This window comes from Gopherus evgoodei, chromosome 22 (assembly GCF_007399415.2).
Source record: "Gopherus evgoodei ecotype Sinaloan lineage chromosome 22, rGopEvg1_v1.p, whole genome shotgun sequence".
Lineage (NCBI taxonomy): Eukaryota > Metazoa > Chordata > Testudines > Testudinidae > Gopherus > Gopherus evgoodei.
Window position 1 is genome coordinate 5,917,657 of NC_044343.1, and position 59,364 is coordinate 5,977,020.

At 51.3% G+C, this 59,364-nt stretch overlaps 4 protein-coding genes across 6 annotated transcripts; 1 reads left to right on the forward strand and 3 right to left on the reverse strand.

The window, feature by feature from the left end:
* Positions 1–22,539: 22,539 nt before the first annotated feature.
* CDC34 (cell division cycle 34) lies at positions 22,540–36,975 on the reverse strand. The gene is made up of 5 exons (XM_030540110.1): positions 36,676–36,975; positions 28,143–28,229; positions 26,830–26,927; positions 26,184–26,318; positions 22,540–23,628 (listed from the first exon to the last, which is right to left on the reverse strand). Exons 1-5 carry the CDS (start codon positions 36,850–36,852, stop codon positions 23,418–23,420), a joined length of 708 nt encoding a protein of 235 aa, XP_030395970.1. The 5' UTR covers positions 36,853–36,975; the 3' UTR covers positions 22,540–23,417.
* A 1,563-nt stretch (positions 36,976–38,538) lies between these two features.
* TPGS1 (tubulin polyglutamylase complex subunit 1) lies at positions 38,539–41,313 on the reverse strand. Of its 2 annotated transcripts, none has more exons than XM_030540109.1 (2): positions 41,007–41,313; positions 38,539–40,007 (listed from the first exon to the last, which is right to left on the reverse strand). In XM_030540109.1, exons 1-2 carry the CDS (start codon positions 41,300–41,302, stop codon positions 39,476–39,478), a joined length of 828 nt encoding a protein of 275 aa, XP_030395969.1. In that variant the 5' UTR covers positions 41,303–41,313; the 3' UTR covers positions 38,539–39,475. The 2 variants fall into 2 exon arrangements, with proteins under 2 accessions (XP_030395969.1, XP_030395967.1); XM_030540107.1 differs by having other exon boundaries at positions 40,977–41,313.
* A 638-nt stretch (positions 41,314–41,951) lies between these two features.
* On the forward strand, positions 41,952–46,079 carry LOC115638505 (zinc finger protein 79-like). Its single transcript, XM_030540111.1, has 2 exons — positions 41,952–42,190; positions 43,054–46,079. The coding sequence occupies exon 2, from the start codon at positions 43,071–43,073 to the stop codon at positions 43,746–43,748; it is 678 nt and encodes a 225-aa protein (XP_030395971.1). The 5' UTR covers positions 41,952–42,190; positions 43,054–43,070; the 3' UTR covers positions 43,749–46,079.
* Positions 46,080–48,698: 2,619 nt separating this feature from the next.
* On the reverse strand, positions 48,699–57,693 carry MADCAM1 (mucosal vascular addressin cell adhesion molecule 1). Of its 2 annotated transcripts, XM_030540106.1 has the most exons (5): positions 57,182–57,688; positions 54,111–54,365; positions 52,593–52,910; positions 50,319–51,044; positions 48,699–49,660 (listed from the first exon to the last, which is right to left on the reverse strand). In XM_030540106.1, exons 1-5 carry the CDS (start codon positions 57,231–57,233, stop codon positions 49,518–49,520), a joined length of 1,494 nt encoding a protein of 497 aa, XP_030395966.1. In that variant the 5' UTR covers positions 57,234–57,688; the 3' UTR covers positions 48,699–49,517. The 2 variants fall into 2 exon arrangements, with proteins under 2 accessions (XP_030395966.1, XP_030395965.1); XM_030540105.1 differs by having other exon boundaries at positions 49,568–51,044; positions 57,182–57,693.
* Positions 57,694–59,364: the final 1,671 nt, after the last annotated feature.

A 59,364-nucleotide genomic window follows, 5' to 3' on the forward strand; every position in this document is an offset into this window, starting at 1 on the left:
GAAACATTTCACACACAGAGCGTGGTGGTAAGATCGACCTAACTCCTGGCGCAGACACAGCTAAGTTAATGGAAGAATTCTTCCACCGAAATAGCTCAAGCAGATTTCACTACAATTGGAAAAGACCCCTTCCATCAACATAGGAAGTGTCTGTACCGTGGTGCTACAGCGGCACCACCGTCGCAGAGCCACTGTAGTGTAGATATATTGCCCCCCTCCCGCCAAGGTCTGAGAGTTGCTTTGCAGGAAATAACGTGTTTATAGAGAAGTCATTTCTGGACAGTGATGAGAGTTCCTGCTGTTGTAGAACATACAGGTACAACTAACATCAACTCACTGGAATAGCAAAGTTAACTCTTGGTTTTCATTGGCCCTGGACTAGGAGCGGTAACAAGCAAGCAAAAGGACAGGACATTCTCTGACAACTGAGAGCTCATGAGTGTATGAGACTCTGCCATTTTACAGCCTGTTCAAACTCTGCTCTGCCCCACAGAAAACCCCCCACAACATGCTAAATAACATTCTCTATATGAAAGTCACCTTCAGCTAAAAACAGACCCTCCCTCTCACTGAGGGAGGAGCTGCTCCATTATAACAGTCTGGCACACGTATCTGTCCATCCATCCCCCTTTGGCTAAGCCTAGCAGACATCTGATGGCCTAGCAACCCCTCCTCTCCCAGAACAGAATATTGTCTTTTCAGCACTGAAAACCCCTTTGCTTATAGGGTTGACGCTTGTTCCATAGTCCAGGAAATGAAATGTGAACGTTCCAGCCACTGCTGGAGGCTCTGGATACAGCCTCCATGCCCTCAAAGACAAGAGGAATGTTTTATATAACATCAGTGAGCGTCAATGAGTAACCAAGTGAGAGGTGAGAGAACTTCCGGAGTCAGAATTGCTCAGTCTTCCCCATGAATCTGGCAGAGAACAGCAGGTTCCAAGCATGCACACAAGATACCTCTGTGTGGGATTAGCATTAGCAGATTTTAGAAGGGGACCACCAATTGTTCTTTCCAATAAGAATAGCCAAAAAATTATTTCTTGGCACTGCAAAGTTATAAGGAGAGTCACTATTAACATACAAATATCTCATTTGTCTAAATCGGTTTTCTTTTAAACCTATCATTACACATGATTAAGGGATTAGAGAGGGAAAAATATCTGCTTCCCCTTCCACCCTCATTTTATTTACTTGGTTTATTGATAGCGCTTTATTTTATTTGTCTGGGTCTCACACAGCAACAAAGGAGGGAAAAGATAAAGCACGGTTGGAAAGCCAGACTTCCTCAAGGGGGCTCAGTACAGTATCCACACTTTTTTTAAAAAAAGTGTAACATACTTTAAAATGTTTAGAGCTTAATTTTGTTCAATAAGGAAAGAGGGAAAGTTCTTCATACAGAATCATAAAGGAATAGGAAGAAAAAACTTGCAAGCATTTGCCCAGATATGCTACTGGAGTTTGTAGGAGCAGCTAAATCCATGTCCTGAACGCAGTCAAGAAAGTTTGACCATTTTTTGTGAGAATCAATGAATTAGACCTGAGCATTTTGAGTCATTTCTCTCACTTACACACATCACTACAGACCAGCAAACCAGCCTGTCAGACATTTCTGTATTTGCTGCTTTCAAGTTTAAATGATTTTTTTCATCCCAGTCCCATTAACAGAATCAAGCCATAAATGGAAGGCTACTGAGCTCCATTTAAAGATTCTGTTTTGAGCCAGACTCACTCTGTAACCTTTAAAGTCCTAATAAAAGAAGCCAGAACGTAACGATACTGACACCACACAGTTCTCAGAGCCACAAGTTACTGAGCTGCCTGAATAGGGGCCTGAATTATCCTACTAAACTATTTTTTTCAGGGTTTTGCCTAGCGCTGGCACCCTAGCTGACATGAGACACTGTGGCCCATGGTCTCATTCCTTGGGAAAGAAGGAGCTGGAAACACAAAGCTCAGGAAAATCCATATCATTGCAGAAACCCACTATAGTTAAGGGGGCACCGCAGAACTGACTAGTTTATTAAGGAACCCCCCCTCAAAGCTTTCTTGAGGTTAAAAAATGTTAGCTATAGCATCAGGTTTTGACAGCGAGTAGGGAAGGAAAGAAGTTGTCTGTACAGAGACCCCTCTATTTAAGCAAAAAAAACGGAACAGCTGCACAGACAAAGCCCAATAGCAACAGAACAAATTTACAGCAAGACCAATACTTGACAAATTACATCACAGAAGACACTGGCATAGAAAATCAGATGTAAACTGACCAAAGAGACAGACATGTGACTACAGAAGACCAGCTGGTAAAGTTCCAGACTACTGACAGGTTGCCTAGAAGCACCAGCGGCTTGCCAGGCCATTGTACTTTGAAGCACCTAACAGAGGACAAATTCATCTGCAAGAGACAAGATATACACTAGCCAAAGCTTTCTGCTTTGCCAGGGCGGAGGGGTGGGGGGAATCTCAACTCTGATTTCTGAAGCATCTCATGGGAAATCAGACCTTTACATACAGCACAAGCATTAGCCGGTCACATACTACACATGGGCAACAGACTACCTTAATTCTGAAAAGCAGTGCTAGGTATTAAAGTGTAGGGTTAGTGTCAGTCCTTTATAGAAGAATTCAAGCTCACTACAGATGCATACTACATCGGGAGGGAGGAATGCAAATACTCCATAGGTAGCCCGGAACACCAGCTGTTTGAGTTTAATTTGTTGGACACTGTCACAAGCCTTAGGGGATGAAAGGTTGGGGGGGGGGGTGAGGGAAGAGAGAGGGGAGAAGAGAACACACACAATTTTCTGCCTTTAATCCTGCTATGTAAACAAGACGCAGTTTTGCTGTGGGGCAGCGTGAGAGCAAAGCCATTTTATTATTATCCATGCATTTCTCTCCCCTATATACTTGCCTCCTCTGATTTTTCATGAGGTACCAAATGTATTTATGATTTAGAAAAACCACACACAGACCAAAGATCCCACAGCCACACAAGTGTGAAACAGGCAAGCCACCATAACTGCAAGCCAACCCTGCAGTCCCTGAAGGACAAAGCATTTCCCACCAATCTGTGCTGTGTTAGGTTGAATTAGAGTCCTGGGTCTTATTTGTTCTCTAAATCCCCCTATGGCCTAAGGCACACCAGGGGCTGTGTAAATAAATCCAGCAAACGTCTCTGACAACAGCACAAGAGATGGGAAACTGAAATGTCACAAAGCAGCCAGAAATGCCAAAACCTGCCTCATTTACAGTCGTATTTCTAGCCATGCCCACCGTCACACTAGTGCACGGCTTTAACATGGCCACCATGCAGGCAATCCTTGGTACTACTGGCACATTATAAACACCTAAGAGATAGATATGGCAGAACCGTTGCTCCATTAGCAGATTACCAAGTGAAGCCTCATGTACACAGTTACAGGGTTTTAAAGTCTGAAGATTAGTTACTACTGAAAAACCTTTTGAGCTGATGAACTTATGCTATGACAGCAACTAGACTGGCAACAATGAGCCACCTTAGTTTTCTCTCTCTATTTTTTGCTTTATTTCAAAATGAACACAACAGAGAAAGGAGAGAGCATCAAACCAGCTTCACATTAAAAACAGAAAATGCTAATTACAGATTAACCTTTTAAGGGACTGTTCCCATCAGCAAGCGCATTCATGGGGAGATGATGGGCTGAGAAATGGCAGCTCACAGCACTTCTGGGGTGAGTGGAACAGTCAACCCACCCACCATTTCCTTGGCAGCCTTACTCTGGGGACCATCCGCAGGTGAAGAGCTCACCCTGGGGAGACTATGAACACCGGCCTCCCAACACTCCCTCAGATCAGATGCCATCCTGGGACAGTGGTCTCCACCCCACCCCCACCCTCTTATCATGGGAAATGGTGGTACAATTCCCTAGGGAAGGAGGATAATCATCCCAGATTTCCCTGTGTTTGGACACATTCTACCTTGGGATGAAAGTAAGGAAGAGTCCCATATACATCATCTGCCTTCCCCTTTCCCCACCCCAGTGCGATATGCCCTAGACACACACAACAGTCCCAGCTGCAGCTCCTACATTCTCCTCCCCCAGGATACCAGGTCCCTCACCCAAGGATCACAGGTGCCATTCCCCAGGGGGGACTCCCCCATTCACATGTGCCCCAGACAAGCTCCCACTCCTTCAGGGTTCCTCTATTCATGCTCCTCATCCCATCTCATCTTAGCAAGGGTGGGGAGAGTCCCTTAAGCTAGTGTACCTCTCACACCCGAGATCCTCACCCGTGTCATTCTGTTCCCAGCCTCCCCCCCCAATACCCACCAACACCCACAAGAGCTCCCCACAGAGGAGTTCCAGTCTCCCCTCACCCTTGGGGGCCCCCTCATCAGAGTCCTGGCCTCCTCCCCACCCACAACTGCCCCACAAGTCTCCTTCCCCCTCACCTCCAGCAAGGTCCCCCACAAACCTCCCTTTCCCCTAGATCCCCCTCCTGCCCTTCTGGGTCTCAGTCTCCCCTCCCACTGCAGGGTCCCCCATGAGCCTCCCACCAGGGGGTCCCAGTCTCAACTCCCCCTACAGGGGGTCCCCCCTCCCACTGCACGGCCTGCCATGGGCTCCAACCAGGGGGTCCCAGTCTCCCCTCTCCATTCCCGCCGTGGGGCACCCCCTCCTACTGCGGGGTCCTATACGGGCTCCCACTATGGGGTCACCAACAGATCTCCCCCTCCCCCACGCGGGGTCCTAGTCTCCCCTCCCACCATGGGGGATCCCCCCCACTGCAGGGTCCCACATGGGCCTCCCACCATTGGGTCCCAGCCGCCACTCCTACCGCAAGGTCCCCCACAGGTCGCCCCTTCCCCTCCCACGGGGTCCCGGTCCCCCCTCCCGCTTCAGGGCCCCCCCCCCCGGGGGTCCCAGCGTCCCCTCCCCCGGCCCCTACCTGCCCCGGCCCCTACCTGCCCCGGAGGCGCCTCTCCCGGCGCACAGCAGCGCTCCCAGCAGCACCAGTCCCGTGGCCCCGGCCGCCCGCATCGCCGACCCCGCTCGCTGCTCCGCCGGCCCCGCCAAGAGCCGCGCCGCGCGCCAAGTCACCTCACACCCCGGCAGCCGGCCACGCCCCACCGGACGCCCGCGGCGGCCAATCACAACGGCGAAGGGGGGTAACGCCCCGCCCACTCGCCCAGACGCGCTCCGCCCACTGACCTTCGACAACAGCGAAGGACGGAATCCGAGAGGGGACATGTGACCCTCAGGGCCGTGTCCTCAAGGAGCTGGGAGGGGCGAGGCAGAATGAGGAGAGTCACGTGCGCCTCTTGGGACGAGGGAGCGGGTGCGATGAACATAGCGGGAGGAAGGGCTGCTGCGGGGGAGGGGCCCAGGCAGCCAGGGGCGGGGGAAGGGCAAAGGGAATGGGGGCGGGGGGCTGAGACAGGCAGGGGGTGGGGGAAGGGCAAAGGGAATGGGGGCGGGGGGCTGAGACAGGCAGGGGGTGGGGGAAGGGCAAAGGGAATGGGGGCGGGGGGCTGAGACAGGCAGGGGGCGGGGGAAGGGCAAAGGGAATGGGGGCGGGGGGCTGAGACAGGCAGGGGGTGGGGGAAGGGCAAAGGGAATGGGGGCGGGGGGCTGAGACAGGCAGGGGGCGGGGGAAGGGCAAAGGGAATGGGGGCGGGGGCTGAGACAGGCAGGGGGTGGGGGAAGGGCAAAGGGAATGGGGCCAGGGGGCTGAGACAGGCAGGGGGTGGGGGAAGGGCAAAGGGAATGGGGGCGGGGGGCTGAGACAGGCAGGGGGTGGGGGAAGGGCAAAGGGAATGGGGGCAGGGGGCTGAGACAGGCAGGGGATGGGGGAAGGGCAAAGGGAATGGGGGCAGGGGGCTGAGACAGGCAGGGGGTGAGGGAAGGGCAAAGGGAATGGGGGCGGGGGGCTGAGACAGGCAGGGGGTGGGGGAAGGGCAAAGGGAATGGGGGCGGGGGGCTGAGACAGGCAGGGGGTGGGGGAAGGGCAAAGGGAATGGGGGCAGGGGGCTGAGACAGGCAGGGGGTGGGGGAAGGGCAAAGGGAATGGGGGCAGGGGGCTGAGACAGGCAGGGGTGGGGGAAGGGCAAAGGGAATGGGGGCGGGGGGCTGAGACAGGCAGGGGGTGGGGGAAGGGCAAAGGGAATTGGGGCGTGGGGCTGAGACAGTCAGGGGGTGGAGAAGACAATTGAACAACAAAATATTCGTCTTTCAGAGGTGTCAGTCCCCTCCAGGGCTGGCTTTAGGCCCATTCCACCAATTCCCCTGAATCGGGCCCCGTGCCTAAGAGGGCTGCGCACCCATTGAGAATCTCTTCCCTGGCTAGAGAAGCCTTTTTAATTTTTACTCACCTGGCGGTGCTTTGGGTCTTCAGCGGAACTTCAGTGGTGGGTCCTTCACTTACTCTGGGTCTTTGGCGACACTTCGGTAGCGGGTCCTTCAGTGCAGCTCAAGACCTGGAACAATTAAAGGACCCATTGCCAAAGTGCTGCAAAAGACTCAGAGCACTGCCCGGTGAATACGAGCCCCATGTGCTTTTTTACATGTGTTTTTTTTTCTTTAGTCATCCCTGCCAGGGCCCCATGGAAACTGTTTGACTTTGTGTCACGGAGTGTGGGGGAGTCCGGCCCTGCATCCCTCTTCCTGGGACCCACAGTGACTCTTAGCCAGCCAGTAAAACAGAAGGTTTATTGAACAACAGGAACACCGGTTACAGCAGAGCTTGCAGGCACAGTCAGGACCCCTCCCTCGAGTCCTTCTGGGCTTTCAGGGTGCTTGGATCCTAGCAAGGATACCCTGAATTCCGCCCACACAGCCCCAAGCCCAAACTCAAACTGCTTCCCTCCTGCCACTCCCTTCCTTTGTCCCCTTCCCGGGCAAAGGTGTTGACCTTTCCCCTCCCTTACCTAGCTCAGGTTACAGGCCCTGGCATCGTCCATCCCCTAAAGTCCTCCCCTGCTCTCCCACTCCCCACACAGACAGTCCCTACTGCATCACACTTTGGCTCTGCATTTCCTAAAGCCGGCCCTGCCCTTGGTAACTCTAACACTAAGGCGGGAAGCCCTACCGATAGGAACCCTAAGCTTAGCTCTGAGTGCCCTACCCATAGGAACCCTAAACCTAGTTCCAAGTGCCTTACCCTTAGCAACCCTAACCCTAGTGCGGGAAGCCCTGCCCATAGGAACCCTAACCCTAGCTCTAGATGCCCTACCCTTAGGAACCCTAACCCTAGGGCAGGAAACCCTACCCATAGGAACCCTAACCCTACCTCCAAGTGCCCTACCCTTAGGAACCCTAACCCTAAGATGGGAAGCCCTACCTACAGGAACGCTAACCTTAGGTCCAAGTGCCCTAGCCATAGCAACCCTAACCCTACAGCAGAAAGCCCTATCCATAGGAACCCTAACCCTATGGCGGAAAGCCCTACCCATAGGAACCCTAACCCTAGCTCTAAGTGACCTACCTACAGGAAGACTAACCCTAGGGCGGGGCGTCCTACCCATAGGAACCCTAACCCAAGCTACAAGTCCCCTACCCTTAGGAACCCTAACCCTAGGGCGGGAAGCCCTACCCATGGGAACCCTAACCCTAGTTCCAAGTGCCCTACCAATAGGAACCCTAACTCTAGGGCGCGAAGCCCTACCCATAGGAACCCTAACCCTAGCTCTAAGTGACCTACCTATAGGAAGCCTAACCCTAGGGCGGGGCGTCCTACCCATAGGAATCCTAACCCTAGCTCCAAGTGCCCTGCCCTTAGGAATCCTAACCCTAGGGCGGGAAGCCCTACCCATAGGAACCCTAACCCTAGCTCCAAGTTCCCTACCCATAGGAACCCTAAACCTAGGGCGGGAAACCCTACCCATAGAAATCCTAACTCTAGCTCGAAGTGAACTACTCTTAGACACCCTAATCCTAGGGCGAGAAGCCGTACGCATAGGAACCCTAACCCTAGCTCAAAGTGCCCTATCCATGGGAACCCTAACCCTAGTTCCAAGTACCATACCATAGGAACCCTACCCTAGGGCGGGTCACCATATGCATAGGAACCCTACCCTAGCTCCAAGAGCCCTACCCAGAGGAACCCTAACCCTAGATCCAAGTTCCGTGCCCATACGATCCCTAACTCTAGCTCCAAGATACCTACCCATAGGAACCCTAACCTTAGCTCCAAGATACTTAACCATAGGAACCCTAACCCTAACTCCTAGAGACCTACCCATAGGAACCCTAACCCTAGATCCAAGTTCCCTATACATAGGAACCCTAGTGCCCTACCCATAGGAACCCTAACCTTACGGCGGGAAGCCCTGCCAATAGGAACCCTAACCCTAGCTCCAAGTGCCCTACTCATAGGAACCCTAACCCTAGCTCCAAGTGCCATACCCATAGGAACCCTAACCCTAGGATGGGAAGCCTGACCTATGGGAACCCTAGCCCTAGCTCCAAGTCTCCTAGCCATAGGAACCCTAACCCTAGCACCTAGAGCCCTACTCATAGGATCCCTAACCCTAGCTCCAAGTTCCCTACCCATAGGAACCCTAACCCTAGCTCCTAGAGCCCTACTCATAGGATCCCTAACCCTAGCTCCAAGTTCCCTACCCATAGGAACCCTAATCCTAGCTCCTAGAGCCCTACTCATAGGATCCCTAACCCTAGCTCCAAGTTCCCTACCCATAGGAACCCTAACCCTAATTCTTAGAACCATACCCATAGGACCCCTAACCCTAGATCCAAGTTCCCTACCCATACGAACCCTAACCCTAGCTCCAAGAGCCCTACCCATAGGAACCCTAACCCTAGCTCCAAGTTCCCTACCCATAGGAACCCAAACCGTAGCTCCTAGAGTCCTACTCATAGGATCCCTAACCCTAGCTCCAAGTTCCCTACCCATAGGAACCCTAACCCCAGCTCCTAGAGCCCTACTCATAGGATCCCTAACCCTAGCTCCAAGAGCCCTACCCATAGGAACCCTAACCCTAGCTCCAAGAGCCCTACCCATAGGAACCCTAACCCTAGATCCAAGTTCCCTACCCATAGGAACCCTACCCATAGGAACCCTAACCCTAGCTCCAAGTTCCCTACCCATAGGAACCCTAACCCTAGCTCTTAGAACCCTACCCATAGGAACCCTAACCCTAGATCCAAGTTCCCTACCCATAGGAACCCTAACCCTAGCTCCTAGAGCCCTACTCATAGGATCCCTAACCCTAGCTCCAAGTTCCCTACCCATAGGAACCCTAACCCTAGCTCCTAGAGCCCTACCCATAGGATCCCTAACCCTAGCTCCAAGTTCCCTACCCATAGGAACCCTAACCCTAGCTCCTAGAGCCCTACCCATAGGAACCCTAACCCTAGCTCCAAGTTCCCTAACCATAGGAACCCTAACCCTAGCTCCTAGAGCCCTACTCATAGGATCCCTAACCTAGCTCCAAGTTCCCTACCCATAGGAACCCTAATCCTAGCTCCTAGAGCCCTACTCATAGGATCCCTAACCCTAGCTTCAAGTTCCCTACCCATAGGAACCCTAACCCTAGCTCCAAGTTCCCTACCCATAGGAACCCTAACCCTAGCTCTAAGAGTCCTACCCATAGGAACCCTAACCCTAGATCCAATTTCTCTACCCATACGAACCCTAACCCTAGCTCCAAGAGCCCTACCCATAGGAACCCTAACCCTAGGTCCAAGAGCCCTACCCATAGGAACCCTAACCCTAGCTCAAAGAGCCCTATCCATAGGAACCCTAACCCAGCTCCAAGTTCCCTACCAATAGGAACCCTAACCCTAGCTCCAAGAGCTGTACCCATAGGATCCCTAACCCTAGATCCAAGTTCCCTACCTATACAAACCCTAACCCTAGGGCAGGAAGCCCTACCCGTAGGAACCCTAACTTTAGCTCCAAGTGCCGTACCCTTAGGCCGGGCGGGCTTTAAGCCTATTCCACTAATTCCCCCAAATCAGGTCTCACACCTGAGAGGGCCCTGGGCCCAGTGAGAATCCCTTCCGTGGCTAGAGGCGGCTTTTTAATTTTTACTCACCTGGCAGCGCTTGGGTCTTCAGCGGCACTTCAGTGGCGGGTCCTTTGCTTACTCTGGGTCTTTGGCGACACTTCAGCAGTGGGTCCTTCAGTGCTGCTGAAGACCTGGAGCAAGTGAAGGACCCACTGCCAAAGTTTCGGCAAAGACTCAGAGTACCGCCCGGTGAATACAAGCCCCACGTGTTTTTTTATATGTGGTTGTTTTTTTTTTAATTCATCCCTGCCAGGTCCGCATCAAAATTGTTTGAACTGGGCCCCGCACTTCCTAAAGCCGACCCTGATCCCCTCCACCCCCAAAAGACAAAAGTTTTACTGTGACAAGTGCCAGTGTGAACAGTGTGTTGTCAGCAGGAAAACGCAAACGCCCCTGTTGGGGGTGGATGTTGTTTGTCGGCAGACAGCCGACAACCAGCCTGTGGACTGCATGACTTTTAGCGGCACAGCTGTAGCTACACAGCCGTGTCACTAAAAGCTGTGTAGTGTAGACAGCCTTGCATACAGTTCAACTCACAGCAGCAAAGCTCCCTCACCCCTATGCTTTAGAATGAGGCTGACTCAGAGCTCCCAAGGGGATAGGCCTCCAAGCAGCGCAACATCCACCCCCTGCCTTGGCTGAGCCCAGAGGAAGCATGTGGGGAGAGGGAGAGAGTGGGGGGAAAGCAGAGACTGGGCCTTCAGTCAGTTTTTCCTGTAGCTCACCCAGCCCACTGAGGCATCGGACTAGTGGAGCAGTCCTCGAACGCAGGGGACAATTTCCCTGCCAAAGGAGCAGCTCTGTGCTCCCCGGTTCTTGCAGCTCTTGGCATAGAGGGCATGAGCGGGATGTGGCTGAGGCTGGCAGGAGTGGCATGGATATACATTTTGTGCTTTGGCGATCGGGAGGAAGCCCATAGCTTGCCCTACTAAGGCTGCCATGAGTTAGAGCACCACCAGGAGCTATTCTAAACTTATACTAAGGACTGCAGTGGCTCCTGCTGCATGTTGAATCCTAGCAGCACAAACGTGGCCAAAAGTCATGTTCACCACCCCCTCCTCCTCTTGGACAGCATCTTCTATGCTGACCAGCTAACGTGAGACAGCACAGAATCTGTCCCATGGTTTTTAACATCATGCCAGAGGGAAGATTAGGCTTAGGCACTCAACATAGCAGATAACTGTCTCCCCTTCCAGATGGCAATTTCATGCCACTTTGCTCACATTAAATGAACAAGGCATCTGAAACCTTCTGTGATGCTTTTGAGGCATCATGTCCCTATGTTACAGATAGGGAACTGAGGCATGGAGCAGTTAATAAGTTGCCTGAAGTCACACAGTAAGTCATCAGCAGAGCTGGGAGCAGACAAGAGCGAACTGCAGTTGTCCTACCTTTCCTCCTCCAGCTCACTATATGCACTACCTCCTACACCTAGAAGAATTGCTTAAGGCTGCAATAAAACTAAGACTCAGTACAGCACTTCGCTCCAAACCTGCTTATGGCCTGGATTGTTGGGCAGTGATTCATTTATCCAGCATATACCGCAAGTGGGCTTAAAATCTGGGCTCTGTTCTCAACTCCGTCACTTACTCCCTGATCATTTCATTTTTGTATCTCCTCTTCTACATCCCACCCACTCTTCAACATAGACTCTAAGTTGGTATCAAAACTCTCCACCCCCAGGGTTTGAATTGTCAATGACACCAGCACTACATGAAGCAGCAAGGTCGGGTCTCTCTCCAGGAACACCCTCTAACCAGAGAGGCACTCCCTCTGCACCGCCTTTATATCCAGGTTGCAGCTAAGTTTGTCACTATGACTCAGCAGCACTTACCCTGCCTCTTTTATCATACAAGCTTTGGCTGATTTAATAGAAGACCTGTACATTCCTATACAGGGCCAGAGTCTGCTAGCCTTTTACAGGGGGTAACATTGCCCACCTTCATAAAGTGCTTTGACACCTAGCTCCTTTCATCCAAAGGGAAGTGCAGAAAGTCCTACCAGCTGGAACATCCTCTGCACCATGGCAGTACCAAGGGCAATAATACCGGGTGCTATTACAGATTCACAGAAATGGGGGGCTGGGAAAGGGCACCTAGTTGAGCCCCCCAGGTATACGTAACCCCTGACAGGTTTTTATTAAGCTGTTCTTAAAAACCTCCACTGATGGGATTCCACAGCCTCTCTTTGTAACCCATTCCAGTGCTTAACTATCCTTGTAGTGAGAAAGTTTTTTCCTAATATCTAACCTAAAGCTTCCTTACTGCAGCTGATTACTTCTTGTCCTACCTTCAGTGGACATGGAGAACAATTGATTTCAGTCCTCTTTGTAACAGTCCTTAACAGAATTGCAGACTGTTACAGGGCCGCCCAGAGGATTTAGGGGGCCTTGCCACCGAAGACCCAGCACATCGGCGGCGGGTCCTGGGGCGGAAGGACCCCGCGCCTTGGGTCTTCGGGGCACTTTGACAGTGGGTCCCGGAGCAGTAGGACCCTCCGCCGCCGAAGACCCGGAGCAGAAGCAGCTTCGGGGGCCTGGGCCCTGCGTGAGTTTTCCGGGGCCCCTGGAGTGAGTGAAAGACCATGTTCCAGCAGCCTCGAAAAACCGGGGCAAATTGCCCCACTTCCCCCTACCCAGGCAGCTCTGGACTGTTATCGGATTCCCTCTTGGATTTCTTTTCTCAAGAGTAAACATGCCCCGTTTTTTAACCTGTCTTCACAGGTCAGGTTTTCTGAACCTTTGATCATTTTTGTTGCTCTCCTCTAGACTTTCTCCAGTTCAGCCACATCTTTCCTGAAGTGGGACGGCCAAGGCTGCACACTATACTCCAGCAAAGGCCTCACCACTGTTGAGTAAAGCTGAACCATTACTTCCCGTCTCACATCCAAGACTCCTGTTAATGCTCCCCAGAACATTCACCTTTTTTTGCAACTGCATCACATTGTTGACTCATATTCAATTTGTGATTCACTTTAACTCCCAGTCTTACCACTTTGCCGGTTATTCCCCATTTTGTAGTTATGCATCTGATTTTTCCTTCTTAAGCAAAGTACTTTGCACTTGTCTTCATTGAGGCCATGTCTATCCATACAGCGGTGCAGCTGTCCCAGTACAGCTCTATGCCCACAGATGAGCGCTCTCCCCTTCGCATAAAAAACCCCACCTCTGTGAGCGACATAAGCTGTGCTGCTGGGAGAAGCTCTCCTGCCGACATAACGCTTGTGTCAGTGTAATTTATGTTGCTCAAGGAGGTTGAATATTCACATCCCTGAGCAATGTAAGTTTTGCCAACATAGGCTGTAGTGCAACTGCATTGGCTTAATTGGGATTGCAAATGGACATAAGCATCCACCCAGCTACATCCCTTTCCAGGACTGGGCCACAATTCTGCACTCACTTAAGGCCCGGTCCACCCTGAAATCTTAAATCGGTGTAGCTATGTTTGTGTCTCTGGGTGTGAAAATCCACACCCCTGAGAGATGCAGCTGTACCAGTCTAACGCCCAGTGTGGACAGCACTAAGTTGACAAAAAGAATTTTTCCATTCACCCTGCTCCTGCCTCGTGGCGAGGTGGATTACCTATGCTCACAGGAGCACCCCTGCTGTTGGCGCAGATAGCGTCTACACTGAAGTGCTATAGCAATGCAGCTACAGCTGTGTCATTTCAAATGTAGACAGCATGTAGGCTGTGCATGTGAATGAATTGTCCCATAATGTTTAACGAGATGACTCATTCAGGCACGAATTCCCTCACAAGTTTAACAGCTGGCAGGATCGGGATCTGAGACTGTACATTCTTCTGGGCAAACCATTTGCTATCAAGCTACCCGCACATTCATGGTGCTATGTAACTGGCAATAATCAGAGTGAAAACACCTCAGAAGGACAGCGAAATCGACCAGCCTCGTCTAGTTTCAGTTGAACAAAGACAGTTGAAATGAGGCACTCGCTATTTTCAGTTTGTTCCATCCCCCCAAAAATTCAGCTTTGAATTAAAAGACACACAGAAGGACTTGTGTGTGGTTAAAGATTTCCAACCCCTACGCATGTCACTTTCTAAACTGCACTAACAGCATCCACTATAGCATTTATACTATTAATTGTTGCCAGTGAACTTGGAACTGTACAAGACATGACAGACGAGACAGTCCATGGGTAGAGCAGCTTAAAGCGTAAGCAGCTGCATAACACAGTGAGAGATCCAGAGACGGAATCTGCCTGAGACTAACCTCATCTACTCCAGGAGACTCAGTGCTAAAAATTCCAAACCTCTTAAGCTTAGTGACAAAGCATTTCAGATGCCCCAAAGTAGCACCAGGGATTGTACATCTCGCCAGTTAGATGCAACCGCCTAGGAGCAGCTATATTCCCTCTGTATCCTGTATACATTAGGGATCCCTCTATCACCGTGTTTTGTGCTGTTTGTAAAGATCACATGCCAACTTTCAGAGGGACCTGTCCACAGAAGTCTGGAACGCAGGGCCGCTTTAATTGCTGGCTGCTGCAGGAAAAAGCCATGTGATCCACGGCTAGTATGTTGCTTGTGGCAGGCCAGGGTGGGTTCTTATTGAGGGTTGCCTCAGCAGTGCCTGTTACCATAGAATCACATGGGCAGCTGCATAGCTTCTCTGGGGCTTTGTGTACAAGCTTAGAGAGATATGACCTCCACTGTACCAGTGTCTTCTCTGCAGCAGCCAGGGCCCTCACTTGCCAGGGCTGGCTGGTGAGAGGCTGCTGTAGAAACAGCCCCCCCCCACACCCCCACTCCCGCCCACGTAAAGCTAGATATAGGGGATGATGCTCCATGTCACTGCACTTTGACCAGGTCTGCATTTGCAGATCACTACTCTCTTCCTAGGGCCCCCTACAGATTAGCATCCAGGCCAAATTCCAGCTCAGATCGTTACATTCTGCCCATGTAAAAATTTTCCACCGCCTCTCAGTTTTTCCATTCGTCACTGTCAGCTGGAACTGCCCTCCCCATATTGATGCTGAATGTTAGTTGGATAAAGAACAGCCAAAAAGGCAGAACAAAAATTATGGAAACAGCATGATGGCTCCTCTAGCACGTTGCTTTTCATTCCATCTTTCCTCTGTCTGTACGGCCCCTCCGAATAGTCACACTTGTCTTTAAACACACGGTTGTTAAAATAAGCTTGGTCTTGCTGTGAGCTGCTGTGTTCCACCCCAGAAATGGCTGCATTTTAGTGGGGGAAGGGAGAGATGAGATTCCTGGATATAGAAGTCTGGATCCTGCGGGTTCTAATGTTGCCAGTGGGAGTGGCCCGTGCAAGACCAGGACCAGGCATGCTGAATTAAAGGCAACACTGTTAGAATACAGGTTCTGCGGAAGGCTGGTTTGCTTCAGTAGCCAAAGCCTCCCATTAATGATTATCCTCCTTTCTCCCCACAAGTCTCATGCCTGGGGACTTTGTACCCAGGTTAACAACAAGCCTGACCCCTTCACAGGCCACCTCCAGCCCGTTTCTCTTACAGACACACGCGTTAAACTTTAATTTTTATGGAAGGAACCTAGGTCAGCAGGCACCTTGTAAAGGGTTTTAAGAGATGGGTGTGGCCCTGAGTGAAGTTTCTCACCCACACTAAATGCTGCATCCTTTCACCTGGGGCACTTCTCTAGTTATCAGCGCGTTGCCCTTTAACGGCACTAGGCCGTTTCCTCAGTGAATGGCAACACACTGAACTTTCCAATGACGCTGAAGCGCAGCCTGAACGGTGACCGCACAGGACGGGAGTCAGCCAGCAGAGACGGCCAGCCCTGCTTGAGAACTCTAGCCCTTCCCCGAATGCCCACGCAGTGGATCGTTGTTTACAGAAAGCAATTTGCAACATTCGATGTAATTGGAAGGAAGGGGAATGGAAGAAACAAGCTTAGAGGAGCTAATTATACCAGTGTGCTGATGTGCTCGTTAGCCAGAGGATCTAGGGGCTTCCAGCTGCAGTGAAGGATGCTTGGTTCTCAGATAGTGCCTCTCATTCCTCTACTTCCCCTACATCTGCCCTTTCATTGGTCCTCCGAGTTGCTTTGGTCTGTCAGCCCAGGAGAGAATATTTAAACAAGAGGGGAGGCACTGCGGAGCCAGGGAAGAGAACAATGGACTGGCAGCATAACAAAGTCAAAGCCAGGGGTGAGTTGACTTCAAAGGCTAAGGACATCCCTTGGGTTTAGGTCAACTGACATCACCCACAGTGTTTCTCAAGCCACTACGATCATGCCTCCAAACGAAGATGATTCGGAGGCGGAGGGCAGGATCAGGAAGGATGTGTCCACCCCTTTCAACGTGTTTATCCCACTGAGCAAATGGCCAGGGGCATTATGTGAGGAGAGGCGTTGACTTTCTGCTGAAGCAGACCCCTGTTGGGGGCAGGATACATGAAGCATTGGTCTGTTCCATGGTTGCATTTCCTGACACGCAACCCATTGGATTTGAAAGGAGCAAGCCACAGCGTCTGCCCTATCATCAAGTCCCACATGTGTGACCATCATGAGTCAAGCCCCAATAAAATCCTGAGATTTTAAAAAATAATAGAAGTTGGGTTCTTTTACTTTGCCTTCAGGCTTTGGCAAATACTCAGGTTCTGTCTTCAGGCTTTTCTCTGCTACCATGAGGCTTAGGCGCTGGAGCTGGTTTTAAAAAACAGAAAAGGTTGCATCCCATGTGAAATTCTGAGATTTTGCAATATAATTTCACTCCGCATGGGGCCAGAGTAGAAGTTCTGAATTTTTCATGAAACAAAGCATTCCAGAACATTTAGCTGAGGTCAAAACATTTGTTTTGACTTATATATTTAAATTAGAAGACTAAATGAAACATTTCAAGCTCAGCAAAAATAATGCTTTGATCATTTCCTATCAGGACTTTCAACCACAACAAAATCCCAATATGTTCCCACCATGTTTTGATTTCTTCAAATCAGCTTTTGCCAACAGAAACATGGTCCACTGAAAAATCTGACCAGCTCGATTAGAAACATACTTTCAAAAAAGCGCCAAGATTCTCACCGAGTCACATGACTCCAGGAGCTGAAACTTTAAGAAAAAACCCACAACACATCTAGTGAGACCCATGGTAAAATCATGGGAGTAAGCAACCCAGTGTCTGCAGAACTGTGTCTGAACAAGACATGGACAGAGAGGGAAAAAAGTAGCAATATCTAGAAACCCGAATATTTCCAAAGATACAGGAAAGACGTTTTTAAAAATTCCTAAGATAGTGTCTGTAAAAATAAAGCAAGAAAGAGACACTTCTGAAGAGAAAGGCACTCCAGCTTTGATCCCCAGCCCATGTGATGGGCTAAAAAAGACTGACCAAGGAAGAGAAAAATAAGACAATTTTAGATCATTTCATGGGCAGATCTCCAAGCATTTTACACCCAAACTGTTCCAAGTGCTGGAGGTTACCATTTATTTGCTGCTATTTTAGCACGCTGGCTTGCTCAAAGCCCTTGTACTTCCTACGCGTTATGCTTTCGTTGCGTGGCTTTCTGAATATCCCACTTGAGCGTTTGGGAATAGTATTATCCATTTCTCTCCAGCCTAAAGGCTCTCAGGACATGCCACTGTTTGTCTGTCCCTATGGAATGATTCTAAAGTGCTTCACGAACAATACACATGCAGCACAATGCTGAAATGCAGCCACCTCTGGGGTGGCATGCAGGACCCAGTTGTAGAGTCGAGTCCTAGTCAAGCCCCCCACCCTTATGAGAGGAACTGTAGGGTCTGGTGCTCCTTCAGAGCAGACAGGACCTTGTATTTTTTAAAGGATCTTCTCTAAAGAACTAAGAGCAGGGACTGTCTTTTTGTTCTGTGCAGCCCTTGGCACAGTGGGGTTGTGGTCCATGAGCCAGGGCTCCTAGGCACTAAGATATTAGAAGCAAGCAGTCATCTTCTTGAGACGCATTTTATCTAGGGAGGCAGGCGGGGCTGAGCTGACCCAGCTGAGATTGGACCTCATCCATGTTCCCAGGAAGTCTGTCTACCAGCTCTGGGATAGAACACTCAGCCTCAGCAAACCTCTTGGCTCAAAACACCAGAAGAGTCCAGGGTGGCAGCATCTCCTTGATCTTTGTTCCTTCTATTTCTCTCTCAGCCACACCCCCCTCTTTGGCCTCCCCTCAGGGCCGCTCCGTGTTGGGACAGACCTAGCAGAACAGGCAAGAAGCCAGAACTGTCCCCACTGATGCAGCAGCAAGTGACAATGAACAGGCCCCTTTGTGCAGGACCATAGATGGATTTGCTTGTGTTTTCCCATCATCGACAGCTTGCTGGCTCTCCCTCTCCATGATTAACTTGGAAGAGGCATTTTAGTTCCAGTATCGGGTTACGGACTGGGTGGAGTCCGGGACAGGGGGAGGGGAATTTTCAGTGAGAGGATCCAGAGAAGGGAAACTCCAGAGACTTCTGGTTAAGGGCCAGGACGCCACTGTGGCGCACACACACACACGGTTAGGACATCTAGTTTGCAAAGGAAGGGTGGGAGTTTTGTGGTTAAGCACTGGACTGAGGGCCAGGAGACCTAGGTCCAATTCCCAGCTCTGCCAGAGCCTCCCTGTGGGAACCTTGGCAAATCATTCACTGTGCCTTAGTTTCTCCATTTGGAAAATGGCAACAATCCTGCCTTCCTCCCAGCATTTACCCACCTTCTCTGTTTAGTGTGTAAGCTCTTTGTGATATGGCCTGTTGAATGTATGCACTGGGCCTTCTAAAACGATCCCACTGCCTACCCCCGGCCAAGTTCGGTGGCTCAACGAGGCAGAGGCTGCACACATCTCAAGGCAGGCATGGGTCAGCGTACGTGACACCTGAGCACTAGACACAAAAATCAATTGGACTAAGCTTGAAAGGAAAACAAATCAGTGTGGACCCATTAGCCAGAGCTAAGGGGGATGGATTAGCCGAGCAACAGGACCAGGAGCAGACAGGTTCTGCACTGTTGTTGTGCAGTTTTTGGCTGTGCTTGGGCAGGTTTCTGTTCCTGTTGAGAGACATGAAACTCTACCCTGCAGGACAAGACATGCGTGCCCTTGAGTTCTTCTTTATGCCTTGGAAGGAGAAGGAGGCAGGAGTCATAACAGTGCCCACTGAGGAAGGCAGCGTGGGAGACAAGACACTGCTGACTTGTCGCATACCCTGGGCAAGCTACTTTCCCTCCTTGTGCCTTAGCTTAGCCTGCCGAGAGAGGGATACCAGCACATGCTGTCCCAGCCAGGAGTGGGGCTAGGAGGGATTCATTAGGGTTTGTAAAGTGTTACGAGATCCTCATGCGGAAGGCACTAAGGTGGGGGACGGGGGGAACTTTTTGGCCCGAGGGCCACATTGGAGTATAGAAATTGTATGGTGGGCCATGAATGCTCACAAAATTGGGGGTATGGGTGCGGGAAGGGGTGAGGGCTCCAGTTGGGGGTGTGGGCTCTGGGGTGGGGCTAGAAATGAGGAATTCAGGATGTGGGAGGGGGTTCTGGGTTGGGGTGTGGGGGGAGTGAGGGCTCTGGGATTGAGGGGTTTGAGGTGCAGGAGGGGGCTCCAGGCTGGGACCAAAGGGTTCAGAGGGTGGGAGGGGTGTCAGGGCTGGGGCAGGAGGTTGAGGAGTGTGAGGGCTCCAGCTGGAGGTGTGGGGTCTGGAGTGGGGCCAGGGATGAGGGGTTTGGGGTGCAGGAGGGTGCTCCAGACGGGACCAATGAGTTCAGAGGGTGGGAGGGGGCTCCGAGGTGCAGGCTCTGGGCAGTACTTAACCATAAGCAGCTCCTGGATCATGTCCCTGCTCCAATTCCGAGGCACGGCCAGGCGGTTCTGCGCGCTGCCCCGTCCGCAGGCACCACCCATGCAGCTCCTATTGGCCAGGAACCCCAGCCAATAGGAGCTGCGGGGGCGGTGTCTGCAGGCAGGGCAGCACGCAGAGCCACCTGGCCACACCTTCACATACTACATAGGAGCTGGGGGGGGGGTCAGGCTGCTTCCTGGGAGCCGCGTGGAGCGGGGCAAGCCCCCGACTCTGCTCCCCAGCTGGAGCACTGGAGCACCAGAGTGGGACAAACCCCTGACCCCACTCCCTGGCAGGAACTGAGGGCCGGATTAAATGGTTTGACAGGCCAGATGAGGCCCACAGGCCGTAGTTTGCCCACCCTTGCGCTAAGGGATAATGCAGTAGGGCCTCCTCCATTTCTAGAGCCAGCTCACTACTAAAACAAGCACGGCCGTTACCCCAAGGGGTGTCACCCTTTTGTTCAGCCAACGCACTCTGGACCACACCCCAAGATAGATCATAATGGCCGAGAGGAAGAAACTGCCTCCCAGCCCACGCTGACCTTCCTTCCAACCCTTGAGTCTCACCAGCTCAGATACTACAGACTGGCAACGCCTGCCATCTGCAGGACAGCACCAGATCTCAGGACGGTTTGAGTTCTGAACGCCTGCCCCACCTTGAAGGGATGGTTGGTGCCTCTGCCATCAGAGACGTGACTTTGAACACAAACATTAGGCCAGGACTCGCATTTAATTCTCAATTCCAGCGCCTACATTTTCACATCCAGACACTTCTCCAGCTGCTCATCCTGCAAACTCAGCCTGGGAGCCAAGAGATGTTGAAATCTTCCTGCCTCTCATCTCCAGCATTGACGGGGCTGCATTCAGACCAGAGGAGGCAGTTTTGCTGGGGACTCAGGGGGCACTATAGAATCCAGTTTGCTCCATAATCAAGCTCAGGGCTCAGTTGTTTTCAGCATCCAGCAGAAGACAGTCCCAGCACTGAAGAATTTGTAACCTAAGGTCCTGCTCAGCAAATACTTCTGCACATGCCTGGTCCTGCTGGCTAGAATTACTCAGCTACAGACACATTCATGGAATTGGGACCAAACGAAGTTGAGGAAAACACAGCTGAGTTCAAGTTGTTGCAGGACTCCTAGCTAGGATGATCCTTTCTTAATAGGAGGTGAAGTTTGTTTAGGTCACGGCAATCAGCGGATCTGACCCAGCCATACAGAAAACAGGGCTGAGCAGGAACAGCTGTATATATACAGCGCCTAGCCCTAATACTCCACAATGTAGACAGAGTCTACGTACTGTATCCTTTGGGTTTCCTCCTGCTGCCCATCAGAGCACTTTGCATGTAAAATTAATAGCAGGAGTGAAGTGGTAAAAACTATGCATAGGGAAAGATTTCTGGGTTCTTAGTTATGATGTAGGATGTATTGGCCACATGGCAAGTGGTGTGTATTCACCACAAGCCCATCATACAACCACACACTGCAGAGAAGCTGCTATAGAAGTGACTCAGTGCTTTGCAAATAACCCTCACACGCCCATGCTGGAACACCTCTGATCCCTGTTTACACCCCGGGAAGCAGTGGGTGTAGTCACCCAGAAACTTGGCACTCAGTAATCGAACCCCAGTGACTCAACTCCCAGCCCAGTGCTTTCCAGCCAAGAACCCATCATTACAGTCACGTCAGAGCGCCAAAGCTACACAGCAAAGGTCTGAAAACCAAAAATGGGAAGTTAAGAGGAACAGCAGGGCAGGGACAGCAGCAAGACCCAGAGACCTCTCTGCGAGCATCAGCAGCTGCCCTCTCAAGCCCATCATACTGATTGTAGACCGTGGCTTGTGCTGATCTGTCTTAAGTAGGGTGTGGGGTCCCAGAAGGGGGAAGAGAAAGTGGGGAAGTGAAATGAAGGAGAGATTGAAATGGGAAAGAGGAAGAATGGCTCAGCGGTTAGAGCACTAGATGAGGACTTGGGAGACCCAGCTTCAACTCCCTGCTCTGCCTGGTGACCGTGGTTGAGTCACTTGGCCCTTCTGGGCCTCAGTTTCCCCATCTGTAAAATGGGGACAGTCACACTGCCCTGCCTCACAGGGAACTTGTGAGGAGGAATGTTAAAGATTTTGAGATGCTCGGATACTAGTGTTGGGCGCCAGGTAAGTCCCTAAGAGTAGGGTGACCAAATGTCCCATTTTTATAAGAACAGTCCTGTTTTGGGGGACTTTTTCTTATATAGGCACCTATTACTCTCCCACTCCCCGTTCTGTTTTTTTCACAGTTGCTATCTGGTCATCCTACCTAAAAGAGAGACTGAGGTTCTGTAGTGTAGACAGTCAGAGACTGCAACATCCCAGCCTGAGTGCCCGGCAGACCAGATCCTGCTGTGGGGATGACAAAGTCCCTGGCTACACAATCCTTGGCCCTCAAAGAGGGCCGTGGTGGGGGATACAGTTTAGCACTTGTGTGTTCACAGAGCTAGTACGTAGTCATAACAGACAGCAGGAACCTATTCAATGACTCCCACTTGTCAACCCCAACACACGGAGCAGATGTTATTTAGTGGCCTCACTTTGTTAGACCCTTTTCCAGTTCACTCAGGGCGCCTTGTCCCATGTACTGCAGAGATCTCTCCCCCGCCCCACAGCTCCCCCAATTGCTGTTGTAGCCTTGAAAGACTTGAGATAAATATTCAATCCCACAGGCAAGTCTCCAACCCTCAGAGGCAAAGCATCACACCATGCTGAGGCAGCACTCCCTAGTGGTCACAAGCCACACGGCTAGTCCCTGAAAGTACTTTATTAAATACTTTGCAAAAAACAGAAGCCAAAAGATTGAAAATTAACACCCCCACCCAGCTAAGAACTAAAAACTCCCCCCGCCCCAGGCGTGTCAGTGCAGCCCTGATGTTCTGCCCAGGAACACTCTTCACTCCTCCCCATCCCTGCCAGCGACACGCTAGGCTCCACTGTCCAAAGCCAGGCAATTGCGAAAGGGAGGCTCTTATGTACAGTGGCAGAAAGTAGCTAACTTACTCTCTAGGGCCCATGGCTCGAATGCTGGCTGGGCAGCCTTTTGAGCATTCTGCCCTTTGATGGCCTGGCCTGGTTCTGCAGAGCCACACCAGGATGAAAAAGCTGAAACTTTAAAAAACAAAGTGCTGTGGAGGGACCAGTTACCGTTATGATCAGTTCATAGACTGCAGTGAACTAGTCATAAGCACACACATTCCCCCCAACCCCTCCACCTCCTGCACATAACCTTTCACCAATGCTGCAACCTCCCAGAAACCATTTCTCCTGTGCAGGATTTAAGACAAAGACACATCCCCAAGTGCCACACATGATTTGCCAGGTTGTCTGTCACCGTCTCCATAGTGTAACCAGGCTTGCTAGGTTCCCAGCTCAAGGTGGATTTGTAAACGCTCCATGTATTCACCCCCCCACCCTCAGGGAAGTTTATAAAACAGGGTTTTTACAAAGACAGTTGTGGTTTTTCCTTTACAGCAGAACAGTCTCCCTGTGAGGTAGAGAGTTAATTTCAGGGCTGACAGATCCTAAATTCAAGCCAGTTTGTGTGTCCTAGTTGAGGTAAAATTCAATAGTTTATGATAAGTTTTGTGATTGCCAGAAGGGCGTCAGGATTCCTCATTGCCAGAATCATCCTCATCGCCATAGCAACTGTCTGCCTCCTCCTCCATCTCATCATCCTCGTAGTAGTCGTCGTAGAAAAGGTCTGAGCCTTCATCCGGGGCTGGAGTCTTGGTCTTCACACAGTACTCTGCCAACGTGGTGGGGACCTTCACGCCATCCCGTTCAGCATCCACCTTGGTTCCCAGGACTTGCTTCCTGAAAGGGGCAAGGAACAGATGAGAACAGGGCAGAGACACGGAGCAGTTATTCAATCAAGGTCTGAAGGCCAGGAGAGGTGCCAGTCCTGAACGCTGAAGTCTTCCACAGAGCTGGACATACGTCTCTCGTTCTGGCCTGCCAATGGGCACTGATGCATGCCCACACCTCTAGGGATAAAAAGGCAGGTCTGTCTCCAGGGTCTACTCTGCCACATCCATCTCATGCCTGAGGCCACTGGTCATTCACTATTCTGTGTCAGCAGCTCTTGTCAGGCCTGAAATACTCACTATGCCTAACACAGTATTGTCATAATCTGCATCTAAACTGTGTCTGGTAAGAAGATATCACTGGAAAACGAGCAGCTCACTGATCATTAATATTCTTGCATGATGTATGTTCACAGTTCATACAAAGAATCATGAATATGTGCTAGAATTATGTTTGGCAAGCAATACTAGCAGCTCAATCTGCCTTAGATAAAGGAACGTGTGTTTGTCTGTCTGACCAGCCTGGTTGTCAGGCTGAGACAATAAAGGCACATTTACATAAAAGGTAAAGCCACCAACCTAGGGAGGGCTAAATCTCATATGATAAGTAACTGAATCAATTGATTTATAATACTTGATACATATTTGTATACAATATTACTGCAACGTCTTTTATGAACGCTAATGACACTGGCTATTAAGATCATTGTGACATCTATGAAGCAAAACTATATGAGGAAATATCGATACTCAGTGATATCATGCCTTAAAATCTGACCAAAATGCAGGGAGAAACAGATTCTGCCTTCCTTCACTGCCGACAGGAGGGAAGCCAGCTATCTACCTATCTCTAATGAAATTACGCAAGGTGTGACGAAAAAAATGGAAGCTTAATTTACATACAAATTAGCAGAGGGACGGGAAGTCTGACATGAGGTCATCTTGTGTCTGGGGACCAAGCAGCGAGTTTGGGAAAATGCAAAGAGAGAAGAAGCCATTTTGCCATCCATCACTGGACAGACAAGGGGCCAGCCCAAAGCTCTTGCAAGCTGATAAAGTGGGTCCTTCAACCAACGGGGATGAACTCTCTGGGAACTGAAACTAAGTGAGAAAGCTGCTTAGGCAAAGACCTTCCACCGAGGAAGACAAGGGAAACCAGCACCTGTGGAAGATTCTCCACCTTGAACCAAGACTGATTTGTTAAGTCTCAGTCACTAGAAAGTGTTTTTCTTTTTTATTTGCTTGTAACCATCTCTACCTTCACTTCTTTTACTTGGCTTTATTTAACCCATGTCCTGTTAGTAACGTGGTTTTATTTTAATCTAAACCAACCTAGTGCTGAATTTGAACTGAAGGGATTGTTAATGTGGCAAACTGCCGGGTACTGTCTCTTTGAAAGAGCAAACAAACCTTATTACTTCTGAGCGGTCCAGGAAAGGGTTGGACATTTCAGGGCAGATGGTTTTGGGGGAATTTAGGACTCGGGGTATTTTGGGGTCACTTGCCTAGTAGTAACCAAGGCTGGTGGGGATGAGACTGTGGCTGTGGGGGGTAACAAGCAGGCTGCTGGAGTCAAAGTTGCTGATCAAGGGCTGCTTATCACACAGAGAGTCAGTGCGAGCTTGTACACTGGCTAGGAGCATCCAGACAAGGGGGAGACAGCAGCAGAGCATTTTAAGGCATCGGAGGTTACAGGGCAAGTGGTGACAAACTCTCACTGGTCTGGCCTGCACCTCAGAATGTTCCGATGGCCACCAAAGGGAACAATGTGAGGGACGTCTATCCACCGAGAACAGACTCATTTGATATACGTAAGTGGATGAGGCAGTGTCATTACCAATCTGTACCATGTGATACAAATCCCATAGTGTGAGCTCTTCAGAGCAGGGCCTGTGTGTCTGCACAGAACTCTGATCCACATCTTCATGTAATGCCACAACAAACACAGTCCAGCCCAACCACTAAGCGTGTGACTAAGGTGGAAATCTTTCCGTTACTATTCCAGCCTCAACAACCTCCAGATTTTGAGCCATGATTTGTTGCTTCCCCAGCACCTTTCAGAGGCCAATTCTGTTAAACATTTATGCCTCACAAGGCCCCTCCCATTTTAATCTGAGGTACAGGGAAAGGTAAGAGACTAGCTCCAGGCCCCACACTAAGTCCAAGGGGCAGAGCAGGTCCTAGAACCCAGGTTTGCAGGCAAACACAGCAGAGTTTTCCCCTCTAGAGCTGCACATCACACCCAGCCCAGGCCCTTTGCCATAGAGTAGGATCTGCATTGAGGCCTCTGCATGTTTTGTTCTCTGCAGAAATCCACGTCTTATAGTCCCCAACCTTCCTGGTAGCAGTGAGCTTTCACAATGTTAACCAACTGGGGAGGACAGGACTACAGCAACAGTGGAACTAGAATCCCTCCTGCATTCAGTCACCTCCTAGGCATTCACCCCAAAGTCTATATGGGACCATTTAGATAAACACTCCCAAGCTAGGTAGTCTAAACAAAAAGCTCCTCCCCTCTTGTTTAAATGCAAGTTCTGAGAAGCCAGAGTTCAGCTTGCCATGCACCTGATGATGTCTGTGTACTCCCGATCCTTCCCTTTGGTGTCCTTCCACTTCCTGTACATCACAGAGGCATCCACATTTGCGGGTGAGAAGGTGTTGGGCTCGTTGAGCAGCGAGATCACACTCAGAAGGATAGTCCTGAAAACCAGTTAACGAGCGGTAAGAGCCAAGACAGGCGATCGGCCAACCTGCACCACCCAGATCTGAGAGGGACTGGAAATCACAGCATCTTCTCATGGTGAGGAGTTTAATAGAACCCAGTCAGTTTGCAAGAGCAGCATCCACTTACACTGCATGTCACAACAGTGACCACATCCTAACTCCCACGAGCAGGTCAGACGCCATGACCTTCTTAAGCTGAAGGAGAAACTGAATGCCAACTGGAAGGCAAGCTGGTCTCTGGTGCATGAAAGACCTGAATTCCTTTGCCAGCTTACACTGCCTTTCAACAGTGCTGACATCCAGCCTGTAAGAAACTGATTTGCCTTTGAATTTCAAAAGAAAATAAATCCAGGTATTTCCTGCAACCTCTAGGATTAGAAAGGCTTTTCCCAGCTGTTTCCTTCGGGCATCTCCTCCACCCTCTATATCAGATCCGCTAAGCATCTCGCCTCCAGTGCGTTCCTCCCCTCCCTCCTCGAGGCCTTACCGTACATTCTGGGTAGGGTTCCATCGCTCGGAAGGCAGCTCCCCGCTCTGCGGGTCATCCACCGGAGGGTGGAGAATTGAAATACAGACATCACCAGTCTGAAAGCACACAGAGAGAGAGTCTGATTACACAGGCACTGATGTCCCAACCCCAGGCACTCCAAACCACTCTACAAGGTGGTTGATTTATTGTGCCTGTGCCCTGTTTGCTCGCTCTCCCCCCCCCCCCCTTTTGCTTCCAGGGCAGATCCGAGGAAAATGCCACCAAGTGGCTTACAAGTAACTCGGAACAAACAGCCAATCACTGTCGCCAATGCCCAGAGAAGAGCCAGGATCAGTTTAGCTGTCCTATCTTCAGCCACATCTTGGAGAGCAAGTCCCAGGACAGGACCTCAAGGCTCTCCTGGCCTCTCCTAAGCTAGCAGCTCAGGCAGATTTCAATTAGCCTGAAAGGCCTCACAGAGCAGGGAGTGAAGTGTCTTGCTATGACAGATCCAGCAAAGAACCTTCTCAAGCTGAACTGTACTGAGACGTGCCTGTGGGCTGAGCCACTACAGATATGATGCCCTGGGGAGTCTCTTTAGGGAGAGGTTCACTCCCATCACCACTGCAGTGAAGAGCACTGATCTAAATCACACCCACTACGCACCTGCCAGCCCTTAAGAGTACTAGAGATTGCCATAGTTACTACAGGACAGGTAATGGATGGCAGTCAGTGACTTTGGAATGATGAGTCATTTGCACAAAGCACTGATCTCTGTCCTGGGACACTTGGAGAGAAGCCCTCCCTGCCTGCATGGGCCGTATCCCCCAGTGCTCTGAATGAGGCGCAAGTACACACAGGGCACTGAGTACCCGAAATACTTTCTGCAGCCAGCCACAGCAGGTATCCACTGAGAGTCCTGCAAGCTGCTTGCTCACTCAGTATCTCCCCATGGATCTTACAGGGCATGACCACATTCCAGCCAGGTGCTGTGGGCAAATACAGTAAACACAGAAGACTGCAAGACTGGACAGACAGATTAGTTCTGGAACGGATTCCAAGAAAGGAGATGAACTTTCTGAGCCCAGGACAAGCCTGGGCTGGCTGTTGTGTTTCCAACACAAACTGAAAAAGGTACAAGACACTTCCAGGAGAACCCCACTGTATTTGCTTAAAACCCTCCTCCACTACAGGACACGTCAATACAGGCTGGTGTTCAACACCAAGGTCAACACTTCAGTGTGATCCAGAGGGCTTGGTGCTACTACAGCAATTGACTAGAAACCCAGTCTGTCCCGGACGCAGATGAGAAGACAGTCCGAGTGACGTACCTCATAGATGTTAGGGTGCCACATTTTGGTCAGGAACCTAAAGGCGGGGGGCGAATAGGGATAATCAATAGGAAACCTGAGACGAGCCTGTGAAGAAACAAAGAGTTAATTAGTGGCAGTGGTGGGGTGTCATGGCCATGCTGATGCTTCAGGGCAGGGGGAAGCTGTGGAGCCCCAGGCAAGATTGTATACAAAACCAGATGAGTTGTGCGGGTGTTGTCCCACAAACTTACACAGGATCGTTTTAGGGGTTAAGACAAAGATGCCACATTTATTATTAATTCGTAACTATTAGGAAATACCCTAATGCTTACACACACACACACACACACACACACACACACACACACACACACACACCCAAAATGTTCTGCAGCTGCTGGATAGTTACCAGTCCTGATTGCAGTTTGAGTTCGCAGCTTGGGATCGGAGCTCGTGGCAGCTAACTGGCCAGGAAAGCTGAGCACGAGGAGGAGCCGGGTCTCTGTCGGGCGCGGACCGATGCTCCTTGACGTTGGTAGCAGAACGTTACCCAAAATCTCTCATCTCACCCTTCCCTTTTTATAGGAGTTTAGTTTGGATTCAAAGTTCCTAGGTCTCGCTGTGTCACGCTGCCTCTGGGTTTGCTTGATCACCCGTCAATTGCAGGCGTGACTGTCAGCCTGGGACCTGGCTTTGATCTTCCTTCTGTTGTTTCTTTTTAGGGTGGATGCTTCTTGCTTGTGTTAGGCCTGTTGTTTAGTTCTTCAGCCGTTGGTATTTGAACTTTATCTCATCAGGACGGGCTGGTGCTGGAGGTTGATTCTATCACCCATGCATACCTCATTCACACATTTCAACTAGACTAATAAAATTACAGTATGGCTTGCAAAAATGGGGGCTGCAGCACAAACCTTCTACAAAATGGAGTCAGCATTTTAAAATGGGTTTTGAGTTACAATATTGCACAGAAGTTACAATATTACAATGTAGGCAAAATGAGAAGTTACAATGTTACAATGTAGGCAAAATGGCAAGTGTAATGAAATGGTGAACAGAAGTTACAATGGTACAGTGACTAACTAAAAACAATTTCATTCACATTGGTTCTACACGGGCAATGCAGCTCACATACGCCCCTACTGGCACACTGCACACGGACAGGAGACAGACCCTTTCCCCTGCTCCTCCAACAAGAAGTGACCATCAAGCTTCATCCAGAGGGAGCACCAGTACCACTTCCCATGCAGTAGCTAAGTCCAAAGCTCCCAGCTTCTCTTTACTATGCTGAGTGGTGGAGGACGCGTGGTTGAGTGGTTAGAGCACAGGCACAGAAAATAAGAGTACTATTCACAGTTGAGTCACAGACTGGGACCTGGGGCAAGTCACTAACCCTATGCCTCTTTCCCTACCTGTGAAGTGAGGATGATAGCTTCCCTAGAGACAGGGTGTGTAACTGGAAGGATATGACCACTGCTCATAATAAGCACTTTCAGATCTAGGTAGACAGTGCTATGGAAGGTCAGATATAAACCTGCTCAGAAGGATTTTAGGCACTTTCAACTGTCTCGGGTGTTAACAGCCCCCTGAAATCCCTCCCCTTGGAGAAGTGGAGGTCAGGTCCTGCAGCTCCAGTGGAACAGCTCTGCATTGCTGGATGGAAGCCATGTAATCCCATCCCCTAGGAAGGGGAGTGCCTTGCTATTCAGCAATACTGGCTGATGACAGAGGCATCCCTACAGTGTCAGGCTTCCAGGAAGACATTGACAAGAACACTGGTGGTCTGAGCTTTGGCAAAGATTCAGAGCAGTGGACAGGGAGACCTCCCAGGGTGGATTTATGGCACTTTTTGGAGGGGACTTTCAAGAGATCATGGCAGTCTCACATTCTTATCAAATCTGCTTCCTTGTATTCCCCATCCCATCACCAAGCCTCCCCACTTCAGGAGACCCAGCAGAGTACCAGGTCTCTACCAATTCCCCAGTGCAGACGATTCCCTCCAACGTGTATTGTTTCCTCCCAGGTGAGGGATGAGTCACTGCTCAAGAGGCCAGCCAGGTATGGGAGAAAACAAAACAAAACAAAACTAACCGCAAGACTCTTGTGGCAACAGGAGGTAATACCAAGATGGTACCAGAAAATTACCCTCCGGAGAGTACTCTTGCCATACAGGCATTAGGGCACTGCCTGTGGATCAAATTCTTTTCTCCTCGGATCTATGGAGGGGCATCTTCAGACAGCCAGGCAGCCTGGTAATTAGGTCAGGTTTGCTGGCAGTCACTATGTTTACCGGAGAGACAGAGTGTGGCAAACTTTGTTCCTGTGATATAATAATAGCTCTTAAGGCAAGAACTTCAGGCTTTCTGCCTAACAAGTTCTTCAGGGTAAATTCCTTTAGAGACAGGAAATAGAGCCTCTCCCCTGTATCTAGAAAGATGGACTCCACCATCCTAGATCAAGGCTACCTCTCAAACACCTTGTTGAAGTTTGGATGAGAATTTGCAGCTCTGGGTCTTCCTGTTTCACACTCTGAAGTGAAACCAGATCAGCACTCGAGACAAACAAAGAAGAGGTCAGCAGAGCCAGCATAACAAAAACAAGCAGGGCTTTTTCTTAGTTGACAGGAATACAGCAGTCTGGGTTTAATAAGTTGTTTTGTTTCCAAAGATAAATTCAGTTTGGGGCCTGGACACAGATCTAGTCAGGACTGGATTACATTTAAAGGAACACCATAGCCCAGGGGTCGGTAACCTTTCAGCAGTGGTGTGCTGAGTCTTCATTTATTCACTCTAATTTAAGGTTTCGCGTGCCACTAAAACATTCTAATATTTTTAGAAGGTCTCTTTCTATAAGTCTATAATATATAACTGAACTATTGTTGTATGTAAAGTAAACAAGGTTTTTAAAATGTTTTAAGAAGCTTCATTTAATGCAGAGCCCCCCAGACCGGTGGCCAGGACCCTGGCAGTGAGAGGCCATGTCTACATCTAAAATTTTGCAGCGCTGGTTGTTACAGCTGTATTAGTACAGCTGTATAGGGCCAGCGCTGCAGAGTGGCCACACTTACAGCAACCAGCGCTGCAAGTGGTGTTAGATGTGGCCACACTGCAGCGCTGTTGGGCGGCTTCAAGGGGGGTTCCGGGACCGAGAGAGCAAACCGGGAAAGGAAACCAGCTTCGCCGCGGTTTGCTCTCTCGGTCCCGGAGCCAGCCAGCAAACCGCGGGGAAGGAGACCTGCTTGCTCGGGGTTCCGGGACCGAGAGAGCAAACCGGGAACGCCGCGGTTTGCTCTCTCGGTCCCGGAACCCCGAGCAAGCAGGTCTCCTTCCCCGCGGTTTGCTGGCTGGCTCCGGGACCGAGAGAGCAAACCGCGGCGTTCCCGGTTTGCTCTCTCGGTCCCGGAACCCCGAGCAAGCAGGTCTCCTTCCCCGCGGTTTGCTGGCTGGCTCCGGGACCGAGAGAGCAAACCGCGGCGTTCCCGGTTTGCTCTCTCGGTCCCGGAACCCCGAGCAAGCAGGTCTCCTTCCCCGCGGTTTGCTGGCTGGCTCCGGGACCGAGAGAGCAAACCGCGGCGAAGCTGGTTTCCTTTCCCGGTTTGCTCTCTCGGTCCCGGAACCCCGAGCAAGCAGGTCTCCTTCCCCGCGGTTTGCTGGCTGGCTCCGGGACCGAGAGAGCAAACCGGGAAAGGAAACCAGCTTGATTACCAGAGGCTTCCTCCTTCCACGGAGGTCAAGAAAAGCGCTGGTAACTGTCTACATTGGATTACCAGCGCTGGATCACCAGCGCTGGATCCTCTACACCCGAGACAAAACGGGAGTACGGCCAGCGCTGCAAACAGGGAGTTGCAGCGCTGGTGGTGCCCTGCAGATGTGTACACCTTCAAAGTTGCAGCGCTGTAACTCCCTCACCAGCGCTGCAACTTTCTGATGTAGACAAGCCCAGAGTGCCACTGAAAATTAGCTCAGGTGCTGCCTTTGACACAGATGCCATAGGTTGCCTACCCCTATCATAAACCTAGACTCTGTCTAAAACTTTCAACCGCTATAGCTACAAGAGTTTTGTTTACCCTTTACAGAACTTCAAGAAACATTCCTCAATCAAGCACTTTGCTCTTCTAGAGCAATTTCACGTCAGGACCTTAAAAGCTCTTTACGAAGATTAAGCCTCATGTCAGGCAGGTAAGTTTCACCATTTTACAGATGGAACAATCAAGGCACTGACAGGTTAAATAACTTGCCAAGTTAGTGGGCTGTGACAGAGTCAGGCATATAACTGAGAAATCCTGATCCCAGTCATGGTCTCCAGCCACATTCCTTCCCAAATACCAGTAACAGCATAAAGGAAAGAGCTGACAGTGTTATGTAGTGGTGGTGAGTTTTGTTGAAAAGGATCAGCAGTTTATTCAGCAGCAGCCTTGGAGGATCAATGCAGAAGCCAAGGAGCTAGACAGGTTAGGAGCTGCCATGAAATAAGATCTTAGCCTGATCCAATCCCATGAATATTGGCCCATCCTGGGACAGACATGCTGGTCCTGTAGCGCTGCAGTGTCGGTCCCAGGATATTAGAGAGACCAGGTGATATCTTTTATTGGACCAACTTCTGTTGTAAGAGAGAGAGGAGCTTCAACAGAGCTTTGCTTCAGGTCTGGGAAACTTGCGCAGACTGTCCCAGCTAAATAAAAGATGGAACAGATAGTTTGGCCTAAGTTAACACATTCCAAGGGACCACTCAAAGCGAAGTGGCCCATTAACATTCCTCTAAGAGGGAGAAAGGAAGGGGGAAAGCAGCTGGGGGGGAGGCTGTGGGCTTTGTTAGTGGGTACAGATTGTTATTCCATGTTCCTTGCACTTCCATCTCCCCCTGCCCCCATTCCCCAAAAAGGGAACTGCAGAGAGACAGTCGATATGTGAAACACAATGCTGGTCTCAGACATGCTTTCCACCTGAGCACACTCAGCTCAATCTCCCAGGACATTCTGAAATGAAGGCTCCTGCTCCCAGTCCAATTTATTAACATGAAACAAAGAAAACAGCCTTACTCCCACTGTGATAGTGCTCAGACAAAAATAGCTCAAAGCACTGAAGCCAAGTGAGCAGCCAGAGCATGTCTGCACAAAACCACCACCTAACACCGAAGCTGGTTTTGAGACTCAGAAATCTGTTCGGTCTATTGGTCAAAGCTGCAGTTAGAAGAGCTGAGGTTAAGCATTAACTGTCAGACTTCCTATGTGACTTTAAGCACCTTGCTCAACTTCTGTGCCTCAGTCCTCTGATCTGCAGAATGGGAATAGTACCTTCCTCCAGTCTGGCTTAGCTGTCGGTACGCAACTTGCAGATCTTCAGTTCTTGTGGGGAATTGGAGCTTTGTGATTAATGCAAGTTGATTTAATTCCTAAGAATAGCTGGTCCCCGTTGAGAAAGACCAAGCAAAAACTGGCAGGGGTGCATACTTTAGATGCTAAAAATTAACCTCTATGAATTTGGCACATCAGTCCAGCTCTCTAGCAAACTGAGCCATCATAATGGGGTCCTCTTGCAGGCAGTAGCAACAGGGAAGCCAAGGATTAAAGTGGGCCATGGAGACAGACTTTCACTCAGCCTTCTGAGTCACAGATGAAATCGCATGCTGGGTGGTGTGTGGGAAGCCAGCAACATCCCTGCCAAGTGCTGTACCCTTTCCTGTAGAGCCAGGACTCCAGTCTGCAGGCACACAGACTTTCCATGTACATTAGACCATAGACAAAGATGCGCCACTTCAGTGATGTCACTGTGTAGCCTAGGGGTGATGCACCATCCCTGTGGGGATTTCCAGAGACAGGTAGAGGAGTGCCAGCAGTAGGCTGCACATAGCAACTGACCATTCAGCTCGCAGAAAGGACAGCACAACCACTGACAGATGAAATGGCAAGATTAAGGTTTAAAATGTGTTGTAACTTTCTGAAGTGCTTTACAGCAGAGTCACTGGGACCCTGTACGTGGGAGTTGAAAGGTAAAGCCTGTTCAGGAACGGTGCCAACTAAAAATGCTTCTGGCTCAGTAAAATAATCCTGCTTCACTGGACAGCATATTCTCACCTCACCTCTGTGGTCCCAGACCCACCATCCCGACACAGGCCTCATTCAGGAAGGTAATCACAGACAAGGTTTAGGACACTTTTGTAATTACAACCTGAACAACACAGGATGCTGCCTTACTGAGCTATTGGGAAACAGACATTAATAGATTAGTGTAAAATGCGGAGACATCTGCTTTGTCACACTGGATTCAGACAGCCTTCGCTGTCCCACCCTTCCCCAAATGGGCCTGAATTTGATCCACAGTTGAAATGGCTTCCTCCTCCACTCCCCATCACTTTTCCCTGCTAAACTCAATCCTCAGCTACAAGTTAGGTCTTGGGTCAAAGAACTCTGCACAACTGTGAGAAGGAAGGGGGATTATTACTGGGTCTACTGTCTCTTTAAATATGTTACCATCTTGCCTTCAATCAGTCCTTTGTTTGACTATCCTGTTCTCCGGGACACAGAAAGAGGGGTGAAAATAAGGAGTTGGGACTTAGAAACAAGATTTTTTGCATAGCTTCATATTGTTCAGGTTCCCCCCTCCCCACATGGACAAGGCCATGCAGTGAGCTCTGATCAGAAACAGCAGAAGTTCTCGGAATAATCCCCTTTGTTGTGCTAGCGAGGATCAGAACAAAACCTTCCAGAGGCAGAGAGTTCCCAAGAAGGGAATCCTTGAAAACAACAGTGCTTTGCTCTGAACTGTGCATGCTGACATTAACACAAGTTCGAGGAGAAGTCCGCCCCCGCCGGGAGCCCTGTCTATTGTCCATGGATCAATGTATTGGCTAAGAAGACAGGTCTAAAGGGGAAGGCACGAGCTGTTGAGGGGGTATGTGTTAAGAATTCAAGGATTCCAAGGGGAGCCATCAGAGCCTCACAGAGAGCCTAGTTAGACACAGACAAGTCCCAGCCCAGCCTGAAAGATGGGGTCAGGCAGCAGACTTGTCTACAGTTTAGATGGCAAACTGGGTATTGCAGGCGGCAGATCTGCCTGCCTAGGCACAGGGAAGAGGCATCTCTCAGGCTGTTGGGCCCAGCTGACTCACTCCCTGGGCTCATTTCCACTCAGTCATCCCCAGGGTTGAGAAGAAGGGGAAGGAAGGAGACTGAGCAACTTCCCGGATTGCACAGACTCAATATTGACATACACACCTCCTCTATGTGTCACCCAACATACACACATAGACACCCCCCACCATATCTCCAGGGGCCTTCGTTAAAACAATACCCCCACCCACTTCCCCAGAAGGACCTACACTCTATCACTAAGGAACAGCTCACTAGGCCTGAACTACTCTACGCAGGGCCTGAGTCCTTTGTCTCCATCTTGGAGTTGGGTATGAGGGGCTGTGACAACGCTAAGAGACCCTCATCCCCCCGCCCCGCACAGGACAGCAGCAGCCCTCCAAATGCCAGGCAGAGGGGAAGCAGCTCCTAAAGGATACAAAAAGGGTTTCCTCTAACGGCCTCTCCTCTACCCATGGACCAGGTCCCCAAAACTACTGGGAATTAAGCCCCCTCCCAGGGGAGAAATTACCAGGAAAAGCAATCCCCACTCAAACTGGATCCCTCAACCCCCTCCAGCTCCCAGGGCAAGTCCCTCGCCTTGAAGGGAGAGCTCCCCTACGAACAGCCACCTCAATACCCCACCCAAAGGAAGCTGACACACCCTGCCTCCAGCATCGCTCTCATTAGAAAGGCCCCTCAAGCTTCTCTGACATCCTTTGATGTCACTCCGCTAAGGGGCAGAGAACAGGAACCCTCCTAGCCACTGCTCACCGGGGCTATTCTCCGCAGCCCCCTCCAGCCCCACGGGACCTGTCCCAAACCCCACAGGATGACCCCCCGCCCAGATCCTCCTGGGCAATGCTCCCTCAACACGGGACACCCCCGCAGGCCAGGCCCCTCGCCATGGGATCCCGAATCCCCACAGGTCGAACTCCCCACTCTCTCTGGGCAAGGTCCCCCATCCCCACGCCCCCCCCCACAGAACAAACCCCTCACCACGGGCCCCACCCCACGGGTCCCCGAATCCCCACAGGACGACTCCTCTAGCCTCCCCCAATCCCTCTGGGCAAGGTCCCCCAGACCCTCCCCAATCCCCACAGCCCCCCCAGGCCAAGCCCCTCTCTACGAGACCCCCCCACGGGACCCCGAATCCCCACAGGAGGCCCCCCAATCCCTCTGGGCAAGGTCCCGCAGGCCTCCCCATCCCCACGGGACCCCCCCAGACCAAGCCCCTCACCACGGGACACATCCCCCCCAACGAGCCCCCAAATCCCCACAGGACGCCCCCCCAATCCCTCTGGGCAAGGTCCCCCAGGCCTCCCCATCCCCACGGGACCCCCCCCAGACCAAGCCCCTCACCACGGGACACATCCCCCCCAACGGGCCCCCAAATCCCCACAGGACGCCCCCTCCAGCCCCCCCAATCCCTCTGGGCCAGGTCCCTCAGCCCCCCCGGCCAAGCCCCTGGCCAGGGACCCCCCTCACCTTGAAGTAGCCGCCCTCGTAGTGGGTGTTGGGGGGCCCGAAGATCGCCACCTCCCAGTTGTACAGGTCGCCCTCGTCCACCAGCGTGACCCGGAACCCCTCCACGGGCTCCTCCTGCAGCCCCTTCAGCTCCAGCAGCAGCGCCTTCTGCGAGCTGGGCACCAGCGGCCGGGCCATGCCGACACCCGAGGTAGGCCGCGGAGAAGCCGGGGACTCGCCTGAGCGCGGCAGCCGGGCGAGCGGGATGGCGCCTGACGAACCGCTTCCTCCGGCTGCGGCCGAACGGAGCCTCTCGCGCGCGCGGGGCACGACGGGACCTGTAGTTCTCTGAGTGGGGTGGGGGGAGCGACCCCGCCCACCGCGCTCGCGCCAACCTATGGGAGGCTCAGGCCCTGGGCGTGGGGGCGGGGCCAGACGCTGAGGGACTCCAGCTCCCAGCAGCTTTTGCGAGGGAGGCGGGGATTTGTGACTTCACGGAGGGTGGGGGTAGAGGAGGGGATACCGCCCCCTAGCGGAGGCGGGGAGAGGAGAGAGGAAGGGGGGGTAGTGGGGGGTTTGGGCCCGGGAGGGGGGCAAGGCTGGGGAATTAGAGCAAGAACAGGATGGGGGCGGGGAGGAAGAAGGGGACAGGAGCAGGGGGACTGCGGGGATTTAGAGGGTCAGGCTCTGAGATGGGAGTGGGGTGGGGTTCTGTTCCAACCGGAAAGTAGGGTACAGCTGAGGCGTAAACAGGAAACACTGAAGCAGCTGGCATTGCTGAGAATGCAACAGTGCTGAGCAGCTTGGCAAAACACATTAGCACTGCACGTGTTCTAGGAAAGCATCACGGTGCATTTCCTAGTATAATCTGGCATTGGGGTGTGTTGGGCTTTTAGCTGGATAATATTACGTACATCACATGCTCCACAACAACAAGACTGCAAGTTTACTCCTGTTACAGCCACATAGGGTGACCAGATGTCCTGATTTTACAGGTCTTTTTCTTATATAGGCTCCTATTACCCCCCACCCCCTGTCCTGATTTTTCTCATTTGGTCTGGTCACCTTACATCCACAGCTGGGAAGCAGAGAACAAAGGAAAGGAGCCCTACACAGCCACTGAGTCTGCTTCCATCAGAATAGCCTACAAAGGAAGTGTTCCTGAAACCTCTCAACCTCCTTGCCCAGGAAGGGAACACAATGAAACTAAAATCAGCATTTGCTGCTGTAAATAGGTTGGGAATGACCACGGCTGCCCTGTGATCTGTTATACAGGAGGACAGACTAGATGATCACAATGGTCCTTTCTCTCACCTTAGAATCTATGAATTAACTGCTTAGAGCACAGAACTATGAGCCAGGATCCCAGGTTGCATTCCCTGCTCTGCCTCACTCTCTAAGGCAGGTCAAGAAAGGTGGCCTCTAATTTTGGGTGACCAAATTCTAACCTCAGGGACCTGATTGGCAGAGCTCGTTAGCGTTGTGGGTGCTTAGCATCTCTGAAAAAAAATGAAGCCCTAGCATAGGTACTGGAACCAAGGCTGCTGGGGGTACTTCCTTACCCCCTGGCTTGAAGTGGTTTCCATTATATACAGGCTTTACGGTTTGGTTCAATGGCTCTCACCCACCCCCCCACTATAAAAAGTGTTCCAGCCCCCCTGAGCCCTAGATGCTAAACACTGAGCACGTAAAATTAGAGGAGGAGACTTTGAAAAGAGGCCTCTATTTCTCCCCCTGCTGCCGCTTTCTACAAAATAGGGACATTTCTTAAAGTCACAGAGGGCTGCCAATGCTTTGAAATCCTCACAGAAAGCGGGCTATAAAATGCAGCGTTGCTGATAGTAAAGGCTACCATGCAATTAAGAAAGATGTTTACAGCCAAACTAAAAGTTTAAACAGTTTAATGTCCTCTAACAAACAAATCATTGCATTGCATGAATAATCATAGATCTAAACGCACAAATAAATAAGGTATGGTCCAACCAGCATCGCCAGTTGAAGTAAACATAGCAAGGTGTATTAGCCCAGAAGGGAATTAGAATGTTTTTGCTTCCTGTTTTTGCTTCATTATCAGGTGTTTAAATTCCAAACTTACTAGCAAATCTTTAATATACCACAGTTTTGCTTTACAGATTACCAGTCACGTATGATCTCTGCTTTTGATGAATTCTCATTTCTTGCCAGATATTCATCATCTTACCTATTTAACAAAATGACATCACTTAATTAATAACACTGAAATAGCACTTTAAATCCTCCAAGTGCTGCATTTACCTGTTATGCCTCAGCATAATCCTCTGAAGGTCTTACCTCCATTTTATAAACAGGAAAACAAACCTAAGTGACTTGCCCAAAGTTACAAAATATATCAGTGGCAGAGCAGGACCACAGCTCAGAAGTCCCTAACTCCAAGTCCTGTGCTCAGGCCACAATGGCTCATTTTTAGTTTCTAGCACTGCCCTGGAATTCCTGGGTTTCCCTGGATGTTCCCCAAGCTATAAGCAGAGGTTTACAATAGCTATTGGAAATAAAACATTTTTAAAAGGGAGGTTCTCAGTTGTGGATATATAAGCCAGCAGATGAAATGCTACAGGTGGCTGGAATTTAAGGTGTTCAGGATGGAGTTAGGAGGTGAATAGGAAATTTAAGACAAGCATTCTCTAGTCAAGTAGATCCAGAGCTCTTCAGGCAAGGACAAGAACTGGCAGGCCCACCTTGCTCCCTCTGTGGCCACCTGAAGTCCCAGGATTTGATGTTTCCCCAGAATAATCTGCTTCATTTGAAGCCCTAACACAGGAAATGTTGTCCCCACTGGAGACCATCAGTCAATGGGTTTTACTTTTGCAATGAATAGGGCTGTGGCTTTCTTTAGAAACTCTTCCCTGTTCATGGAGAAGCAAATCTTCCTCTCTAGCAATGCTTTGTCCATGGCCAAAGCCAAATAGTCTGGTCCCAGCTTGGAGCCAGCCTCTAAGTAATGGATGGGGACAGAGAAGTCGCTGGCTCCGAGAGCGTCTTCCAGAGTGTCCAGGACTGCCTGGCAAACCCTTTTATCCGCCACGCCAGAACCATCATCAAGTACATTGTACAAAGTATCAGCCTTGGCGACAAACTCAAGAAGCACGAAGCAGCTGAGCACCCCGTAACGGAAGACATCAAAAGGCACTGCCTCATGGTCCCGGCATTGGATCTTCCTCAGCAAAAAAGAAACAACCTCTTCAGGGGCTTCCCCATCTTGACAGATCTTTTTGAGCAACTCACTGTAGATTCTCCCATTGACTCCTGGCTTCTTTCTCCTGCCTCTGGCACTCAGGCACTCGTAAGCCATGCTGACGTTGTTGTTAAAGGCAGTCCTGCCATGACACACAATCAAATAATTTGTTAGCCCACAGGGCTGGGGCTGGTGAGGAGGGGGAAGTTCCAAGTTACAGATCCATAGCTAAAGGAACTGCGACCAAAACACAACTGGGTGAACCCTGCAACAGTCCAGTCCACTTACAGTTCTGGGCACATTCTCCTGCCATGCAAGATGAATTATACTGACTAACACTGAGCCCCACACCCATTATCTGCCAATGCTCCATCCTCATTAATCCAGTGTTCTGGACAGCAAAGCAGGGCACACGGATTCGCTTACTCCTCAGAGTGGATGAGATGAATAGCACTTAAGCTTATCTGGGCTCAGGGGTAGTCAGGGCCAGCTTTATGACCCGCAGGGCCTGATTCGAATACTTGGCAGCGGTCCGGGGCTTTGGCGGCATTTTAGCGGGGGGGGGGGGTCCGCTCTCGGTATTAAGCGGCACTGAAGGACCCCACCACCACCAAAATGCCACCGAAGACCCCCGGAGCGGGGCCCCCTTAGGCACAGGGCCCAATTCTAGGGAATCAGGGGAATCGGCCTAAAGCTGGCCCTGGGGGTACTTTCCCCTCACACCTGACTTGCAGAGCAACAGTCCCCTGCCCTGCACCTGCTGTGCAAGGCTGTGGCACCAAGGACAGAACAGTCAAGGATGAGCAGGCTAACGACACTGCAAACCCCCGTGGCCCTGCTCTCTCAGCAGACTGTAGGGACTACCTCCCCTGGCATGTGCAGACCCCCTTACCTAACAAGAGGGCAGGAAAAGCCCAGTATTAATACAGCCACGAAGACTACAAGTCCCATCACGTATTCCCTACCCGGCAAAGCGGCAGCCTCACAAAGACTACAACTCCCAGAATGCTCCACTCGCCGGGCCAGAGAACGTTCTATCGGGCCTGGCTTGAGGCAGGCCGGGAGTTGTAGTCTCGCATCGCACCCCCGTCACCCAGCTCACGCTCCGCACCTGTGTGAATGGTGGGCCAGGCGCACGTACCACAGGGCCCGGACGAGGCGCTGCTGCTGCCCGTGCCGGTCCCCGGCTGCACCGCCCTGGGGGCCGCTCAGCACCAGCTTTTCGAAGTAACTGGCCAGGAAGGAGACGGGCTCCTCGGGCCGCGCCTCCAGCACCTTCAGCAGCGCCTCCCGCACCATGGACGTCACCCCAGATTGGAGCAGGAACTCGGCCTCGCTCTCCGGCTCCCGGGCTCCGGCTCCCGCCCGAACCGGCTCCACGAGCCCGCTCCCAGTCGCCGGGGCCGGAGCGGAGCGCCGCTTCTCGCAGGACGCCATCTTGATTGTGGGCAGTGAGGCCACCTTGCCGCCATCTTGACTGAGGGCTTCCAATAACTTGGTAAGGAACCGCCTGTCCGCCATATTACTCGCTGTCATCCAATCACTGGGTGAAGAAGACCGTTGGTCGCCATCTTGCACCTAGGCAGCCAATCAACCGGCAAGGGAAGCTGGTGGCCGCCATCTTGCTCCAGTCTAAGCCAATCAGAGAAAGCATTGGGGGCTGCCATTTTGACTGTGGGCAAGGAAGCGTGGTCGCCTCCATCTTAGTCCTGGTATCTTCAGTCCCTATGTCCCTGGGACTGCGGTGAACCTTGGCCCCTAGTGTCTACATCCGGCCACATCCCGGAAGCACCTCGGCTACCATAGTTAATGTGGGCAAATGCCCCACGCCTAGCAACCGGTAGCTAAGGACGCTGACCTCTGACCTGGGTTTCTATATCCGGTGCCCTTTGACCTCTTCCCTCACTAAGGAAGTGGGGTGCGGGTGGGGGCGTGCCGAGGAGCGTAGCTGAGCTCTAGGTAGAGGGAGGAGCTTTTAGTGCCCTTCCTGCTCCAGGCCTGGCGGCTGCAGGTAACGCGGGTCCTGTGGGGGGAGGGGACCCCCGTGCTCTGGGCGGGGGCAGGAGGTTCTGCTCCCCCCCCCGTTTGGGGAGTGTGTGCAACAGGCCTGGTTCAACCCCCTTCGGCGGCGGCTGGGGGCGCGTGAGGGAGGGGCGGGCTACTCCCTCCTGCCCCTGCCATGTGGCCCCCCAGCAGCCCTTCCGCCAGGTGCGCCGTGTCCCGGGCCCTGCACCCCCACTTCCTGCCGGTCCCCCGAGGCCCAGCCAGCCGGTGGCACAGGAGGTTCATTAGACGCCAGGAACACGGTCAAAGCAGAGCTTGTAGGTGCAGAGAACAGGATCCTCCCGCAATACATCCCCGGGGTGGGGCGCCCAGATCCCCGTGCCCGGCCTCCCTCCGCTTCTCCAAACTGAGACTCTCCAGCCCCTCCCCGGCCTTTGTCTCTTTCCCGGGCCAGGAGGCCACCTGGTCTCTTTGTTCTCCAGAGCCTTTAATCAGCCCCTTGCAGAGGAGGGGCCAAAGCCATCGGGAGACAGGGTGTCGGCCATTCTCTGTGCAGACAGCATCACACCTGCCTAGGGCTCTGCAACCATTATCCCGCCACCTAGATACTTATGAAACGCATAGGGGAAACTGAGGCACCCACACAGTATTCAGAAAAAACATTAAGCACATTCCCATTTCATCACAGGCTGTGCCTAGTGGGTAGAGCAAGTGATGGGAGCAGGAGTCCTGGGTTGTTGTTCTAGCTCTGTCACTGTCTGACTGACATTTGTCTTCCTCTCTTGCCCCATGTGTATAATGGGGCAATCTGACCTATCTAACTGGTGTCATGAGAGGGAAGGTGTACTAGAGAAAGGGCAGTGTGTGGTTAATAATATTTCCTCCTCCTCCCTGTTTTCTGCATCCTCTTTCCCAGCTATTCCTTTTTTAATCCCACCCTCCCCTTCTTTCATGATGTCTCCTGCCTTTGGACCAACTCACTACTCCTGTGCCCTCCTTCAGAGCTGCTTCTGTCTTTAAATCTCTAGCACTGATCTCTGCAGTTTCTAACAGCCCGAAATGAGGCCCCATAGTCGCCTGTGTTAGACTGGAAGGTGCTCAAGGTGGGAACCTTGCCTTCTTTCATGCTTTGTAAAGTGCAGAGCAAGCACATACAGTGTTCTATTAAATCCTTGCTTTGCCAGGTGTGATTGCCAACCTCATGGAAGCAGGGAAAAGCCCTCGAAAGTCCCCAGTCAGGAGAAAGCGGAAGCGATCGCAGCGGCTCCTCAGCCGTGCTGCTGTTCCCCTGGAGTTCTACCGCTGTGACATCTGCAAGAAGGACATCAAGCACCTCTCCAACTTCCAGGAGCACCAACGCATCCACACAGGCGAGCGGCCCTACCACTGTGAGACCTGCCAGAAGAACTTCGTCCGCTGCGCTGACCTCATTAAGCACCGCCTGGTCCACTCGGACAGTCGGCCCCACTGCTGCGATGCCTGTGGCAAGCACTTCAAGCTGGCTGGGGACCTGGCCAAGCACAGCAAGGTCCATTCGGACGAGGCGCCCTTCAAGTGCGACGTGTGCTCCAAGCGCTTCAAGCGGACGTCCTGTCTCATCAAGCATCTCCGCATCCACACCGAGGAGAAGCCTTTCAAGTGCTCCCAGTGCAGCAAGAGGTTCAAATGGGAAGCCTCGGTCAAGGAGCATCAGCGCATCCACACAGGCGAGAAGCCTTTCAAGTGCGAGCACTGTCCCAAGAGCTTCACCCACTTCTCCACCTTCCTGCAGCACAAGAGAACTCACCAGAACAAGAAGCAGTTCAGCTGCAAATGCTGCTCCAAGTCCTTTAACCACAAATCCAACCTACTGAAGCACCAGCGCACGGTACATGGCTAGGAGCGGGCAAGTTCCCGGGTCCTGCTGCCATGCAGCTCTGATCAGTGTAACTTGCTCAGGCTGCCCCAGTCTCAGAGTCTGCCCATACTCTGCTGGAGGCTGGAAATGTGCTGAAACCCAGTGCAGAAGCTGGGCCTTAAGGAAGGGAAGCAGAACCTTGAGTATGTGTGATAAGGAGACTGGGGTTTGGAGCAGCTCAAGCACCATGCCAGTTATAATGCCTCCCGTTGAATGGGAAGCTGCAGGCAGTGGCTGTGCACAGATGATATCGGTGCAGCAGTACTGGTGCAGGAGCTGCTATCAGATGGCTGGACTCTGGTTTACAGTCTAACCAAAGGTTCCCTTGTGATCCTGCTTCTTAAACATCCTTCAGGATGGTGACACTTGCCAATTTAATCCAGGACAGAGATCTTCTGTGTTCCAAGCTCAGATCTGAGCAGAGCGCCACTAAGCGATGCTGCCATCTGTCCTACGGATGCAGCTGGTCTTTCATACACTACAGACTGCAGCGGGTGTCTTTGCTTGTGCTGCCTCCGTTGAGCCCCCCATCCCCCTCATCTTGGTTTCAATGCTGTAGGAATATGTCTAGTGCATCTGAGGTTTGCGTGAAGGGAAAAAGGGCTGGCATTCCACCTCCTGGGGGTGGCTTGTTTTTGACTGGATGCATCCGTATTATCATTGTTCCATGCGCTCTTGAGACAGATCCCAAACAGAATGGTTTCCAGGAAGCAGCTGCATAGTCTGTTTGATGGAAAGAGTGTTCCTGTGGCCACTCAGTTCCCGTAAACACTGCCTGTGGCTGCTTTAAATCATGAGCCTGTCAATGTCATGTTTTTTATCATGCATCTACCTCAATGTGGCAGTAGCGCCTTCTGGGGGGAATTCTGTACCACGTCCCTTAGAGGTTTTCACTGTAATCTGATTGCCACTGTAGTTCAGTTAAGCTTGTCCACTTTACTGTGTTCTGCAATGATGGACAGACCTTGCAAGCAAAGAAGATCCCCACCTCCAAGAATCTTTGATCTAATGCTTTATGTTCCAGGGCGCGGGTGCTGGACCTCTACTTCCTGACAGAAGAAGGGCTGGGGAGCAAACTTGAGAGGGGAGGCGTGTATGTGAACCGCTGGAGATTGTCCCTTTTTTCCCCCCAATACGCACAGCTCCCAAGGAGGGATGGGCTCCAGCCCAACGACAGGGTTTAACTTGAAAGTCTTTGAGTATTTTCCTCTGGTCACTAATAAACAAGCTCATAACGTTAGTTCTGCAGAACTGGGCCAGCATAACTCATTCTGCCCGCAGAGCGTCAGGGACATGAGGGCTGCTCAAGGGGGTTTTAAACAGAAGTATCAAAGGAAGACAGGATTGCTTGATTCCTACCCAAAGCTAGAGCAATGCTGGGGTCTGAGGTCAGCTACAATGCAGCCCCTCTGTGCTAGCTTATAAGCACAGATGTGCATTTGGACGTCAGAGTTAGGACTTTACCAGGGAGGGAAATGGTCCACTCTTCTGGAACCAAATGCACTGCTCTGAACCAAATTGCATCAGTGCAGAGACAAAGGGGCTGAGGTCAGGGAAGGACATTTCCCCCATGGGAGCGGTGTACGCCACAACTGGATTGCCCTTCCAGTGGTGTAGCCATCCTTCCATTAATCGTGGCAGAAATGTGGGGTGTTACCTCTTTAAACCCTGAAATTTGTAGCTTTGCTTTGAACAGTCTTTAGTCTGGCAATGGGTTCCTAGAAGGCAGGGGACATTTCAGTCACAGCCAGGATTGACAGAACACTGGCCTTTCTGCTCAGCTGGTCAGGGCACCAGTGCAATAGTCATAGTCCTGTTCCAAATGGATCTCTGAGACTGCCCCACAACATGCCACGGGTTGAGTGAACTGCCCTCTGCCTGGGAGAAGTGGGTCTCGAGGGTGGAGTTGGGAGGCTGGGAAGCTTTCCTGCTGCCTGTTCTCTGAATAAAGGTTTCATTGTCCAGCACTGTTCACTTGAAAGAGCAGCACAGCAAACATCTCTGATCAGTCTCCCTCCCAGCGGGCAGGGATCAAAAGGCTCCTCGTACCTAAAGAAAACTTAAATGGAGCAGCTGGCAACTGGATGATGTTGCCCTTGGATCCGCTCTGTGACAGCGGAATGGGTAAGTGGCAGTGGCCCACGAGATGTGCTTGCAGTAGGCAGGCTGTGGTTTAACAAGAAGCCAGTTACCAAACATGAGGCTACCCTTGGTTGTGGCTTTAAAACAGTGTTTTCTGCAGGTGCCGGAGGAGGGGCATTTTGAGTACGTGCAGGGCTTTGTGTTTCCTTTTTAAATAAAGTTTGGGGTTTTTTTGCTTGTGCATTCTGAACTCCAAGCAACAAACCTTGGCTGCTAATAACTGGAAACATGGCAGCAGCCTGCAGTCTTTCCACCTTAGCTAGGACTTCATCTGCTGTCATGCAACGCAGGCCTGGGCCAGGTCAGTGTTTGGAGGAGAGACCTTTAGGTAACACGCAGGCACTGGTGCTGATTTTAGGAGGCAAGACCACTGCCCCCTCACCCGTACCCTACTGCAGCATTGGAGTGCACGGCTCTGCTATGGCTCACAATCAGAGGGACTACAGATCGCTAGGGATGTTTTTTGTAACTGCACCCACTCTGGTTGTGGAGTACACAAGCTGTGAGGCCTTTGTTAACCCCAGTATTCTAGCTTTCATTTCAACAGGGATAACTATTCTGCTGCATGAATACCCCCTTCCAGCTGGATATGCAGGAGGTCTCCTTTTCTTTAAATGGAGGTGTGTGGTTCTGCAGGTGGCAGGTTCCTGAGCAGTGCTGAGTCTGGTATTTGTTCAGTGGAGTGGGGAGGTCAGAGAGTGGACATCTGACTTACGACACACACACAGAAATTGCTGCAGAGCAATGAGAGCTTTCTGAGCGCTAGGTCCAAAGAGGAGTTTCTCTGCACAAGGAACAGAGGCAGGAATTGTGTGCTTAATTCCAGACATGCAAGGCCCAAGCTATCACTTTTCCTACCCTACAGGGAACTTTCACTGAGATGGGCTGTAGCCAAGTTCTTTGCAAAGGGATCTTGTCCCTTCCTCTGGTGTCCCCAACCTGCAGCTAGCTCCTGGCGTGCATGTGCACGCGCCGGGGGGTGGGGGGGCAGCTCTCTGTTCTGGCTCCCTCTATGGCCCCTTTCTGCAGTCCTGGCCCCAGCCGCCAGATGTGTGGCAGGTAGCTGGAGAATGACAGCTGTGAGTGCTGCAGCTGCAAGGAGAAATGACCAGCTTTGCCCTGGCCAATGACCCCGCTGGGCTTTCTGTGCTCTCCCTGCTTCCCCAAGGTGACCAACTGGGCTTCATCCAACACCACAGCTTTCCCTGCAGGGACAAGGCCAGACTCACCTCCTTGTTTGGCAGCTGCTTTGGCCACAGTCTTCTCCAGCTGAGCACAAACGCTAGGCCGCCTGCGGGAGTATGAATGTGGGAGTACTGACCCTACTAGGCCCAGGGCTGTTCCACCCTGCCAGGCAGGAGGAGGAAGGTGCTTTGCTAAAGCATCTGTTGACTGATTTAGGACTCACTGGGCTGGTTTCTGATTGCTCCTTTATCTCTGCCCTTGCTGAAGGTGGCATTGCTTCCCTGCCCTGACAAGGCTTGAGCTCAGGAAGCAGGATCCCAAGTTCAGAACAGCAGCGTTTGCTCTGGGAAGTCTCCCCAGGGGCCATAAATGGCAGCCCAATGCCAGCTGTGGGGATTTCCTTGCCGATAGTTACATATGAACTAGTGTAGAGACGTACTGCTGTGTCACAAGGAACTGAGACCAATGGCTGAGGGGTTGAGGCCGGGAGTGTGTGAAGCACAGATGGTGTAGGTCTGGTTTTTGGACTCAGGGAGAGCTAGTTTTTCTCGGTAAGGTATTTCTGGGATTCCCATCTCTCTCTAGGATCAAGGGAGGCATCCCTCTGCTTCAGCTACAAGAACCAGGTATTCTGTTTTAGAGCCTTCATGTCAGCATCTAATCAGCAAGTTGCAATTCAGTGCCTCTTGCGAATTCTGATGGCACCCATTATACCTGGCTGAAGTCAAAATGCCCACTCAGTGGGGCTATTTTGCGAGAAGCTAGGTGCTCTCCCTGCCCCCATCTGCCTTCTGTGTGGAATACAAGCATACTCATGGCCCTGCTGCTGCAGGCAAACCGTAGGGCCAGGGTACAGAGAAGCGATACTTGCCAAGGAAACCACTACCAGGAATATGTCAAACCAGATCTTTATTAGAGCAGCAGTTCTCAATATACCCTGCAGGTCTACTGCGTTCTCAACATTCAATACAGGTCATTTACAAGCAGCCTGTTTTGACAGATTACAGCAGTTGGGAGGGGTTTTTTAGGATATTTTAAATACAGAGATGAACTGACTTCAGTTTCCATCCCATCCCTGAGACGGGGCTGGTGCATGTACGATCTTGGCGTGGAAGGAAACCAGGCAGCTGCCCCACAGTCCTCTCCAGAAGTGGTTGCAGCCCTGTCTCAGAGTAGTGCAGAGAAACCCAGGGCCTGGAGATGGAGCTGTATGAGCAGTACAAGCAGCAAAGAATCCTGTGGCACCTTATAGACTAACAGACATTTTGGAGCATGAGCTTTCGTGGGTGAATACCCACTTCCTCAGATGCATGTAATGTGAAAACCAAGAGAGGAGAAACTGGTTCTGTAATTGGCAAGCCATTTCACACCTCAACTGCTAGAACAGGGCCTCATCCTCCCTGATTGAACTGACCTCGTTATCTCTAGCTTGCTTGCTAGCACACATATATATACCTGCCCCTGGATATTTCCATTACATGCATCTGAGGAAGTGGGTATTCACCCACGAAAGCTCATGCTCCAAAACGTATGTTAGTCTATAAGGTGCCACAGGATTCTTTGTTGCTTTTACAGATCCAGACTAACACGGCTACCCTCTGATACATGAGCAGTACAGAGCATCTCACTGATAGTTCGTCACTGTGGTGCATTTGCTTAAAGTCTCCACTCAGTTCCAAGGGGCTATGGCTGAGCATAGTCTCACCTTGTCCCTCCCTAGCCAATCTTCAATGCACCTGGAATTCCCCACCACCACCCCATCTTCTCTTCCCCACCCCACTGGAAATACCCAACATACTTGGGAACAAAAACAGGAACAACTGACCCTAGAGAGTTTTGAAATAAGAAGCCACTGCGAAAACAAATGTGGCAAATCCAGAAAGGATCAGGGATTTCAAACCAATCCGACAGGAAATATTACTGGCGTCTCCTCAACCAGAAGCCTCAAGCAAGGAGAGAGTTTTCAATATACTGTGAAGGGAAAATCCATTGGTCTGTTTTAGAAACTGCTGTACCCTGGCACCTGTGACCTGTTCATCTCCTTGGGGAAGCTCTTGCCTGAGTCCCACAGGTGTGTCTGTAGGAGCCAAGTCTCAGCACTTGCCTGGACTTTGGAGCAAAATGCTCCCATTGCACTTGAAACCAGCGGAAACCATGATGCCAAGGAGTGAAGTGGAGGAAAGGAAAGAGACTGGTCACCCCAAAGGTCTGCTCAGCTCTGCTGGGCAGTTTCCAGCTTGACCATTTACCCAGCTCTCCCAGCAGCAGCCCAAGCATCAGGCAGCTCCTCCACTCCCGTCTCTGGCCAGGTGCAGTCCAAGGGGCCCGGCTGGCTCTAATACCAAGCTTTCCATAACAACGGGCAAGCTCATCCGTGGAAAGAGGATGAATGTTCAAAACGAGTCCCGACGGGGCCAGAAGCACTTAAACACTGTTCCCCTTAGGGCTCCTCATGCCCGGTGGGTGGAGTCGTCTCCACAGGTGATGAGACACAAACGCTGTGACGATCAGGCCCAGGAGGGAGCTTGCCGTCCCGATCGCGATGGCGGAGTCGGTGCTGAAGGTAGCTGCAAAGAAGAGACGAGAAATTGTCAGTTGCTGTGGTTGAGCCCTTAGCAGGGCTCGGGCTCAACAATCAACAAGTATAAACATCCCAGCCTGGGTCCCGGTGTGTCTTAGGCATCCTTTGACACCAGCCAGCCACCAACAGCTGCATCTTCACATCACACGGCCCCCCAGGGCCAGTGGGACTGATCAGCAGCCTCGGCAGAGAGGATTTAACGGGCTGTACAGGCTAACAGGCTCCTGCCTAGAGATTGATCCCTCCAGCCCCAGGTTAAGGCACATGGGCAGGGATGCTTGCACTGCTGCTGCCCGTGTTGTACTGGTGCCTGTGGATGGAATTTCAGGGCTGTCAGCCCAGCAACCTTCCCCAGCCGTTATTCACTGTAGCGTTCAACAACCAAGAAAAGTGTGTGGCTAAGACCTATACATGAGGCTTGGCCCTTGAACGCAAGCACTCTGCCTCTCCCCATCCCATGGTTTTGGGCAGAGGGTTATGCTGAGCGTAAGCTGTAGTTTTCTGTTCTGTTGTTACCTGTGGGAGTACAGATTGGGGAAGGAAACAAACACGATCACTGGGATGCCCTCTCCTCCCTGGGCTGGCTTGCACCTCCCCACAGCGACCAACCACTCCTGAATGCAAAGCCCTTGGCAGCCACTCACCAGCAGACACAGCGATGTGGAGGCTTGCCACCTGGAGTCTCCTACTCAGCATGACGCACTCATAGATCCCTTGGTGGTTGAGATCTACATGGTCAACCGTCAGGATGGATTTGCTCTTGGACGCCTCCTCCTGATACTGAGAGAGTTCCACAGGGGTTTTCAGCCACCTGATGGTAATATCCTCACCGCACTCTGCCTCGCATATGATCTTCAGGGCTTCCCCTGTGGTCCCTTTAGAAGGGACAGGCCTGATCTGCAGGTTGCAGACAGACACTGTTCTGGGGCTCTGGGCACTAGTAGCTTTCTTGGTGAGAGAGTTCTCTGTGCTAGCCACATCCCCTGTGGTGGGGTTCTCTGTGCTAGCCACATCCCCTGTGGTGGGGTTCTCTATAGCAGAACTCAAGCCGCTGCTGGGACTCCAGTCTGTTGTGGCTGTGCCTGCACTGGGATGCTGTGAGGCAGCCCTGGACTCGGTGGCGAGGGTCTCTGTGGTCACCAGCCAGGGAACAGAGGTGGCTTTGGCACTGGACTTGTGAGATGTGACAATGAACTCTGTGGTGGGGCTCTCTGCAGAAGTCAGCTCTGTGGTGGGGCTCTCTGTAGTAGCCCCAAGCCCAGTTGTGGGGCTGCAGTCAATAGCAGGGGGGTTCTCTGTAGTAGCCGGAGACTCAGTTCTGGGATTCTCTTGGCCAGCCACTGACTCAGTTGTGGGCTGCTCTGCTACAGCTGTAAACAGAAGATTTTGATTAGTCTCTTGACGCTTCGCTACACATACTCCGTGCCCTTGTCCTTAAGGAGCTGGGACCATGCAAGCCAGGTAGGTGGCCCTCTGACCACGGCTGTCACCGAATGATCCTCCATCCCCTGGGAGGGGATTGAAGTGGTTGCTGGCTCTCTCCACCCCTCTGAACCCAGCTCCAGAGATATGGCTGTGTCAGAAACCTCACACCCTATTCCCTGCTTTGCTCTCCCCTTCTGTCATAAACAGATAGTTAAGGGTTAATGCCTCTTTTACCTGTAAAGGGTTAAGAAGCTCAGTACACCTGGCTGAAACCTGACCAGAGGACCAATAAAGGGACGAGATACTTTCAAATCTTGGTGGGGAGAAGTCTTTTGTTTGTGCTCTGTTTTGGGGGTTGTTCGCTCTTGGGACTAAGAGGGACCAGACATACATCCAGGCTCTTTCTGAATCAGTCTCTCATGTTTCAAACTTGTAAATAATTAGCCAGGCAAGGCATGTTAGTCTTATTTTTGTTTTCTCAACTTGTAAATGTTCCTTTTTGCTGAGAGGATTTTACCTCTGTTTGCTGTAACTTTGAACCTAAGGCTAGCGGGGGTTCCTCTGGGCTATATGAATCTGATTACCCTGTAAAGTATTTTCCATCCTGATTTTACAGAGATGATTTTTACCTTTCTTTCTTTAATTAAAAGCTTTCTTTTTAAGAACCTGATTGATTTTTCCTTGTTTTAAGATCCAAGGGGATTGGATCTGGACTCACTAGGAATTGGTGGGGGAAAGGAGAGGGGATGGTTAATTTCTCCTTGTGTTAAGATCCAAGGGGTTGGATCGGTGTTCACCAGGAACTTGGTGAAAAAGCCTCTCAAGGCTGCCCAGGGAGGTGAAGGTTTTGGGGGGACAGGAAGTGTTCCAGACACTGAAATTTCTGGATGGTGGCAGTGTTACCAGATCTAAGCTAGTAATTAAGCTTAGAAGTGTCCATGCAGGTCTCCACATCTGTACCCTAAAGTTCAGAGTGGGGGAGGAACCCTGACACCTTCGTATACGCAACAGACCCTGCACAGGCACCTTTCATGCCAGCTCTTGGGATTAGGGCCCTAGACAGAGAAGAGGACAAGCACACACGGGGCCTTCCCTTGATCCGTAACTTCACAGCATGGGCTAGCAAGAGGACTCAGGAGAAGAGTATCTGGGGCTAGGAGGAAGGACGCATGGGGTGGGATAACAGCATAAATCAAGGAGACCTGGTGGGGCACAGGGGAGGTGCCAGGAACTAAGAGGAAGCTGCATCTCTCCTGGAGAGCTGGAAGGGTTTAGCAAAAGGTCCCCAGGTGGGTGGATTGAGGCCCATTCAGCTTGATGTTACCCTGGTTCCCATGCTGCATAGGGAATTACAGACCGCACAGAGCCTGGAAGCAGGAGATGTTTTCACCCCCGGCAGACAAGTATTGCAAGCGACAGGGGGAAATGGCTTTGGCAGGAGAATTTGCACACCCACCGTGCTAAGATTCCTAGCTCGGCTCTCCAAGACTTACCTTTTGTGCTCACAGCCACTGCTGTGGCCCGGTGGAAACTCCTGTCTGAGGGCAGCAGCAGCTCCACCTCACACCTGAACTCCATGCCCTCCGTCACCTTCTCCCCTGGGACCTCCAGCTCAGAGTCATAACTGAACAGCTCCTCGTCATCAGCCGCTTCTTCAGGGTCTGGGCTCTCCAGTCTCTGGTCCCCCCGATACCAGCTCAGAGTCAAGGAGCCGGGTGGGTACACCTTGCTAATAGAGCAGTGGAGATGGGCTGGCTGACCAGCCACCAGCTCCCTTGGCTGGGTTTCCAGCTGCAAGGTGTCTGGAAGAGCTGAAAAAAGAATGGCACATGAGGAACGGCAGGCTTCCTAGCTACATCACCTACCATGGGACAGGGTGCCCAGGAGATCAGGGCCAGGAGTGGCCAATGGAGACATTAGGTGGGATTTTCAAAAGCACCTATGTGAGTTAGATGCACAAAGTCCCTTTGAAAATCTGCAGGATTTGTGCTTGTAAGTCACTTGTCCCTTCTGAGGCTCGCACCCTCTGACTTCAGGTGTGAAGTGCACGTCCTGTCAGTTGTGGCATCTGCAGAGCCTCCATGCAGAGGGGAGTCAGTGGGATGCAATCAGTTCTTGCCATCTTCTCCTAAGGATTCATCACTGAGATCTCTCCTGGGAACAGTGGCCAATTTCTGATCCACTCTAGAAGCCGCAAAACTACATTCCTGGCTGGCTTACCATGGCCATTCCCATGGCCATGTCTGCCGGGGGGAGTCCAGGCATTGGAGAGAGCCTTGCAGGTCAGCCCTTAAACCCCAGGGCCCGATGTTCAGAGGGGCTGGGTACCAGCCGCTCCCATTGCTTCCAGTGGTGCTGCAGGTGCCCCTCACCTCTGAGAACCAGGCCTTCTGATCTTAACTGCTCTCTTGCCCTGGTTTGTGGCCATCCTCCACCCCAGAAGGGACTGCATTTTAGTGATCAATCCTCATGCTTCTGGACATAAACTGACCATCAGCTGAGCCAGGAAAAATCCTAAGGTACAGGATGGCATACGAAGGCTTGATACCTTCCTCTAAACATTCTGCCTTGGTCAGTGTCAGGATACCAGCTGAGATGGACCATTGGGCAGTTCCAAGGTTAGCTGGATTCTGTGAAGCGGGGAGGGTGGAAGATTGCAGCTGATATAGGATCAGGCCCCCAAATGGACACAGTCAAATACCCGTTATCTGAGGTTTGTTGCGAGTGGCTCCGGAGGCAACACTAACTGAACGGGACGAGTGGGGAAGTGATTTTCTTTCATTCTGAAGTCTTTGTGATTTGGCAGCACTTTTTGTGCAGGGTCGGCTTGGCTGGTTCCCCAGCACGGTCGGTCAGTCCCTCCTGTTTGCCTGGGTTAGAAAAACACCAGGCCAATGTGACGGTAAAACCTCTAGGTTTCAATCTGACTGTCTCCCCTTTGGGCTACAATGTGTTTGGAGTCTAGACCGTCCTGCAGCTGGGGGGTAACTGCAAAAACCCAGGGCACTTACAGTACACCTGCAGGTTGGTCGACCCCTGGTGGGACTTCCCTTGGCAGTTCCCCATGCAGAACTTCATGCCCTCCATGGCTACGGCAGCATTGGTGACGAGCAGGAGGCTATAGGTGGGGGTGGAGATGATGTTCCCTAGGTTGGTGTCCAGCCCCTTCCACTGGGGCTTCCCATCCGGACAGTCCAAGGAGCAGTTCAACTGAATGGATCCTCCAATCTGGACGAGCGGCTCCTGGGGCAGCACCGTCAGCTGGCCTGGGTGGAGTGGAGGGAAGGGGAAAAGCAGCAAGTGGAGAAAACACGGGTCATTCAGAGAAGAGCAGTGAATATCCAGCGTTAGCTCAGGCAGCTGTTCCCAGTGGAAAGGGCAGCACGGACATGGTGAGATTTTGGGTTCAGTGCTCTGGTTTCTGAGCCGCTAAGGTGCACTCAGATCACCTCCACAATCAAGAGGGCTAGCAACTGTTTTTGTTTTGTTTTTAAAGCTGAGATGCTCCCATAATCACAGGACTCCTGGAGCTGGGGCTTTAAAAAAACATCAATCACATGACTTGCAATAAAATGGGAGGGGTCAGTAACACTGCAGATGTAACATAGGTGAAATTCTGGCCCTGGTGAAGTTAAGGGTAATTTGAAGATCATGGCAAAAAGAGGCAGGATTTCTCGCTTTCACTCCACTTCCCCTCAAACTTCCCCTCTTTGCACCGTGACCTCAAAAACAAAACTGCATTCAAACATTCCCTCAGACTTTCCAGAAAAGCAAGTGTTTGTTCCGGGTTGTTGGCTCCAATTCCCCCTCCCCACAACTATCATGCAATGCAGTGGCAGGTTTCTTCCACCTCAGAGGTAGCAGCATTTCAGTGCTGATCCACAGGATCCCTCAGGGAGGAAAGATGCCGCTACAGTGGAAGGAATGTTATTTAACTGCAGATGTTTCCATGGGATGAGATTCTCCCTGTAACACAGCCTGGGTTTAACTTCATCCGAGTCTCTACTTTCCACAAAGATTTTACAAGTGGTTATTCAAAAAAATAAGCCCGAACACCCGTCATCCTCCACTGGTTAACCCCTTGCTGCTGCTGCTCTCCTGAGAGCCAGGCTGCCAATCAGACGTAAACCATACAAATCCCACACTCTGGTTACTGTGTTTAAAGACAAAGCACTAAATACTTGATTTTAATTCAATCCAGAATATTTTAGCTTTGGTTTGCCCAAGCAAGAAAATGACACATGCATTTAAACTGTTTTTTGTTACAAAACCACTGCAAATGTTAAAGGAGAGAATGCAGAGGTAAACCATGAGTGACTTGGATTGAATCTGTACATCTCACTAGAGACTTTCATGTTAAGGTGCCCTGCCAACCACACTGCTGAAATGCAGCCACCTCTGGGGTGCACAGCAAACAGGGTGGAAATTTTGACAAAGGACACACCTTGGCTGTTCTGAAAACGACCCAAAGATCTGTAGAGTCTGTGCAACGACCCAGAGGGCAGCAGCTTGCTTTTTAATGACTCACTGGAGTGGCCCAGGGAACAAAGCAAAATAGTTTCCCATTTTTCCCAGCAGGCTGTCAACTCTTGTACTGTCTGGGTCAGCCCCTCAGCTGGAGAACATTGACCCAACTCCTTGAAGCCAACGGAGTGACAGCGATTTACAGCCACTGAGCATCCGGCTTTAACTAACTCTGCAAAGGTAGTTCCCAGATTGCTTTCCGGGCAGGACTGGGTGTCTGCGGAGCACTTGCAGCTGGTTATGTGGGTCTGATTTCCAGCTGCTAGAGGGCATCACAAGTCAGCTAAAATACCCCTAAGGGTATGATGATGGAAAGTGCTGAGAGCCAGCAGCTCCCACAACTTCAGTTGCAGGGGCTGGGTACTCAGCACCCCAAGTCAGCTCCTAAATGCTTTCCCAACATTCATTTTCAATGCAGGTAATTGTGCAGTGTCCCTGTGCCAACTAGATGAAGAAGAACAGGGGGGAGGCAGGACCACAGGTGATCGTGAATGGGAGGGGCGGGGTGGGCAATGGCACATGGGAAGGAAGAGGGTCCACGAGACCAGCGGTCTATTACATGGTCCCCCTATGAAAATATGAGCAGCCCTGCGCCACAGCACTCTGGGATGCTGTTTGTATGAAGGATTGTCTCAAAAATAAAGCTGTGCAATAGAGCCATCTCATTGCGTCTTTCTAAAAGTACGCCAGCACTAGCCCCGAATGTGGCAGTGACACTGTTGTAGTCGTTGGCACCGTTACGAGAGTGTTTCTTTTCGAGAGCTCTTAGCAGCCCAGTATGCTCACATCTCATGTCACTGATGCCGCGTAGACCTTTCTATGGGCCAATATTCATCCGCGGATGTAAAAATTAGGCTCTGAGTGATTTGTATTGTTCTAAGAGCTAAAATAAATGTTCTCTGAGATTCAGATGTGTCACTGTTCTATAACCCTATTCATTTCATTCAAGACGGAGCCAAAGTCCGGGGGACAAGTGATGCGTTTTTTCCCTCTCTTTTGGAATCAGTTTTAACAATGTTTAAGTCGCTGATTTATTTTTCTCCAAGCTCAAAGTTCCATGCGCAGTGGAGGTTCGCGGAGAGGGGGCATCAGAAAGAAAGTGGGATTATTGGTTATATTACTGGAGTGCCCAGGACCCCGGTCAAAACCAGGAGCCCACGGTGTCAGGCACTGTATAACCACAGAACAAAACGCAGACCCATGTGTACCCAAGGATGGAGACAGCTCTATTAACAGTCCCCTCCTGAGCACCCCGAGGCTAGCACAGCGAATCCAAACTGGGCACAGAGCATCGCTGGGAGCCCTTGACACACAGATCACATCTGGACAGAGCCGCAGCTGCTCACGCTGACACACCAGGCAGCAGAGCTGCAGGGGATGCCATCGGCAAAGCAGTTGTGTAGTGAACCGCGAACAGGGAAAACTTCAGACCAGCACCCAGGACCAGCATGGAGAAATAGCTGAAGAGAATAGCTCAGTCCTTCACGAAGGCAGGGAACCCCCAATCCCTCCAGCCCAGAGAGAACCTCTGATCTGCTGTGGTCTCCAGGGAACTTACCGCTGCAAGTCCAGCCCAGGCTGAGGAGCAGGAGGAGAAGAGTTGGCTCCATTGCTGTGGCTACAGGGAAATGTTTTCACTCCAGCTAATCTCTTCTCTGTGACAGGGATCTGCAGGCAGCTGTTTCTTTCCCACCAGCCAGCTGGATGGACTCTGCCTGGGGCGGATCTCTTTCTGCCTAGAAGTCCCATCCTCACGCACCTCTTTAAAGTCTTAAATAGGAACCGCCCCCTGACAGTAAGCACCAGCCCAGATAATAGGCTCTTGACCCTGCTGGTCAGCTGGGAATTTCCAGCGGGGAATTTTAGCCTTGTGGTAAATGGCTTTAACCTCAGACTACCTGGCTCCACAGGCTAAGGATTCTGTTCTGCATAGACACCCCAAAAATCACAACTGCCTCCTACAGGGAAACAAATGCGAACTGCCTGGATTGGATGGGTGAATTACAGGACATGGGAACATGCCTCGTCTCTCCCAAATAAGCACCCAGACCCTATCAACATCTCTATACAAAACCTGCCGCTGAACCCCATATGTGCCACCCACCCCTCCCACTCTACAGAACAACTGTTACTCCCCTCCCCATTCGATACACCGAGTAGATGCCTAGACATGTTTCACCCCACTCCCTAACACACAGTCCTATATGCTCTCTTCCACCCCCTCCTACCACACAGCCATTTACACCCCTGCATACAGACGCATGGGCATACACTGAGGGGATGAAAATCCTGGCCATGCAGTGGATGGGGCACTGCACTGGGAGTCAGGAGACCTAGGGCCTGTGCCCTGCTTTGCCAGTGACCGAGGTGAGTCACGTCCCCTCACTGTGCCTCAGTTTCTCAATCTGTAAAATGGGGACAATGGTAAAGCCCTTTGTGATCCACAGATGAAAAGCCCTCAGAATTTTTAATAAACTCTCTGATCTGACATGCTTGTGTGTCCAAAGAGCAGTCCCCTTTCCCCCACCTACCTCAATTTCCCAAGAGCACTGGGATTCTCATGACTTCACAGACACTGAGGTGTACCTATAATCAATAAATAATAATAATCATCAGACATTTATAGAAACCCAGCCACCCAAAGAGCCATGGGCGCTCATAAACGGGTTAGACTGTACACCCACAAATTGCTTTGCCCAGCCCTGAAATGCAGTTACCTCTGGGGAAGAATACATCAGTGCTGCATAAAACAGATAGTAGAGAACACGTCCAGCTCATTACAAATCAATGGAATAAGGGGTGATCCCTTAAAATAGGGGATAGTGGGTCACCCACAAACTCCTTCTGCAGGAAGTGTTTGGGGAGGCAGGATGTAGGAATTCAACCCAAGACCCTGGGGGATGAAACCCCTTTGTCTCAATATCTGGAAGCCATGTCCACAGTTGCTCCCAGTTCTGAGCTATTGAACACGGGGCATTATCAGCTCAGGTGATGTGTCTGGGGAGAGATTCTCCAAGGACTCAGAAGCAAGCAGTCAGACATGCTGCACCCCCTTGTTCCAGGAGCGCCAGGGGACAGCAGGAAACAGACTGGCTGCTTTTCAAGTTTCCAATTAATTCTCAGCAACATAAGGAAGGAAGACCCATAATCTCCCCCAGCCAATCCTATCCCCCCAATAAAGAGATGGAAGGGAGAGCCCAGGGAGGGAATCCTGCCCCCACTGAAGTCAATAGGGGTTTTGCCATGGCCTTCACTGGGCACAGAATTTCTCACCAAGTGAGGAGGACTAGTGAAACGAGTGAAATCGGGGGGGGGGGGGGGGGCTTCAGAGAATGGATATTGGCCAGGAAGGGAAGGAAAGTCACATATGCCTGGGAAGAAGTCCAAGGCCATGCCGTAACTCTTGACAAGAAGGGAGCTTGCATTTTAAGTGGCATTCAAAAAGCATCTGCCAGTAACAAGATGAGGTTTGAGTCCTGTGGCACAGCAAGGGTTAAAGCTGGAAGGTAAAGAGCAGCTCAGTCAGAGGGAGTTTACACAGCTACCCTTCCTATGTTCTCTACAGTTAACTTGTACCAGCTTGTCCCAGACACTGGGAAGAATGTGATCTGCAAAGTCTTCCAAATAACCTCCCGGTTCCCAGCAAATGTTTCCTTGTCGGTTTCACAGAGCAGGTTCTGAGACTGCCTAAGGCCCCTCAACGCCGTGATTTTATATATAAACAAAAGTGAGGGTCAGAGA

Bases quoted from the DNA above. Each gene is read 5' to 3' on its own strand.
- MADCAM1 (XM_030540105.1), bottom strand. From the start codon at position 57,233: ATGGAGCCAACTCTTCTCCTCCTGCTCCTCAGCCTGGGCTGGACTTGC. The intron at 54,366-57,181 runs GTAAGTTCCCTG...CACTCCACCCAG, and splicing joins CCTGGGCTGGACTTGCAGCG to GCCAGCTGACGGTGCTGCCC. The intron at 51,045-52,592 runs GTAAGTCTTGGA...TTCTGTTTACAG, and splicing joins AGTGGCTGTGAGCACAAAAG to CTGTAGCAGAGCAGCCCACA.
- TPGS1 (XM_030540107.1), bottom strand. From the start codon at position 41,302: ATGGCGTCCTGCGAGAAGCGGCGCTCCGCTCCGGCCCCGGCGACTGGG. The intron at 40,008-40,976 runs GTGCGGAGCGTG...GTGTCATGGCAG, and splicing joins CTGGCCCACCATTCACACAG to GACTGCCTTTAACAACAACG.
- CDC34 (XM_030540110.1), bottom strand. From the start codon at position 36,852: ATGGCCCGGCCGCTGGTGCCCAGCTCGCAGAAGGCGCTGCTGCTGGAG. The intron at 28,230-36,675 runs GTGAGGGGGGTC...GTTTCTTCACAG, and splicing joins ACGAGGGCGGCTACTTCAAG to GCTCGTCTCAGGTTTCCTAT. The intron at 26,928-28,142 runs GTACGTCACTCG...GTGTGCTTTCAG, and splicing joins GGCACCCTAACATCTATGAG to ACTGGTGATGTCTGTATTTC.
- LOC115638505 (XM_030540111.1), top strand. From the start codon at position 43,071: ATGGAAGCAGGGAAAAGCCCTCGAAAGTCCCCAGTCAGGAGAAAGCGG.